Below are 71,521 nucleotides of genomic sequence, written 5' to 3'. Positions count from 1 at the left end.
CTAAAGAAAAACTAATCACGTGTCTGAAAGAGACCTCGGTCTCCTCTCCCACCCTCCTCACACACTCTGCACCCGCCTCTCCTCGCTGCCAGAAGAACCACCCTGGACCACGTTCTTGGCTCCCTCCACAGGGGGCTTGGGCCCCTCTGACAGGTGCAAATTCAGTGGTGATCCCATGGTCAGAGCTCGCAACAGCTGGGCGCATCACCAGCCACATGCTCAGAAATGCCCAGTGGATTCATTTGAATTCAGGGCTGGCCAGGTTATTGTCTAAAAACCAACGATCCCTTGACAAAGAGACAGTGGCCCTGCAGGTGCCTCTGAGATGGGGGCTGTTCAATGACATTAGGGCAGGGGGCCACACTGATTGGATGATACTCTGACATCATCGTGTTGGACAGCATTCAGTGTGATTCTGTGACATCAGAGCAATGGACAGCATAGAATGGATGATGCTGTGTGACATCATAGCGTTGGACAGCACTGATTGGCGGAGTGAGCCAATAACATTGCCACTGCCTGCTCTCAAATAGCTCTAGTGTCTGAAGCCATTTACTGCTAAGAAATATCAGAAGTTCAGCCTCTCCTCTTCATAATACCTAGCGTCAAGTAAGGTAGCCAGAGATTATTACCTTGAGCAGACAGCGGCTGGCTGGAAGTTCAGAGTGTGAATAACACTCGCACTTTGAGACGAACGTGAACTCATTAATCCTCACGGCACCTCTGAGAGACAGCCATGTACGTATTACTGTATTGTTCCCCTTGTACGGAAGGGGAAACTGAGGCATGGGGTGAAAGGACTTGTCCAATATTGCAGAGAGAGTTAGGAGCTGAAGCCAGTTCTCTCGAAGGTCATGAGCATTTTGTGGTTAGAAAGGAGTTCAGGGTTTTGGGTGGGATATGGGGGTTTTCCTGGTGCAAGGGAGCCAGGGACTAGAGAAATGTTAAGGCGATTGACTCTATGTGCCTAGCAGAGCCTTCCGGTTCACAGAGTCAAGGAGAAGAAGCTAGTGCAGAGTACTGAGTGACGGTGTACCCCACGTCTAAAGTGTGTGTCACCTTCCCCACCCAGAGAATAACAGCCTGCTACTGCTACCAGCTAATGGAGCGACTCCTTCACCTCAAGTGTCAGCGGTCAAAGCTGAAAATCATGGGTTCCCATCCAGCGACAGACCGTGGCTGGGCTCTCTCTTATTCCCCACAGGGAGAGGGGAAAGTTTCTATGGTTGCGGGGAGCAGTGAGCCCTAACGGACGAATGCCGCCGAGGGAGTCCTGAAATCTTGCCCGCAGCCTGTTCTCCCTGCCACTTACAGGCCAAGGACAAAGCTGATGAGCCGCAGGTTCTTTTATTGCCAGTGAAATGAAGCAATGAGCGGTTTCTGTTCCTCTCTCAAGGAAGACACACGCCGGCACAGAGATGATGGCTATTCCCATTGATGTTCCATTTAAACAATTAACCTCAGGCTCCAGGTAATTTGCTTGTGTCACAATATATGGGGAACCCCTATTGTAGAGTGCTCCTGACTACAAACTCCCCACCCCCTGCAATTCCCACTCCGCCTTTGCCTGTTGGCCTGCTCCTCCATGCCCAACAAGGCTCTCGTCTTCTGCCACCTGTCTTCTCAGTCCCTGGCCCCTGCCTGGGGCACGGAGCCTCTGCGGCTACTTTGAATGAGTGGCAGCACTCACTTGATGCTCATTGCCTAAGCAGCAGAGAGCTGGCTGGCTGGGGGGATAAATCACTCCAGAGCCTGCACTGTGGTTGCTTATTTATTGGAGAAGAGGAGGCTGGAAGGGGCAGCGCAGGACTCCGAGCAGCTGGAAAGAGGGTGTCAGCAGCCTTATTGGGAAAGCAGCAGGTGGACCAGCCCCCCACTCTTTCCTCTACCCGCCCCCCGCGCCAGACGGAAGTTGAGGGTTTATGGCCAACATTCGGTGTGCTCCCTGGTCGCTCCCACACCTCCGCTTTAGTCCTTCACAACGGGCTTTGCAACAGACGAGAGGGAGTGGGAGAGCGCCGGGCTGGTTCTGATCTCAGTTATGCCCGTTTTACAAGTGGTTTGTAACTCCACTGGCCCTGACTCCCCTCTGCCCTGCACGTCGCATGGCCGTTTACACAGCACAAAGCCAGCGCCAAGCGGGCAGGAAAGCCAGCTCTGAACAGCAGCCTCACACACCCGCTTTGCCCAGATGGAAATGATGATGGAGGGTGCAGGGCAATGGAGAATCAGGCCCCCCGGCTTCAATGGAGTTACCCCTGCTGATCACTGGTGTGAGCGAGAAGAGAAACCAGGCCCTGGTTTTGGGAGCCTCACCTGAGACCCATAGGTCAGATTTTTCCAAGGAGCAGAGTCAGTGGGAGCTGCATTGTCTGGCAGTCAGACCCCAGGCATTGGGCATGCCAGGAACCCAGGCTGCTATGGGACAGGAGACAGGGGGGACGCCCTCCTTTGGACGGCGCTCTGAGCACCCCTGCTAGGGAAGGGAAAGGGAAAGTAAAACGAGGATATGAACGCATTAGATCTCCGCGGTCAGCGACAGCACTCGTGCTGATTCCAGCAGGCGCACAATCACGCCGTAAGTCCGACCACTGTGGGCACAGTGGTGGCAGAGGCGGTCTGAGAGCAAGTGATGTGTCTCCGGGGAGAAGCTCACGTTTCAGGGGGTAGAGCGGAGTGCGGAGGCAGAGTTAGAAAAGCCCTGTTAGACCAACTAACCCACCGCCCTTCAGGTCCTCAGTCTAGGAGAGAGAACAAGCAATGGTTAATCTGGTGCTACACTTGAGATCAGCCCAGCGCATCGCCTGTCCGTGTCAATAAGGCTAGGCAAAGTCATTCCGCCGTGTGTTAGCCCCAGCCTGCAGTCTGTGAAGTCCAGGGGAGTTTTTCTCCATTTACTTCAACACCAGCAGGACCAAATGCTGCTAATGGAACCCCTGTTCGGTCCCACAGCTGCGAAGTGATTCCAGTTCCAGCCTCTTCTTTTTCTGGCTTCCATTTCCTCTGCATGAGTCTACTGTAGTAGTGCCAAGAGGCGAACCAGGTGGGGGCCCGCTGCGCTAGGTGCTGTACAAACAAAGGGACAGCCTCTGCCCCACACAGCTCACAAGCTAAGTTGCCAGGGCGGAACAGAGGGATGAGACAAACAGGCTGAAGGGGAAGTGGGGGGAGATGAGGTACAATCACTCACTGGATCTGTCGGTGTGCAAGAGCTGGCCCTGTGTTTGTGTTCAGGGTCCTGCTGTGCAGCTTTTCCCACAGCAGCAGGTGGTGACAGTGCAGCCAGTAAAAGCTATTTCAATGCTAATCGGCCGGGGGGGGCATGGTCTGTCTGTCTGTGTCCATCTTTCCCTTTGGTCTCCAGCCCTCATGTGAGGCAGGGTGGGTGCGGGTCACAGGGGGATTCATTTCACAGAATCACAGAATATCAGGGCTGGAAGGGACCTCAGGAGGTCATGTAGTCCCACTCCCTCCTCAAAGCAGGACCAATCCCCAATTTTTGCCCCACATCCCTAAATGGCCCCCTCAAGGATTGAGCTCACAACCCTGGGTTTAGCAGGCCAATGCTCAAACCACTGAGCTATCCCTCCCCCAGCTGTCTCCTGGCTCCTGCAGTCACATCCCCTCTCCACCCCCCACTTGTCACTTGGGGTTTCAGGCTCCAAGATGGCCAGAAGGCACAAGCCCCAGCCCTCCTGTGGCTGAGGTGGGGGGGAGGGATGGAGAGCAAAGGAAGGGGCTGGGAGGGGAGACGCATGTCTGTCTCTGCCCTGGCCTGCCGAGGTTCCCTGGGGGGACTCTGTACTCCCACCCATCGTACTGGGCAATGCTCCCTGCAAGGCGATGCTGGGAGAGGAGGCATGCCGGCCCCGGCCCAGAGAGAATTCCTGCCTCCCTGTCTCTCCTTCCCCACACTTGCTGCCATCTCTACAGCACCCACAGTACGCCAGGCACCCTGCAGCCAGCAGAGAGGCCTGGGCCTTGCCCCCACCCTCCATTTCCTTCCTCATTCCCCCTCCTCTCACTTCCACTTAGATTAGCAGCCTGGTTGAGTGGTGAGCCCACAGTGTGTGGGAGACGCAGGACTCCTGGGTTCCATTCCCGTCTCCTCTCCGGACTGGCTGGGTGGTCTCAGGCAAGCCAGTGCCTTGGTTTCCCCATGAGTGTAGTGGTTTGAGATGACAGGGGCTGGGGAAGTGCTGGGGATGACCATCCTGCCTTCCCACCTGTGTCTCTCCCCAGTCCTGTCTGGATTGCTCAGCCTTTCTTCTCTTTCCCCTCTTTGAACCCCCTTCTGTCTTTCCTTTCCCTGCCTTTCCAGCCTCTCTCCCCATAGCCCCCTTTCTTCTCCCCACAGCATCCCTCTGTCTGCTCATATCCCTCTGTCTCTCTCACACACTCACACACACACTGCTGGCCACGCACGCCATACACCTCCCCTCGCTGCAGACTGCGCCGCGAGCCAATGGCGCTTTCAGCGGTGCAAGCTAACCCCTCCCCCTGGCAGGGGGCCTGCAAATTAATTGTGCAGTCTTAATTAAAATGAAGTAATTTTTCACTTGCATCCAAGCCAATGCTTTGCTGATGATGGATGAAAGTGAGCGGTGGGTAAATTAGTCACACACTGCCTGTCGGCGCTGCCTGACGGCCGGACTGGAAAGCAGCAAGCGCTGCAGGAAGGGATATGAAGCAGCTAACAAACCCACCAGCCCTCCCCATCCAGGGCATCCCCTTTCCCCTGTACCCCCACACCTGCTGATGCTTTACAGGGCTCAGCAGCAGGGGGGTCACACCCACAGTCACGCTATTTGAACCAGAGGCTGGGACTGGACAACAGGGGACACATCACTCCATAAATTGCCCCTGTTCTGTTCATTCCCGCTGAAGCATCTAGCACTGTGGGAAGACAGGATACTGGGCTAGGCTAGATGGACCATTGGTGTGACCCAGCGTGGCCGGTCTTATTTTCCTTTTGCTGGCTTCCCCTCCCCTCTGGGCAGGGAGCAGTTGGAGTGAGGGCTTGTGCTATCTGCCCAGAGCTCTAGGACAGGTGCTTAGCAGGGAAATAACTGTGTTCACAGGCAAGTACATCACTCCCGTACGGTCATCGGGCCCATGGCTGAGAGAGCAGGATACGAACCTACCTAGAATAGAGCTTTCTGAGTCCTTCCGCTTCCCTTCAGAGAGACGGGGAGCTGCGAGACCGTCTCTCCCTGGACGGGGCATCCCGCCTCAGTGGGAGAGGAGGAGAGATGGGGACGGGGCCAAAGATGGAGGGAGCAGTGAAGGTGGAAAACAAAGTAAGCAGAAGGAAAAGGACAAGAGAGATGGAGAGAGCTAAGGACAGGGATGGGAAGGGGCGGGGGTAGGGAGGAAGGAAAAGCCAGATGGAAAGAGACAGACGGCACCCCTAGGATGGGAAAGCAGGGCTCTGAGGGTCCTGCGCCCTGCAGATCTCGCTTGTGCTCTGGGCCCTGAAGGCAGCCAGCTTGCAGCTGCCTGTTGGCTCTAATTAATTCAATAGCCAAGCTCCTCCCTGACAGCTCTCCTCCTTGCTGGGCCAGGGGAGAGCCAGGCAGCAGGGAGAGGACATGGTTGGGATTGGGACAGGGAATCTCCATGAGGGGAAGACCCAGGGGGCCGACCGCTGTTCTCAATGATGCTGAAGACATTGTACTCAGAACCGGACAGCGCACCACAGGGAGGGAACCAGGCTACAGCCTGAACTAAAAGCCAAGGCTGCTTATATCCCCTGCAGCCCGGGCACAGAGAGGGACCCATAACACACACTCCTTGGGGGGTTACATTTGCACCTGTGGGTCCTGGAATCTTTGCAAGGCAGGGAACCCTCACCGCTCTATATGCCACCTGGGTTTGGCTGATTTCCACCATGGCCCCAGCACTCAGAGTAACCCCACTGGGGTCCCTGGCAGATACCTGAATCCTCACAGGACACAGGATCCCATAGAACCATGGCCAGTGGTCGCCATTCAACAGCAGCGTTGGTCCATGGGCCCTGCCTGGCAGTTCAATCAACCCCTGCACTTGGAATGGGGACTAGCTGTGGGAATTGGATCTCAGCTTTTCCAAACATGGACCCTCCCCTCCACTCCAGCAAATCCATTCTGCATTTGCAAGGCTCCCTGTGCAGCCTTCTCCTGCCACACCTGCCCCACTCTCCCAGCAGAGCCGCTGCGCCCTGGGAAGAGGGTGGGGGAAAGGTCGGTAAAATAGCCCATTTCCGGCTTATCTCTAATTTGCAGATGTTGATACCTAGACATGGGTGATCGATGGCCAGATCACTGCAGCCCCCCCACTGAACTCATGTGTGATCCCCTTAGACTGTTTCTGGGTCTGAGCATGGTGGAAAGCAGGCATACCGCTTGAGACAGCTCTTCCCAGGCCAGCCCAGCCCTCCTTCTGCCCTGGGACCCCATGGCCAGGCCCCATGCCTGCTCACACACAGCGCCATTCAGCTGGAAGTTGCTAACAGCATGTACAACACAGAGCACTAAGGGAATTCACATCCCTGCCTCCTGTACACAAGACGTTTGGCGAACTCTTTGCTTGGCACAGTGCAGGCGACGTGGCTCCGACCTGTGCTCTCCGGGGCAAGTCCTTGAAGAGCAAGGAGACAGGGCTAGTTTCAGGGGATCCAGGGAGGGAGCAAGGGGGTCAAACGGAGCACAGGATAGCAGTGGGAGAAACTTGTCGGCAGAGTGAGTTACTGGGCTGTGGGCTTCTGAGGGCCGGGTCGGAGCCCTGTCGTGGCCATATTTCAATCTGATGTGGGCTAAACACAACCAAATATACTGCAGGGAACAAGCCTGGCTCCTTGGGCCCACGCAGCCCATCCCCCTGGATCTTTCCCACCTCTCAGGAGGGGGAACATTATGGGACGCTTGGGGATGCACGTCTGCTCCTCCCCAGCCCCGCTTCAGCACAGCCACCTGTGACTTAAACACTGTGGATCCTGGGGTGGATCGGATGTGCGCAGGGTGATATGCCCATCACCAGAGCATCTAAGCATGGCTCCTCCATCTGTAATGGCGGCAAGGCCCGCTTGGCTGTCCTGTTGCCACTGGCAGCTAACTGGGGCAGGCCACAGACCACACCGAGGGCGGAAAAGCCGCATTAATGAATCCCACTGTGCAGCCCAGCTTGGATCTGGGAACAGGCTGAGTAGAGCTGCTGTTTCCTGGTTCCCGCCCACCTCAGGTTGCATGGAGTTGCCCTTCCTCCCTCACTGCATCCGGCGTGGCTTCAACTCTCCCATGGCCCCGAGCGCCTTTAAAACCCTCTCGGCCCGTCCTTCACGTTCTGCTGCTCAGCTCCGGAAGTGTCGCTCTCCCGCTCGCGTGCCCCACCTGCTTTGATGGGGCCACCACCACTGTAAGCCACGCTGATGAAAGCGCGGGACCGTCAGCTGAGAAATATGGCATTATCCAGCTTAATGGCGCGGAACTCCTGAAGCCCGGAGATTTGAGCAAGCCCATTAGCTGACTGATAGAAACATAAGATTATAAAATAACTATTTATTCTGAGCCCGCCAACACCACTGAAAAGGCCCGGCTGCGGGGAGGGGCACCTCTCTCCAGCATGGAAGCAGGGGGCTTTAGGTTGCTTCTCACACAAGGAATTCCCTTGCGCCGGTGTCACTCTTTAGACATCAGCAAGGCCCGTTGGTTTCAGTTTTTATTTTGTTAAGAATTTCCCAGGAATTCATCGTGTTTATTACAAAATCAAAAAAACAGGTGAAAAAAATCAAAAAAGTTAACATCATAGTTTTCTGGGTAAATATCAGGGTTAATATACTGGGGTCGAACCAGGTTACCAGCCCACTACGTCTCCTTCTGGAGAAGGGAGCCTGGTCTGGGGAGTTCTGGCACTTCAGGGAGGGAAAGAAAAAAAATTAGTAAAAAAAATAACTAACTGTTTTTGTAAAACCCGAGAATCTTCTGGTCAAAACCGAAAACAAAGGGTCTTGGATGTCAAGGACACCAGCCATCCCAGGTGTGGGATTCCTCACCAGAAAGAGACAAACTGATCCCAAGTCTCATCTAAATGAAAGACCTAGCACAGGTAAACTATGTGAGGTAGTGTGGTCTAGTGGGTAGGATACTGGCCTATGAGCCAGAAGATTGGGGGGTCTATCCCCAGCTCTGCAGCTGGCCAGCGGTGTGACCTCTCCCATCTTGTGCCACTGAGGGCCTCCCCGGTGCACTTATAATAAAAGGCTCATTCCTGTACTAAGCGTTGTCTCTTTACTCTCTACATTAAGAGGACAACAGAGTCCCTACAAAAGTCCTTTAGAGTGAGCCGAAACTCGGAAAACATAGGAAGAGCGGTCAACATAAATGCTTCAAAGACACCCTTAAGCAGAGTTTCAACTCATGCGGCATAAATACTGAGAACTTCGAAGACACAGCCAAGGACAGAGCTGAATGGAGATCATCTATCAATAATGGTTGTAAACACATTGAGAAAGACAGATGCAACAAACTAATTGAAAGAACGGACCAAGCATCATGCCAAGTCTTCAGCAGGAGTCTGCGCATTCCTATGTGACATCTGTTTGTGACCTTGCTCCTCACAGATCGGACTGTACAGCCACAAGAGGACGCACGAGAGGCTGTGACGTCAGCCTCGGCAACAATGGACAGACATACATTAGGAATATGAGGAAACCACACACTCACTGCTAGGTTTCAAATAGCCATAGACAAACATACAAAGCCTAACTACATAGACACGCTTCTGCAACACACCACATGGAGGGCTGACAAACTATTTCAAGAGGTACTACCCAGCTCTGACACACTACACTAAGTCTTCCCATATTGGCAGTATCTCTTCCCAGAAGTGGCAAAGAAAAGGAAAAAAACGACAACAACATGGATTAAAAAAAACCTCACAGCCATGAGAGAGAAAGAGAAGAAAGCTGAGAATGTGGAGAGAGAGAAAGAGCATGGAACCACCTCTGATATTTTTGTTTATTGTTTAATTCAATTAGGACAAATGCAAAGTACCCCACTTAGGAAGGAACAATCAGTTGCACACACACAAAATGGGAAATGACTGCCTAGGAAGGAGTACTGTGGAAAGGGATCTGGGGGTCATAGTGGACCACAAGCTAAATATGTGTCAACAATTTGCAAAAAAAGTGAACATAATTCTGGGATGTATTAGTAGGAGTGTTGTAAGCAAGACATGAGAAGTAATTCTTCCTCTCTACTCTTTGCTGATAAGACCTCAACTGGAGTATTGTGTCCAGTTCTGGGCACCATATTTCAGGAAAGATGTGGAAAATTGGAGAAAGTCCAGAGAACAGCAACAAAAATTATTAAAGGTTTAGAAAACATGACCTATGAGGGAAGATTGAAAAAATTGGGTTTGTTTAGTCTGGAGAAGAGAAGACTGAGCGTGGACATGATAACCGTTTTCAAGTACATGAAAGGTTGTTACAAGGAGGAGGGAGAAAAATTGTTCTTCTTAACTGCTGAGGATAGGACAAGAAGCAACAGACTTAAATTGCAGCCAGGGCGGTTTAGGTTGGACATTAGGAAAAACTTCCTAACTGTCAGGGTGGTTAAGCACTGGAATAAATTGCCTAGGGAGGTTGTGGAATCTCCATCATTGGAGATTTTTAAGGGCAGGTTGGACAAACACCTGTCAGGGATGGTCTAGATCAGTGGCCCCCAACCTTTCTTGTGGGAATAGCATATTGCTATTCCCAGAAGACTGTGGCGGGTGCCTGACACCCCGCCGCCAAAATGCCACCGCTGAAAACCGGCAGCAGGAAGAAGTGCCGCTGCCGAAATGCCACCGAGAAACGGCAATGCTTCTCGGCGGCACTTAGGCTGTAGGGTGTCCTGCGGGTGCACAAAAATGCCTCGGCGGGCACCATGGCACCCGCGGGCTCCGTGTTCGGGACCCCTGGTCTAGATAATACTTAGTCCTGCCATGAGTGCAGGGAACTAGACTAGATGACCTCTCAAGGTCCCTTCCAGTCCTACCATTCTATGATTGTTCAATGCTTTGGTCCTAGCCCAGTAAGGCACCTAAGCACATGCTTAATTTTTTTGCATGTGTCATCTTGTTGCTGTCAAAGGGACAGCCCACGTGGTTAAAGTTACGCACATTACCTGCTTTGCTGGATCAGGGCCTTACACACAGGGGTGCTGGGGGCTTTGGAATCAACCATCAGACACAAAGGGGAATGAAATAGGCGTAGCTCTGATCTCCCTCTCTCATACACACTGCTCCACAAAAAACACCTCAAGCTAGCTCCTGGCCCCTGCCATGCCTGGTAATTGTAGAGTTCTCACTTATCTGCCTTTTTCTCCAGCTATGTGGTAGGACCCTGGCATACATGAGCAGTCAACAGCTCCAGCATCCTGTCCTGGAACTGCAGGCAAACAGGTTGTTTGGTAATGGAACGTCAAAAGGCAGCATTTGGTGCATGTCCTAGGAATGGGGCTATTTTGGGAGTCTTGAGGAGGAGAGAATCAGTCCTTATTCCAGGAGCACCATTAGGTTGTGTCACCCACTGTCAGTGTGCCTTTAAGGCCCCTCTCTTTTTTTGGGGTGGTCACGCAGACGAGGCTGAGATCAATCCTCCCCATAGACTGTGGTTGGGGTCCCTTCTTCGGATTTCCCACCAACACCGATGTGCAGAAAATGCCTAGGAGTGAGAAAGCTCTGATGGACTTTCTGTCCATTAACCGAATGCCACGCTTCAAGGGATAAGAGGCACTCGCGCCACCCGGGCACCACAGAAATGCCTAGGACTGACTTGCAGATGCGGCAGTGACTAGAGCATCCGATGCAATCACCTAGATTCCCCTCTTCACGGATTGCCTGTTTACATGGCTGTTGTAAAGCCCTGGGCCAGGGCATCGCTCATCCGTTGGTTTAGCTGGTAGAAAACATGGGACGCATTCTCGGCTTGTGTAAACTGGCATATTCCCTTTGAAGTTAATTTACACCATGTGAGGCAGACGCCAGGAATAAACAGACTAAGCAATTGCTCAGGGCTCTGAGAAGCTCAACGGGGCCCTATAGTCTCCCTTTCTTATAAGAATTTGCCCGTTTCAGTACAGTGAACCTCAGAGACACGAACACCAGTTACGAACTGACCAGTCAGCCACACAGCTCATTTGGAACCAGAAGTACGCAATCAGGCGGCGGCAGAGTCACGCACAAAAAGGCAAATGCAGAACAGTGCTGTGTTAAACGTAAACCACAGGGGAAAACGAAGGGAAAGCAGCAGTTTTCTTCTGCATAGTAAAGTTTCAAAGCTGTGGTAAGACAACGTTCAGTTGTAAACACTTTTGAAAGAACCACCATAACGTTTTGTTCAGAGTTACAAACAACTTACAAACACCTTGAGGAGTGGAACTCTGAGGTTCTACTGTATTGGGGGAGGGGAATATTCCTGCTTAGGGCCCCCACTGGGCTAACACCAGCATCCCCCCCCCCCCCCCGACAGCATTTCATATAGTAGCATATTTGCATTATATAAATATATATAAATTACTAGTTATATTGACACATATATATGTGTATGTATAATAAGCATTCACTATAGCAAGATCTGGCACCATATACGTGAGTGTGTGGAAATAGCATTCACAGTAGCAAGATTCAGCTCTGTGCATTTGTGAGAGAGAGAGAGATCAGCATTCACTGTAGCATGATCTGACTCAGTATGGGTATCTGGCTCTGTGTGTATGCATGGGCATGCATGTCATTAGCAGACACTGTAACAAACACCAGAGCTAGAGTTACGTGCAGCACCTGCTCTAACCCCACAATTGTAATTCACTCAAAGCTTCTCCTTTGGGAGATCGGTCTGAGTTGAGATGTGAATTGCTAGGAATCGTTGCTAGTAATTATTTATCACTTGGGGAAGTTGGAAGGAAACCCATCCAGCTGGACTGAGTTATGGGAGGGGGACAAGAAAAAAACCCAAACCCTTAAATCCTCTTATTCAGCGTTAAAAAGAAAAAGGCTTTTTTGCTTCTGTGTATACATGTGAGAAGCAGTGGAGTCTAGTGGTTGCAGCAGGTGACCTGGGTTCTAGCCCCCCCCCACCCATCAATGACTCACTCTGGGATAAATCCTGCAATGTGCTGAGCACCTGATAAAAGGTGCTGATCTCCCTCCACTCCCCTTGGGCCTGATTCTCCACTCTCCTGCCTTGCTCTTTGTTCAGTCACTGGCACCAGCGCAAAGAGCATGTAAACTGCTATCAGTTCCAAACGGTGCTGTTCTGTCCCCGCATGGCACTGTTGTAAATGGCCACACAAGGTGCAGGCCTGTGGAAAATCAGACCTGGTACCTTCAGCATCATAGCATCGCAGTGAAACCAAAAAGTCCTGGATTCACCCAGAAGAACAACATCAGTGACCCACCAGAGGCTGTGCTGCCTAGTGGACAGAACACTGGTCTGGGACTCAGGAGCTCTGGGGTTTAGGCCTGGCTCTGACACTGGCCTACTGAGTGATCTTGGGTAAGTCACTTTCCCTTCTGGTACTTCAGTTTCCCCATCTGTAAATCAGGGATAATGCTGTTGACCTCTTTTCTAAATCACTGAGATCTACTGATGAGAAGAGCTATGTAAGAGCCAGGTATTATTATTCACAGCATGTTGGATTCTAGGTTGGATATGAGGAAATGCTAGTTCATGAGGAGGGTGGTGAAGCACTGGAACGGGTTCCCTAGGGAGGTGGTGGAATCTCCATCCTTAGAGGTTTTTAAGGCCCAGCTCGACAAAGCCCTGCCTGGGATGATTTAGTTGGGGATTGGCCCTGCTTTGAGCAGGGGGTTGGACTAGATGGCCTCCCGAGGTCTCTTCCAACCCTGATCTTCTAGAATTTCTGTGGTGGTCTCCCGTCTGAGTACTGATGAAGCCCAACCCTGCTTAGCTGGTGAAAGCGGATGAGCCCTGGGTGAGACGGCTGCAAAGAAAAGAATCCAGAAAATACAGAGTTGTAGCAGAAATCCAGTCACCCCCCCACCTCATTAAACCCTGCCAGCACTTCAGCATTTGCCGGCAGTAACGAAAGAGCCACCTCCTCCGCCTGTCACTTTGCCAGCCTGATTTCCTGTTCTTTTTTTCTAAATAGGAAAGAAAGTGGGGAGAAAGGGGTGTGGAAAGCCGGGTGACTGTATCTGAAACACTTGCCAACACAGAAAAAGATGTAACAAGTAATTAAAGGGAAATCAAACTTCACCTTTGGAAAGTTTTGCTTATGAGGCTGCAAATTAATGATTGCTCTCAGTCAAAGATGCACTCACTGACAGGCAATGGGGGAGGCTAGCTCTCCAGCTCTCCAGATATTGCTAGGACACTCAAACCTGCAAGCGGCTGAGCAATTTAGTCATGATCCAGCAAAGCCCTTAAGCACCTACTTAACTTAAGGCACATATGTGATCCTATTAGAGTCAGTGCAGTGAGACAGGAGCACATGCTGAAGTGCTCTGATGGATCAAGGCCATGCGTCCCCTTCTACACACACCTCTGAGCATCTCCCAAAGTCTTAATAGTGTCCCTCTCTTTCTCTTCCTTCCCAGCCTAGAGGAGAAATAGCTTGACAAGGGAGGTCATGGAAGCTCCTTCACTGCCGGTTTTCAAAAGGAGGCTGGAGCCATCTGTCTTGGATAGTTTAAACCAGCGGCTCTCATCCTTTCCAGACTACCGTACCCCTTGCAGGACTCTTGATTTGTCTTGCGTACCCTCAAGTTTCGCCTTACTTAAAAACGGCTTGCTTACAAAATCAGACTTAAAAATACAAAAGCGTCACAGCCACTAGTCCTGAAAAATTGCTTCCTTTCTCATTTTAGCATATAATTATAAAACAAATCAACTGGAATATAATATGGTACTTACATTTCAGTGTACGGTATATAGAGCAGTATACACAAGTCATTGTCTGTATGAAATGTTAGTTTGTACTGCCTTTGTTAGTGGTTTTTATGGAGCCTGTTGTAAAACTAGGCCAGTGGTTCCCAAACTGGGGTTCGCGAACCCCTGGGGGGTTCGCAGAACGTTACAGGGGGTTCGCCAGAAAAATTTCACTCATGGCGGCCAGAGGACCCCGGGCATTGGAGGCAGGTGGGACTCGGTTGCAGGGCAGACAGCCCGAGCCCCAGGGAGAGTGGGGCCGGGCAGTTGGGGCTGGCAGCCCGAGCCCTGGCAGTCAGCGGGACCTCCAGCCCGAGCTCAGTGGAGCTCAGCTGACCGGGGTGCTCATCAGGGTCCAGCAGCAAGAGCCCCGCAGGGTGTGGAGGAAATTTAAACTTAAATCCTTGAAAATATTCATTTTTAGGAGGGGATTCACGAGATTTCACAATTTAGTGAAAGGGGTTCGCAGGCTGTTAAAGTTTTGGAACCATTGAACTCAGCAAATATCTAGATGAGTTGTACCCGCAGGGGTACACATACCCCTGATTGAGAACCATTGGTTTAGACACTGGTTTAAATCCTGCATCTCGGCAGGTTAGGCTAGATGACCCTTGTAGTCTCTTCTAACCCTGTGGCTCTATGATTCTATGCTTTGGGGGTTCACCTAGACCAGTAAGGGGCTCTGTCACCACCTGCTTTGCAACCCTGGGTGTCTGTGCTGTGCAGCTTTGGCTCAGAGCCCCGACATCAGCAGCCTGCTCACAGTTCCTCCTGGCTGGGTGACCCCAACAACCCTTCCCATCCCAAGTCTCCCCAAAACTGTCTCCCTGCAGCATCCAGTCCTTGGTACTGGACACTCCCACGTTCACTACCTCCGAAGAGCCAGGGCACACCACAGCTTGTTAACTCAGCTGGGATTATACATTCCACCTTCATACACACCACTGGGACAATTCATAGGAAAATGAAGAGTAACTTCATTAACAAAGAACATAATTTTAAGTGATTTCAAGCAAGAGCAAAAGCGAGATGAATGGGTTACAGACAAAACCAAACCAACCTGCTTGCTGGGATCTACAGCTTAATTCTAGCAAGATGTAGCTTCCTTGACCATAGCACCAAGTGTCAGCGTTCTCCAGCACGCTTAGCAAGAGGAGCCATCTCTCACCCTGATTGTTACAGAGCTGGTTGGCGACTGAATGGGTGATGAGCTGATGGAGGGAAAACCAAGTCAAGGAGCTGAGCTTTGCAGTTCGTTTGGAGCATGGGAAACCTCAGGGTCTTTTCTCTCTTTCAGGAGCGAGTTCCATAGCTTAGGTCCAGCTCCTGAGACACTCTGTCTCCTGCGCTAGGGAGCCCCCTGACACTTGCATGGCTTTAGTGGAACAGCGAACACGGTCCCACTTAAGCAGGGATGATGTGGAGTATAGAGCTTCTGATTTTAGATTTTAACAGATCCACCCCAATAAAACATGCCTGATACTCTCTATCCCCACCCCCCAAAAGAAACCAGTGTTTATTCAGCAAACACTGGAAAAGACATTAGACGTGGTTACTAGATTCATGTGGACTTCACCCCATTCCCAGTGCAGTTTGGTTATACAGGCATGTTCCTGCTCCCTGGCTTGTATCTAAGGGTTTGTCTACCTAGGGCAGTTAAGCGCGCTCTGGGAGTGTGATATCTAAAGCACACTGTATTGCACATTAATTGGTCTGGGTAGCCCTTGCTTGTGTGTATTATGTGGTCCCTAGTGTGCTTTAATGTAGTGCTTTTTGAAACAATACTCTTTGTCTATACAAAGAGAAAGCCCTGCAAAACCCTGATTTTGGACATCCATGTAGAATTCAAAAATGACTAAAAATAACCCCCCACAAAATGAAATTAATACCCCCCAAAAAAACCAGATGCCTTAAGTATAGTCCATGTGGTGGCCTTCTGCAGAGGGGCGAATTTTGTTCTTGCTGTGTTGTGCATGTGGTGGGATGACTTTTCAAAGACATGTTCAATGTGGAAGAGTAAGCATGCCTTTTCAGTGGACACCTAAAGCAACAGGCATCCACATCTGTTCTGGGTGAGGTTCTCAATGGCCTGGGTTATACCGGAAGGCAGACTAGGTGATCCCAATGGTCCCTTAGTATCTATGACTATCAGAGTCTCAGCGTGAGCTACTTAACAGTGAGCTTTGCAGATGATGCCCAAAGTTGAGGGTCAACCTCCTGCTCCTAGGGTTGGGGCAGAGTTATGGACTGAATATATAGGTGCCATTTTCAACATCTGCAATCAACCATTTGGTGTCTAAGGAAGGCAGCTTAGGTGGTGGTGAGACTTTCACGACCCCTTTCTGAGCGCAGTTGAAACAAGTCCTGGTTAAAGCCTGGACTTCATCCCTGCAAAGAAAAGCCCTCCTGGATGGCAGTTAGCCGTGAGGCTCCAAAGAGTTTGTTTCCCATTACGAAGAGATTTTTACCCAAGGCCAGGAGAAGGTGCGTGTGCCCCAAAAGGCCATCGCATCTTGTAGGCATCTAAGAGGAGAGTCTAATAATCAGCAGAGGGAAATGGATCGCCTTCTAACACGGCGACAGAGAACATGGATGTCGAACAATTGACAATTGGCTTAACCAGGTGCCGTCTAACTTCATTGCCAGTACCTTGGCAGCGAAGTGACTCAAGACACTTAACCACTCGTCTGCCTGAACGTCTGCTCATCCAAGCTGTGACACAATTCGTTGGCTCTTGCAGCCGAAAATTCAGCCATAGGAGATGGTGGGAGGGGGGGAAGGGAGTGATTCCTTAATAGCAATTATGTTTCCATAGCATCTACTGGTGGAATATGTCAGCACACCTTACAAAAGGTAGATATGTAGATATTAGGGTTGGATGAGCAGAGGTGTAAAGAAGTTAAGTGATTTTTCCAATGTCTGATGATGAGTCAGTGGCAGCCTTACGGTGCTACGGTAATATTAACATAACGCCCATTCCCAGCCCTCAGTCTTTAAACAAAACCCGGATTCAAAGCTTCTCCTAGGTTTTCAGTGTGTCTAGCTGTGACTGCGCTTCCCACTCCCTGCGAATAGGGAGCAGTTCTCATCTGATTCTCTGAGACAGGTGTCCCCTCCAGCATGGACCACCCCACGCTGCCAGCAATCACACCCCCCTCCAGCAGACACATAACCCCCACCAGAAAATCCATTACCTTAACAGCTGCCCCCTCCCCACAAAAGAGGAAATCCCTCCTGCAGGGTCTAACCCCACCCCACACACACCCTAACAGCCCCGTCGCCTGTGAGACTAGGGATCTTGCCCAGCCCTACCTAACAGTCACCCATCCGTTCACCCAGGCGCCTGGCAATCCCTCCAGCACGCAGCATTCCCCTTCGGTGCCTGGGTGTGGTGAGCCCACCAATGGCCCAGTGCCATCTTCCAGCCCCAGCCCATCCTCATGGGGGGCTCACGTCCAGCTGGGAACTGAAGGAAACAGTTCCCAAGCCCAGCAAGCTTGCAGTGCCTTTTTGGGGCTGCCGCTGTGCTGCGGGGCCCACCGTAGGCCCTGCGTTCGGAGGATGACTCTCCAGACAGAATTGCCTACACACGCCCTCTCCAAACAGCACCATGCTAACCCCGGAGAAGCAGGCAGGCATCTTGCCAAGCGAGAGATGCCATCCGAAATGAGGAGCCCTCCCAGGAGCAGAGCACTTAACAGAAACAAGGCTCAAAGCAGCACCCTCTCCCCACTCTCTTTGCCTGTGATGCCCAGTCACGTTCAGGGACCAGCCACACCCCGGCCGTGGGAGGGAAAGTGAATTATTCTGGTGATACAGTAGCTCCAAGCTGGGAGAGGACCGTGCTCAGAGAGAGACGATTTCCCATGCCGGACGCTGAACAGGTATTCTCGCCTGGGCATTAATCAGCCTCTAGACTAAGTCCTGGCGACACAGCCTCCTTGCCTCTCTCCTTTGCTAAGGGTGATACCAAGGAGCTAGGGCATCCAAACGCTTTTTTTTTTTTTTTTTTTTTAATTCTTACCGAGTTTGCACAAAGGAAAGTGGAATTGATCCCTGTAGCTGCCTCTAGAAACCTACAGCTCAGCCACAAGAAACAGGCAGCGGCGGCCGAAAGGCCAAATCTATTAGGGGAAAACCAGTAATTTAATTACTGGGGAGTTTAGAAGCCGACTGTGACAGCGGCCGGGCCACCCGGGATGGGAGATTACCAGAAACCAGGGCTTTTCAGGCTGCCAAGTCACCTGAGCCGAAGAGGCCATGAATATTGCAGCAAGGCCGGTCCAGAGAGCTGGGGAGAAAGCAGGGACCGAGGACGATGCTTCAAAGCAAGAGATGCAAATTCTAGGTCTCTCCTGAGCACAAGCTGAGGAGCCAGGGGGCTGGTGCTAGATTCCCCCCATGCCTTTCTGCATTCGTTGTCTACGCCCTTTACGTTAGCTGAAGGCAAATGCATTTTAAGTCGATTTAGTGCTGGCTTGACAGAGCTGGAGCATAAGGGGCTGACCCCAAGCCCGTTGTGATCAATGGAAAGACTCCTCTTGACTCTGGGGGTGGTTTTGGAGCAAGCCCTGAATGCGTCCACAGAAGGGGCAGTGCACAGGGCAGAAGGAATCCCCGCAGGCTTCTCAGCCAGGACGGCTCCTCTGGGCGGCAGCATGTCTGACCAGGCCTCTCCTTGCCCCTTGGCTAAGAGCTGTGAGGGAGGGAATAACCGCATGTGGGAGAGGCTTCAAATACCCTCCCCCGCACCCCATATACGGGGCCTGGTGCGTGTATCTGTGGTCCAGCCACTACAGGGGGACGGAGAAGGGTCGCTCCTTCTAGCCTAGGGCCGGCGAGAGGGGAAGACGGAGGGACCGGGAGGCTGGTGTTTTCTATCAGCAGTGGAGCCGGAGCCAGCAAAGCTTCCTCCATCTGTGCCTGGAGCGACCCGCCTCGGAAACGCGAGGGCAGTTTGGTCTCCAGGGCTCATCCAGCCCGTGGCCTCTCTCCTGAGCCTGCCCAGTTCTGGGCTGGATGGCTTTGCAACACACCCACTGGGACCTGGGCTAGGAGTGTGAGTGGTTCTGCTGTAGCACCCCCTGCTGGCCAAACACATCACTGCAAGTGCTCCTTGCCTCAGTTTCCCTTCACCTCCATTTTCTGCGATTCACAGGGCTCAGCCCTCCGCCCGGGTCACGCTCAGAGCTCCGTCCCCTTCCAGGCTAACACCAGGGAGCTCTTCCTCCCTGCTTGGGCCCCTCTTCAGCCAGCCCTCCCCTCAGTTCCCAGCCCTTCCAGGATACCTTTAAGTTCGTCCGCTCTGCGTTGGAGCCCCAGCTCCCAGGCCGCTTCCCTGGAGTCCTTCCAGTCCCTCCTTGGGGGCCTTCCCCCGAGCCCAGCAGTTCCTCCTTCCAAGTGAGCTCTCTGCTTTGCTGAGGCTCAGGTGTTTATCAGGCTGTCACCTGACCCCAGTTAGTCCAGTCCCTCAGCTGGGGGGCAGCGAATCATGGCACAGCTGGGGCTGATTGAACAGGGCTGGCCCATAAACGGCAAACCACCCTGTTATAGGGAGCATCAGCTCGTTTCCCACAGGCCCCCACACAGCCACCAGATGATAACACGTCTTGGGCCCTACCAGTCTGAGCTGGCAACCTGGGGGAAGCTCTGCCTTCCCCTCCCAGGCTGCTGAGCGAGCTGGTCCCCTCAGGGTCTGCACACTGCAGGCGTTTCCTTTTCATTCACCTTTCCCCTGACCCTTGGTAGGGGCTGCAGTGGACAGCTGACTCCTGTCCAGTTTCTCAGCAGCTGCTTCCCTCTCTGGACCAGGTTCTGAGCGCTCTGCTAGCCCGAGCCTAGCAGTGCTTTGGAGGGAGAGAAAACAATCCCACCCTGTGCAAGACGAGACCCTGGAGGGGGCCGTTGGCCTGGTCCCACAGTGATAAGCTGATGCACTGGAGCACGTGGGACTGCAGCATGTGCGTAGGGTTCCGCATAACCTGACTGCCACTCGCATCGGCTGCAACCCGGAGAGTAAAACGAACCGGTTAAGTCGTGGCTGGACGGAAAAGGCAGCTTAGAAAAATGCATCGCAGCCAAAGCAGCATTTGGGATAGGGCAGCGTTCCCTCCCTGCCCCAGCGAGGAAGGTGATGGATCCCGGAGCAGGAACGAGAAAGTGAGGTCTTCTCCCACCAAAGGATTCCGCGCAGGGAAGAGTGGGAGGAGAAGATTCTCTTCAAATGGCATGGTTGCCATCTAGAGGGAAGTAGAGGGAAATAAGAGAAAAATCCAGCGAGGATGTGCCCTGTGCCAGGCAGCTACTGCAGTACCGTTCACGCACAGGGATGCCTGGGCACCCAGGAGAGACGGCCAGGATAGAAATCCCACCAAGGACAGAGACCTCACATGGATGAGAGTCAGTTTTGTAGCCAGCCCATCCACTTGACCAATGCAACACCTTTCCCTAAGGTGTGTTTGCGAAGGCTCCAAGACAAGGTCATGCCGGTCCTTCGCTTTCCATGGCGGTCAAGTGCCAAGTTCAGTGAGGCTGTGAACGGCCCGACGGGTGGAATGGCAAAGCAGTGTAACTCGCACCCACCTGGTGTTCCTCGGGGGTGACTCTCACAACGAAGGCCGGATTCGGATCGGTGTTACGACGAGCGCCAGGGCAGAATCCAGCCCCACGAGGAAGTGGATGCTGCAGCTAGGGAAGCAACATCTGGGCGTGTGGTAAATCAGCGCCCTGCTGACTGCACCAGAGTTCCCCAAAGGATGAAGGCGGCGAGACATTCTGCGTTAGGACCAGACTGTGCCTCTCTAGGGACGGGCCCCGCCCTGTGTGGTTTAGCACGACGGGGACCCAACTCTGGACAGCTCTATCGCGGAGCTAAGCATCACTTTACCTGATACCCATATAGCCCCTACAGGGAGAATGTGTGTCTTCACTGCAGAGTTAGCCTAGGTTCTTACTCAGGGGTTGCCCCGGCCCCACTCCCATCCAAATGCAAACCCTTCCCTCTCACCCAAGTTCAGTGGTGCTTTCAACCCAGGCTAGCTGGCCTGGTGGTGGTGGAGTATTAGCTTTCACTTTCACTGTGACCCACCTGCTGCCATGAGAATACCGATAAGTCACTCCAGGGCCTTCCCACGAGAGTGACAAGCCAAGGTGATCTCAGCAGCAGTGTTTGAATGGACCACTGTGAGCGCCCGAGGTGTTTCTGGAGGACGAGGCTCTGAGGTCTACCCCACACTGCTATGGTGCCTGATGGCTGTGAAGCCCTGCCATGTCTGCAGGCTCAGATCTTAAACCCATGTTTTTTATATTCCTATATAAAAAGGAATTTGAGGTGAAAGCCTAAGCAGGTTTAAAAGCAAAGAAGCCACATGGCTTAAAAGGATTAGGAAAGAATGTGCTGAAGAACCAACTGAAAAAAGAACTTGAATACCCTCGCTGAGCTGGTCAGAAAACCTTCACCTGCTGGAAGCCAGGAAAGAACAGATCCGGCAGGTCTGCGCAGCTGGTACCTACGGTTTCCCGTTCGAGTGAACCAATGGCATGTTTTATTTGTTCTTGTCTCCATCTGCTGGTAGGAGTGGGAGGTCGTATTCCTCGCTGCCTGGCGTTTCAGGAGACGGAAAATAAGGGTTCAATTCTCCTCTCATTTGCAACAGCTCTATGCCAAATATCAATCCATCGACTACAGTAGAATCACTCCTGACGTGCACTGGTGGAAGTGAGATGAGGCTTTAAAAACTAGCAACGGGTGAGATTTCGTCTATAATGTGAGCAGATGAAAAGCAGGTGTTTGTCACAAGCCTCGGAGCAGTTATTCTTTCTCAAGAGCAAGGAGGCTGCAAGGCCAGACCAGCGCTACAGTGAGCCTTAGGAATAAGAAAAGCAAATGAACAGAGACACCTTCAAGCCAGCCCAGGAAGCAGACACCTCAGACCAAGGGGTTAAATTCACCAATGTGCGGAGTGCCAACATCATGTGGACCGTTTAAGTCCCACTTAAGCTGTTAGGCCCCGATCCTGCAATGAGATACAAACAGGAAGACTGTCTGCACTCATGCTCAGTCCCTCTAAAATCAATGAAGGACCGCAGGATCGGGGCTCAGGGTTTAAGTGAGACTTCAGTGGTACATAGGCCTTGCATTGGTCCTCTGCCCGGGAGTGAATTTCACTTCCTCTGCAGGACTATTTTCATTGTTTACAGCAATACATCCCACATGGAGCCATTCATTCTATGGCACTACAGAGGATAAAGGAAAACAAACCATAGCAGCGGGTAATTAGCAGGGGACCTGGAGGAACCAAGGAGCTGCTCCTCAGATATCAGAGAGACCTTACTCTGCTTGTCACTAAGCACTCTGCAGAAGAGGACTGCTCTTCAAGATGTGGTCCTGACACTAACAGGAGGAAGAAGTAGATGCAAAAGGACAGTCCTCACCTCCACTGTCATCTGGTAATGCAGGAGATCAAAAAGCTCTCGTTAGGTTTCTTGCTTGTTTCTCATCCCAGCGGGCTGGCGGCGGGTGGGAAAGAAGTCTTCAAAAGTCTGAACACGCCAGGACAACCCAACCACAGATTTTTACATTAGAACATTTATTTCTCAGAGAGAAAATAGAGTTTCAGACAGTCAGATTATAGTAGGTAAAATTAGCATTTTTTTTCTTTACAAGCATAGATTTTCTTATTACCTCTCTTATACCATCTGATATAAACAATTCTAGAAAGCAAATAAACTCACTTTCTACAATAAATAGAGCAATCTGTGCTTTACAGCAGACTGACAGTAACGTTTAGGTCCCGTAGCGACAGCAGGATATTAGCCAATTAAAATTCTAAAATGTCATAAAAAAAAAAAAAAAGGAAACAAAACAAAACAAATCCCCCACCCTGCCCCCAAGATCTTAAAACAGTTATACACAGGTCACAAGTCCACAGCTGAGATACTATCTGGAAAAAGTGTATGTTCCTTTAAATAAATTATACTGTGTGCATACAAAAAGACCCAGCAACACAACTGAGGACTTTCAAGAATGGTGACAATAGGCCTGAATAATTTAGAACGATATTTTACAACTATGTACACAACTTCCTTCCCTTCCACACTCTTTAGGGATTATTATTATTTTTACAAAATCTTATACCCCGTCTTTATACAGGTATTTTCCTTAAGGTGTGGTTCCATGTCCCAATGTATAAGAAGTGGTACTTTAAAAAAGTAGACCAAGTAGAAATGGCAGTGATCCCCCCCCCCCATTTATTATTATTTTCTCCCCACATTCTCTTTAGTATGAAAAAGTTAAAATAATAAAAAAGTATTGAGTTAAAAAGCGAAAGGGTGATATTCTGTCTGCAATCTTGAATCTGCACCTTTGGTTCTTAAAATTTAAAAGGAAAAAAAAAACCCCACAATAGAACAGATAAGAGAAATGATGAATCCTTGGCTAATAGAAAAGAAAAGTTTTGTCATCAGCTTTCAAACATTAGCTGTCCCTGGTTTTGCAATACAAAAGCAGTAAAACAGGGTTCTCTGCAGAGCTGGGTTTTTGTTTTTGTTTTTTTGTTTGGAACGGATCGCAAATGCTAGAGACCCACAGAGCAGGGAAGAGATGTGAACGGGTGAAATGGTTATGTGCTCCAGCTAGCAGAAATCCAGTCACAGCTTTAATTCAGTCCAAACCAAGCTGGAGGAAAACTTTAAAAAGACAGTCCGTGAAAAAATAAGGGCAGAGAAGAATTGGGGGGTCTGACATTCCAACTAGTTATTTTAAACTGAACACGCATAAAACGACACCACAGGGCATGTCTTCCTCCCGCCCTGATCAACGTTAGTGTCTGTCAAGCTGCTCCAGCTGATTAGACACTTCCAAAATTAGGTTAAAAAAACATAAAAGACGTTTTCTTGCCCAGACTCAATACTCTGTTAAGATGCAATATGAAGAACATGTTCTTGGAATTGTCACATAGTCACTGAAATTGAAATTTACGCATGAAACTATTGACTATAAATGTCTAGGTCACACACACATAAAAATAAAAAATAAAATTAGGGGACTTGTTTTTTATATTTAAAGCTCTGTGCATTTGTGCATGTGTGCGTAAGGAGAAAGGGAGAGTTATCAAAATATGATCTCAGTCTTTTCTAGTTGTGGTGAAAACCTACCATGAAAACATATTATATATACATAGGCATGAGAGTCATAACAATAACAGTAGGCTGCAAATTCGTTAACGCCATGGGGCAACCAATGTCATTTAAAAAATGAAATTAAAAAAGTCCAGTGATGGTTATTGTAAATTTGGCACAAGACAGTCCAGCAGGAGTTCCACTAAAGGGTACTGGTTTATTTACAATGGTGATGGATTCCAGAGAATTACTCAGAGCTGGCTGCAGACTAAAAACCCAAGAGGTGTGGGGCGTGATGTCCAACCATCAGACTGCAGCTCCCCCCCCACACTTCACCAGCTTCTTTCTTGTGGTCCAGCCTAATAGATCACTTCCTCTCCTGCCGGCTCTTCAATGAGACACATTCAGAAAGAATCCGGACAGGCTTTTTGGCACGAATCAAGGTACTTTATAGGAGCTTCTTACACTGCTAGGCATAGTGCATCTCTCACAGGAACACAAAAGAGCACAGCAGACGCCCCATCACGCTCCCCCAGGCAGGGAGGAATCCCCTACCGTTCTGTGCATGGCAAGGTCCACCGTGCCAACAGGTGCAAGCACTGGGTCTGAAAAAATGGGGCAGAGTGGGCATTTCCGACTCCCTACAGATAATTTGACGTGACAAAGGGGTGGTCTCCCCGGACGCGGCTCATGTGGATCATTGCTCGGTCGTACGCCACCTGGACGGACTTGCGGATGCTGGTTTTTCGGCCCTCCATCATCTTTAGCTTGTCCACTGTGTCGTCCACCCCAAGGGGAAGAACTTTGTCCCGCGGAAGCCATTGCCTGCAATCCAAGCAGAATACCAAAAACCCTGTCACCGAGAGAAATGGACAGAGGGCAGATGGGAAAGAATGGCCAATGGCCCAGGGCCACCGAGACTTCCAGCCCTTTCAAGGCTAAGGGCTAAAATCTCTCTAGCTTTGCAGAAAGCTACATTCATACAGTGCAATGAAGCTTGAGAATCCCTGTGCTATGCCTCTTGTGGATGGAGTCACTATGTCGGTGTAGTATACCACTTACATCGACAGGACAAGGCTGTAGTGTAGACACTGACGTAAGCAGGCCAACATGAGCTGCCTTACGTCGACCTGTGTATTGCAGACCATGCCTAAGGGAGTTCGGAGCTCACTGAAATGGAATGTGGATGTCTAATTCCCTTAGGCTCCTTTGAAAAGCCTAGCCTCATTCCATTTTGCAATGCCAGAGGAGAGTTAATAATAAAAGAAGAAAGAAAAATCCTATTCATTATCTCTTCTGGGTTTCCTAGTGTATTTGTCTACTCTGTGTCTACTTTGTTCAGAGTGTAAGCTCTTTGAAACAGTGATCTGAAGTGCACATGGATATTACCTACCATGTGACTTTTACCTGCACAGTCAGTTCCTCTTTCCTTGTGGGACCTCCTGATTCACTAATTCAGCTCCTTGAGGGTACGGCTATCAGCATCATTATAGGTACTCACCTCTCTCCCAGGACGTCTGCAGTGTTGTTGTAGCTGTATTGGTCCCAAGACATGAGAGAGACAAGGTGGGTTATATAATATCTTTTAGTGGACCAACTTCTCCAGAAACCTGAAGAAGAGCTCGTACCTCGATAGCTTGTCTCTTTCACTCACAGAACCTGGTCCACTAAAAGATATTAGCTCACCCGCCTTGTCTCTCTCCCAGGTGTCGCTCCAGTTTTACAATCTTTACATTGCTTCACATATGGATTTCAAGGCTTTCTTGCTTATTTTCAAAGCACTTCATTGGCTTGGGGCTTATTATATCTGATCGGTCTTTTGCTACCATATAAACCTGGTCCTCCACTGAGGCCACGATCAGGAGGGTATTTAGTCTGTCTGAGATCAAACGATAAAGTCCTTGAGAGCTAGGCACAAAAATTGCACTTGGATGCCTTATGATAGGTTCCTAAAATCTGTATTATGGAACTTCAACAAATAGCCTGACCTGGAAACTGTAGGCACTCAGCATCTCTGAAAAATGTGGCTGCTTGTTTAGGTGTCTAAATATGGAATAAGTCTAACGTTTTGAAAATGCTGACCTAGAAATTTCAGCAAACTTTCTCTACAACGGTAGAACTGGATGCATGGTCTGCCTCAGCTTTCAGAAAAAAAGACACTTTTTATTGGCTGCTGATTTTGACTGTAAAATTAGTTCTCGATACAATTCAGTATTTTTCCTGTAAAAGCATCCTGTGACCCTGGAGGAAGGCCATTGTGCAAATAAATGCCTCTTCCAGCTGCTGATCATGTAAGCAGGAGACCCCACTGTCATGCATTCGGGCAAGGGAGAGGTGTGCAAACCCCTTCAAGGAGATTTTTGCAACTGCTTTGTCTTTAAAAATGCTCCACCTTAAATCTGCCTTAATAATGTTAAATCTTCCTTCTGGGCAGCCCATCCCACGATGTCTGTTCACTCACCAGGTTCTCTTGTTGTCAAAGAATAGGACAAGGAAGAGCTTTTCTCCTGCCTCTGTCTGTTTCTGCTCCCCCAACTTCAAAACATCCAGGGGAGGGACAGGGATGGGGACTCCGTTGTGAAGGAGGCCCTCGCGCGGCATCTTGGGATCAATTATCTGGAGAGACAGTTGAGGCGCACGGATCAGTATTTCGAAAGCCCCACCACAGGAAGACTCCTGCAAATTCAGCCTAAGAGCACAGCCCTGCTCTGCACTGCCTGAGCAAAAAGGCACCGGGGGGAGGGAACCTGCAGGGAACAGGAGGGAGGAAGAGGATGCGAGTGCGTGCAGAAGAGTTCAGACTTTTGATGGCAGACATGGGATTTCCCAATGCAAAAGACATTTGTGCTAATAGACGGGCTCCCGACTTGCTCAGCACCAGAGATTAAACAACTTTATAGCCAAGCTAAATGCAGTCTGAAGCCAGTGAGTTTACATGGGATATCAGTCAGGACTGAAATGGTCAATGGGAGCCATACAAGTACCTAAGATAGTTAGATAGTCATTATGATTATAATTTCATATTTATATTACAGTAGCAATCAGAGGCTCTGGTCAGGATCAAGGTCCTATTATGCTAAGCATGAAGCCCTGAAGAAAAGCAGAGAAAGCATAGCTTATCTATACTCTCTCTCTTGCAGTATGTCCAAGCTAGATAGTTAAAGTAACCTATGGCATATAAGCAAGAGGCACCCTCCTGCTCCATTTGAGTAACGCCCTGCATAGAGCCTTCGTAGAAGCAGCTTTGTCTCTAGGGTGTATGCAGTATTGTGGGAGACCCATAAAGGTCTCCAGCCAAGAGGCTAATGTTGAAAGGGAAAGGACATGAACATACAGCATTGAGTTAGGCACTGTCACAATACTGTATTTTAATATATACTTTTTTGGTAGCCAATAACTCAGTATAAATCCAGTATTTTATTATTTAAAGAGGGCTTTCCCCCTAAGTTCACACAGTAAATGTGACAAGATTATTACATCCAATAGGCATAAGTTGATCTCACTCATGCCAGTGTTACCCAGCTGCAACTCCATGGACTTCAGTGGAGTTACTTCTGAATTTACACTGGTACTAAATGAGAATCCGGTCCAGTATTTCAGAAGTGTTGACAGGCAGTGCCAGACCCGGGGGTACTCTGGACAAAAATGCAGTCATTTAGGCAGATCTAAAAGTAGATGTATCAATTCTCTCTGCATAAAGCAGATATGCCAGTGTGCCAACATTTACTTGAAGTCAGATGGGGTAGATGAAACTGCAGAAACCAGATATGAAACCAGGTCCAGTCTTCTGTGCTTTCCGACCTGGGCGCAGAGATGCATCCTACTGGCTTGGATGACCAGTTGGGCTCTGACACTGGCCAGCTGGACGAATTTGAAAACACTCTTTATCAGCACAGCAGATTGTGCCCTGTTTCAAACATGACATAAGACTCTGTCTATACTGATATAACCATTTAAAAACCAAGCTTCAACACAGTCTAAACTCTGCTTGTGGCCAAACTGGGATGGCACTGAACAATTGTTCTCTACCTTGGGCTCCTACCTGGGCTAGGAACATGGTTTATGAATACCATTCTAGCATAGTTTGGTCCTGTCTACAGTAACTGGCCAAACAGTGATGGAATTCTGTTTGGCCACAAACAAGTATAAACCCTGGTTACGCTCAAGCATGGTGTTAAAACTCTGCTGTTTCACCAGAGTTGATGGCGCCTTTGTACTTTCCATGCCTTTGTCTACAATAGCTTTTATTTCCTACAATTTTCCATCAAAGGGGTCAAAGGGTAACCAGCTACCATCAGCTTTGTGTCTATCCTAGCACTCCCAACAATGCAGATGCACAAGTGGTAGCCATACTGGGAAATTACACAGACAAGGGGAACAAAAAGATCAGCTTCTTGAGAGACGTCTTTGTTCTAGTCAGCAGAAACTGTGAAGAGTAGAATCACACTTACTGCTTATCTGGCTCCTGTTCAAACTTATGTCAGAATTCTCTCTTTATTGGTTATTTAAATAATGCTTGTAAAACACAGTACTAACTACACTTTTTAGCAATAGCGGTGTTCATTGTCTTAGACCATGAACTCTAGCACGTTTCCTTTAAACCCCTGATGCCAGTTTATGGATTTCTTAGCAACAGCCTGTGCACCCATCTCGAAAGGTACTAAGGGACTGTTGTTCAAAAGGCCAGGTGCCTAAGGCTTGGCGCAAAAATGTGCATGCAACAGCATAGCTAATTTGCACATGCAATTATTGTAATTGTACCCATTCATTGGGTAACTGCACATGCAAATGGCCCGTTAGGAATCTACATGTGTGAATGCAGAAATTATGCAAGCAAAGTGTGTAATTGCACCTGCATGTTTCATGTGGCCAACAGCACAGATAGCTCTCGCAACGCGCCAGAACAGTGAGCAAGATAGGAGAAGAAAGTGCTCATTTTTTGGCACCAACAGATTTATGTTTTGCAACATTTTCCCAATGGTCTGAAACAATGAGCAAAATGGCAGTTGACAGCGCGAAGGAAAGAACCAAGCATTACGTGAACAGGAGGAAGTTTCTCTTTTCTAACTGGCTACGCTGCACCCCCAGCACTGGACTCTGCGTTGCTAACCTTGCTGCTACAGCAAGGGAGGACCCTGTGCGACAGGTGTACTTACCAAGGCAGGGTAGGACGGATAGCCTCGACACTTTGCCCACACGAGCTCCAAAGGTTCCAGTTCAGCATGGCTCTCAAACGGCATCAGGAGGTTTCTGCCTAAGGGGTCACAAAGAAACACGACTTAGAAGTGCCTGAGCATTAGTATAGAGAAGTAGGGAACAGAAGAAACATCTCTGTCTACGAACTCAGACACACCAGCCCACACGTTCTCCAAAGCAACCGGCTAATGCAGATGAGACGGCTGTGGTGGCTAAAATACACAAGCAGAATTCCTGGCTTGCTTTTTTAAAGCTCCTTGCTATGTGGTAAGTGCACAGCTGAAATTTCACTGTGTTCAAAATAAACCTACATCCGCCCCACCTTTTACCCCTCAAACAGATCCACGTCACCACTAGTACGTGTGTGGCTACATCCATTTTATAATCAACCCCATTTTCCTGATGGAGGGATGACGCAAAATGAAAAGTCACTTGTTTTTGCCTTCTGCTGCCACCCCATGTCCCTGCTCCAAGGCTCTATGTTATTGTGCAACACCAGAAACAGAGTTGATTCACACCCTCATGCAGAGCAGGGCGTAAAGTAAGCAGGAAGGGTCTCCACCTCCTCTCCATGCCTTGAGTAAGGAGCAGTCCCACACAGTACCCCTTCCTCTTGGGGTGGTGCAATGAGAGCTCCCCCTCCTGAGCTAATCTATTTTAATCACTGTGCTGGACAATCTGGCTTCATGACTCAGGGCTTGGAAGTTGGAGACTGGGATCTGTCCACCTGCGACTATAAGGTCAGTTGTTTGGAGATGATTATTATTTATTAATTATTATTATAATTTGTATTACCGTAGTGCTAGGAGCCTGAGTCGTGGACCAGGACCCCACTGTGCTAGAGGCTGTACAAGCACGGAACAAAAAGATGGTCCCCCGGCCTGGAATTTCCCCAGCCAGACACGAGGTGGGTCTCACTGGTCCCATGCCAACCTTGCTCTCTTCTGATGCAAAATGCACATGGCTGTGCCTCCGGGATGCCACTGCAGCCCTGCTTGGCCCCAGACCAACAATATTTTATAAATGGTTACTTCCCTAATAGTAAAACTGCTCCAGCTCCTCCAAATCCTGAAACACTCGGGCGTGGCTCAGCAGGGTCCCCAGTACAGCTCTCGCAACATCGGGGAAAGGCGAGCAAAGAACAGCTGAGAAGGCGATAAGTGCTTTTCCTCCTGATCTCATTTCCCAATACAACATATTTAACAGCGGTGCTTCAGTTAAAGTTTTATTAAAAGCTCAGTTCGGTGATTTAGAAACACACACATCTAAAAAACATAACGGTTGAGAAAAAGGGAATGCTAAGACCTGTAGCTGACTTCAACTGCAGTTGTGGGGGCTCAACACCTCAGAAAATCAAGCCCTATGTGACTTCTAAGCAGGACTAAGATTTTGTCACTGAATTTTTTCAGAAGAGTCACTGGGTGATAACAGTAGTGCATGTAGCGTGACGACAGCTGGAATAGTTCTGAACAGAAGAGTCACCAAAGCAGGGGATACTTTTGTAAACACCAGTACAAATAACGGGTGACGTTCACTCTTGTGCAAAGAGCAGGCTCAAAGCATTTCACACCACTTCAACCTTCAAAATCGGGTTTAAGTGTCACTTTAGTGCAGGGGTGAATTCCATTCATAACAAGAAGTGCTTTGGGGAAAGATGCGGTTTGACCCCTTTTTAATTTTTTGAAAGGAGAGAAAAGAGGAATATTAAGCTTGTCTTCATGATCAACTGGTTTGCAGCAAGCTGGGACACGAATCTATGCCGCACCAGCCTACCACAGACCAGCCATCTGTGCGCACCCTGCTGACGCACATTAATGTTTAATTAATGCTCTTTGATCTAGTCATCTTTGAAATGGGACTAGATCAAAGCACACTAAATAACTGTTAATGCACATCAGCAGGGTCCACGCAGACAATTAGTCCACAGCAGTCTAGTGCGGGGTAGATTCACATCCCAGCTTGCCGTAAAATAAATGGTTGTATAGATGAGAACATAAGAATAGCCATACCGGGTCAGACCAAAGATCCATCTGGCCCAGTATCCTGTCTTCCAAGAGTGGCCAATGCCAGGTGCCCCAGAGGGAATGAACAGAACAGGTAATCATCAGGTTATGTCCTTAGTTGTGTTTTTATATGCAATGCAGGGTTTAGGGGAGTTCTTGCTTCCTGCTGTTGAAAGGAACCAGCCAAAATGACTTGAGATACTTGAGGTTGGATACTCAATGGTCCAGAGCCGCCAAACAACGGCAGAGGTGCTTCAGAGGGTCAAAAGTCTTAAGAGCTGGGGAGTTTCTCACGGCACTCATACCGGAGGCAAAAGACACAGGAATGATAATCCTGCACTGATGATTTCATTACAGAAATATTAACCCGCATTATAAAACTGCAGAAACTCTGGCACAGAGAGGTGAAGTGACTTGCCCTGGATAGCACAGCAACTCAGTGGCAGAGCTAGGAGGAGAATCCAGGGGTTCTACCTACCAGTTACCAGCTCTACCAACTAGACACAGTCTCCTCCATTTAAGATGTTGTTTTATACGCTACTTCTTTGTGTTGCCACGGTGGTGTGGCTGGGCTTCCAGCCAATCACACAGCCCATGGTTTTACTGTGCACCTCACAGTGAGGTTTATTCAGCTATTTTACCACCTAAGCCACAAAAAACTCTACAATATCAAAAGTTGTGAACATTAAAACAAAACAACCCCCACAAAACACTCAAGGAAGATCTCGTAATCGATGGGTCCCATGGCAAAAGCCCAGCCTTATTAATGCTATGGTAATATATATAGTCAGGCTTGCAAGATCAGAGCCTCTTAATTCATAGGGTCACCACAACTCCCTTCTCGTAGCCTAAATTGCAACCCCAACCACATGCCTGAATCAAGAGACACCTTTCACATAGAAACACTGATCAGATTCAGTTCTAGAGTAAATTGGTGTAGCTCCCCTAAAATCAAATCATCAGAGATTAATTTGACCCTATAAGCCCCAGAACAAAACTATAACGGGTTAAATCCACCCCTAGTGAATCTCTACTGAAATCACTGAAGTTACACTATGGATGAATCTGCACCACTGTTCAGACAGCAGGATTTTTTTCAATGGAGTACAAACACGCAGGCTATTCTGCTGTCACGTATCTGGCTGCTTAATCCCTGCAGGGAATGTCTAGCTCAGGTTGATGGAATAAGATTAGCTACCATTTTTATCATAGCCAAGGCTGCAAAAGTTCCACATGGGGGACACATGACTAATCTGCTAGCTCCTGGCTTTTGAGAAGGAGTTTTAATTAATGTGAATTTCACAGGGTGAGAGAGTCTATGCCCGAGGTGAACAGTCACTATACTGTAGAATGCAGACTATAGACTGCATTGGAAGACAGAATGAATCAGAGAAATGCATACATAGGATGACCTAAATGAGGGTGAGATTGGGAAATATATGATGTATATTTTCTTTTGCTATCCCAAAGTGAGGTTAAAACACACAGAGCTCTCCCAGAGATTCAAACTTCCCCAGAAGTGGGCTCGCTCTGTAAAACTTATCTCAGCAGCAGTTTGCTGAGTGTACAATATCCTTGACAATAATCACTTCCATTGAGCTAGGAGACAGAGTCCAGTGGCTATAAAGAAGGGGATAGATGTATAGTAGAGAGTTAAGATTCTGATCTCAGCTCCAGCAGTGTAAATCTGCACTAACTCCACTGACTGACCTCCGTACCTGAAATCGGAATCTGATCACTGGTGTGCTAGAAAACCAGAGAATTGCCTTGGGTAGTATTAGAAGAGTGTGGCTCCATGACACCGATGTATGGCACCCACTGACAAGGAAAGTAGTGACAGTGAACAGCTATAAAGTCAGTTTCAGAGACGGCACTCCTTTTATTAGTATTATTTATTATTAGTATTATTTATTATATGTACGCCTCAGAGTCCCAATCACAAACCAGGACCCGTAGTGCCAGACTGTGCCTGCCCCAAAGAGCTTCTTCTGTAGACATTATTCTCACCTGAGCTGCTGTAATCAGAGTCTCCATTCACACCATCCAAGAAGGGGACCCGAGAAAGGGCTGGCTTCCCTCGACTACGTTTGGGAGGAGTCAAACCGCTGTTAAAAAGAAACAAAAAGTAGAGTGTTAGGGAAAGCAAGATTTCACTACAAAGCACAGCAGAGTTACAGGATTCTCCAGCTGTTTGGAAAATGCAGGGAAATTATTGGACTGATGCAATCTCGATATGAAAAGAACACTAAAGATCTACTTTCAGCAGGTCTCATTAAATGCTCCAGTAAAATTTGCCAATATATCTGCTTTGATATATTTTTGTGGGTGCAGTTAAGGAGACTTGCTGAACTTGAGGGAGAAACCCATCAAAGAAGTGTACACTAAGAGTCAAATCTACAACACTTAAACTCAACAAGTTTACCTGGTTTGTGTTTAGACATTGGAGGATAAAACAGTAGCCAACCTCTTTGAAACTGATTCTAATGGATAAACAATAGGGCTCCAGTATCAGATTTTCAGGATCTCTTTTTCCTTGTTCTTTATTACCGAGAACACTTATGAAAACAGTATCCCTACAGCTGAAGAATTTAGTAACTCTTGATTTTTGTTCCCTAGCTGAAAATGTTCATTTGTAACATTATAGTAATTTCCTAGTAACCAATTATTTTAAAACAGTAAAGAGAACTGACCCTACATAGAATAATTGTATATGTTTTCCATGAGGTATCAGGCTAATTTTCAACTCCTTGTTTTGTGTGCATCCCACAACTCTAACATCATTTTTGAGATGTGAATTACTTGTAATTATAATAAGCATTTACATAGCACTTTTCATCTTCAGAGTGTATTATAAAACATTAACTAAACTTTACAATTCCGTTGTGAGCCAAGTAACATTTTCCCCATTTTATAGGTGCGGAAATGGGCAAAAAAGGTGAAGTGACACTGAATTCCGGGCCACTGGACCATTCTTACTCCTTTAAGAAACTTCCAGTGGATACAGAAATATCTACCTAATCAGTATTAGAACTAATTATGAGCCCAATTCTCCCACTCTTGCTCACACTAAGTAGTAAGATAACTCCCTTCTCTTCATGTGCCAATATATTTATGCCTGTATCTGTAATTTTCACTCCATGCATCTGAAGGAGTGGGGTTTTTTACCCACGAAAGCTTATGCCCAAATAAATCTGTTAGTTTTTAAGGTGCCACCGGACTCCTCATTGTTTTTGTGGATACAGACTAACATGGCTACTCCTCTGATACTAAGTAGCACCTTACTCTGTGAGTAGTTCCATTGGTTTCGATGTCCCATGAGCTTCATCAGGACGACATATGGAACAAGAGTCTACTCAACCTAACTAGAAGTGGCAAAACTGATTTAGATCATATTATTAGCAGGACGCCCCCTACAAGGGCTGATGAAAAGGTGCACCTCACAGGGAGAGTACTTGGAGGCACTATGCCTCAGAGAGGCACAACATCTAGGGTTGCCAACTTTCTACTTGCACAAAACTAAACACCCTGGCCCTACCCCTCCTCTCCTCTGAGGCCCTGCCCCCTGCTCACTTCATTCCCCCTCCCTCTGTCGCTCACTCTCCTCACCCTCCCTCACTCGCTCATTTTCACCGGGCTGGCTCAGGGGGTTGGGGTGTGGGAGGGGGTGAGGGCTTTGACCGGGGGTGGGGGGGGCGGGCTCTAGGCTGGGGCCAGGGATGAGGGGCTTGGGGTGCAGGAGGGGGGTCCGGGCTGGGGGGGTGGAGCCAAGGGGTTCAGAGTATGGGAAGGGGCTCTGGGTTGAGGCAGGGTGTTGAGGGAGGAGGTATGGGCTCTGGGCTGGGGGTGCAGGTTCTGGGGTAGGACCAGAAATGAGGGGTTCAGGATGCAGAAGGGGGATCCAGGCTGGGGCAGGAGTGCAGGGGGTGTGAAGGCTCCAGCTTCGGATGCAGGCTCTGGGGTGGGGCGGGGGATGAGGGGTTTGGAAGGTGCTCCTGGCTGGGACCGAGGGGTTTGGAGGGCAGGAGAGGGATCAGAGCTGGAGCAGGGGGTTGGGGAGTGTGTGTGTGTGTGTGTCAGGGGTGCAGACTCCAGGCGGCGCTTACCTCAGGCAGCTCCCAGAAGCAGCAGCATGTCCCCCCTCTGGCTCCTACATGGAGAGGTGGCCAGGCGGCTCTGCGCACTGCCCCATCCTCAGGCACCGCCCCCACAGCTTCCATTGGCTGTGGTTCCTGGCCAATGGGAGCCGTAGAGCTGGCACTTGGGGCGGGGGCACTGCGCGGATCCCCTGGCTGCCCCTACGCCGAGGAGTCGGAAGGGGGCCGTGCTGCTGCTTCTGGGAGCCGTGCAGAGCCGTGACAGGCAGGGAGCCTGCCTTAGCCCTGCTGCACTGCCAACTGGACTTTTAACAACCCAGGCAGTGGTGCTGACTGGAGTCACCGGGGTCCCTTTTCGACCAGGCATTCTGGTCAAAAACCAGACACCCAGCAACCCTCAACATCTGAGAAGTATGGGGAATAAGCAGGAAGAACTAGAAGTATGGGGAAATAACAGAAAGAATTAGAAATGCTAGTGAATAAACACAACTATGACATAATTGGCATCACAGAGACTTGGTGGGATAATACAAATGACTGGACTATTCGGATAGAAGGGTACAGCTTGCTCAGGAAGGACAGGCAGGGAAATAAGGCAGGAGATGTTGCCTTATACACTTGGACTGAGGTTGAGATGGCAATAGGAGATAGACTTGTGGAAGGTCTCTGGGTAAGGATAAAAAGTGTATAAAACAAGGGTGATGTCATGGTAGGGGTCTACTACAGGAAGAAGAGGTGGATGAGGCTTTTTGAAACAACTAACAGAATCATCCAAAGCACAGGACCTGGTGGTGATGGGGGACTTCAACTACCCAGACATCTGTTGGGAAAATAACACAGCAGGGCACCAATTAACCAACAAGTTCTTGGAATGTATGAGAGACAATTTTTTGTTTCTGAAGGTGGAGAAAGCTACTAGGGGAGAGGCTGTTCTAGATTTGAATTTGACACATGGGGAGGACATGGCTGAAAATCTGAAAGTGGAAGGCAGCTTGGATGAAAGTGATCATGAAATGATAGAGTTCATAATTCTAAGGAATGGTAGGAGGGAAAACAGTCCTGTAAAGATAATGGATTTCAAGAAGGCAGACTTTAGTAAACTCAGGGAGTTGGTAGATGAGATCCCATGGGAAGCTAGTCTAAGGGGAAAAACAGTTCAAGAGAGTTGGCAGTTTTTCAAAGAGATATTAGCAATGGCACAAGAGCAAACTATCCCACTGCGTAGGAAAGATAGGAAGTCTGGCAAGAGACCACGCTGGCTTATCCTTTAATGATCTGAAACTCAAAAAAGAGTCCTATAAAAAGTGGAACCTAGGTCAAATTACAAAGGATAAATATAAACAAATAACACATGTATGCAGGATCAAAAATAGAAAAGCCAAGGCACAAACCAAGATTTAACTAGCTAGAGATAAAAAGGGTAACAAGAACACATTCTACAAATACACTAGAAGCAAGAGGAAGACCAAAGACAGGGTAGGCCGGTTACTCAGAAAGGGGAGGTGGGGGGGAAGCAATAACAGAAAATGCGGAAATGGCAGAAGTGTTGAATGACTTTTTTGTTTCAGTTTTCTCCAAAAAAGTTTAACAGCGATTGAACGTCTAACACAGTGAAAGTGAGGTAGGATCAGAGGATAAAATAGGGAAAGAACAAGTTAAAAATTACTTAGACAAGTTAGATGTCTTCAAGTCACCAGGGCCTGATGAAATATGTCCTAGAATATTCAAGGAGCTGACTGAGGAGATATCTGAGCCATTAGCAATTATCTTCAAAAAGTCATGGAAGACAGGAGAGATTCCAGAGGAATGGAAAAGGGCAACTATAGCGCCCATCTATAAAAAGGAGAATAAGAACAACCCGGGGAATAGACCAGTCAGCTTAACTTCAGTACCCAGAAAGATAATGGAGCAAATAATTAAGCAATGAATTTGCAAACACCTGGAAGATAATAAGGTGATAAGTAACAGCATGGCTTTGTCGAGAATGAATCGTGTCAAACCAATCTGATAGCTTTCTTTGACAGGGTAACAAGCCTTGTAGATGGGGGGAAGCAGTAGATGTGGTCTATCTTGACTTTAGTAAGGCTTTTGATACTATCTCGCATGACCTTCTCATAAACAAACTAGGGAAATACAACCTAGATGGAGCTACTATAAGGTGGGTGCAAAACTGGTTGGAAAACCGTTCCCAGACAGTAGTTATCAGTGGTTCAGTCAAGCTGGAAGGGCATATGAAGTGGGGTCCCGCAGCGATCAGTTCTGGATCTGGTTCTGTTCAATAACTTCATCAATGATTTAGATAATGGTATAGAGTAGTGGTTCTCAAAGCCGGTCCGCCGCTTGTTCAGGGAAAGCCCCTGGTGGGCAGGACCGGTTTGTTTACCGCTGCGGGAAGGGCGGCCAGCACGTCTCTTGGCCCGCATCACTTCCTGCAGCCCCCATTGGCCTGGAGTGGCGAACCGTGGCCAGTGGGAGCCGCGAGGGGCCGAACCTGCGGAAGCAGCAGGTAAACAAACCGGTCCGGCCCGCCAGGGGCTTTCCCTGAACAAGCGGCGGACCGGCTTTGAGAACCACTGGTATAGAGAATACACTTCTAAAGTTTGCAGACGCGTTGTTGCAAGTGCTTTGGAGGATAGGATTAAAATTCAAAATGATCTGGACAAACTATAGAAATGATCTGAATTAAATAGGATGGAATTCATTAAGGACAAATGCAAAGTAGTCCACTTAGGAAAGAACTATCAGTTGCACACATACAAAATGGGAAATGACTTCCTACGATGGGAGTACTGCAGAAAGGGAGCTGGGGGTCATAGTGGATCACAAGCTAAATGTGAGTCAGCAGTCAACACTTGCAAAAAAAGCAAACGTCATTCTGGGATGCATTAGCAGGAGTTTTGTAAGCAAGACGCAAGAAGTAATTCTTCTTCTGCTTAGGCCTCAACTGGAGTATTGTGTCCAGTTCTGGGCACCACATTTCAGGAAAGATGTGGACAAAGTAGAGAAAGTCTAGAGAATAGAAACAAAAATGATTAAAGGTCTAGAAAACATGACCTATGAGGGAAGATCGAAAAATTGGGTTTGTTTAGTCAGGAGAAAAGAAGACTGAGAGGGGACATGATAACAGTTTTCGAATACATAAAAGGTTTTTACAAGGAGGAGGAAGATAAATTTTTCTTGTTAACGTCCGAGGATAGGACAAGAAGCAATGGGCTTAAATAGCAGCAAGGGCAGTTTAGGCTGGACGTTGGGAAAAACTTCCTAACTGTCAGGGTAGTTAAGCACTGGAATAAATTGTCCAAGGAGGTTGTGGAATCTCTGTCATTGGAGCTTTTTAAGAGCAGGTTAGACAAACACCTGTCAGGGATGGTCTAGATAATACTTAGTCCTGCCATGAGTGCAGGGGACTGGACTAGAAGACCTCTCGAGGTACCTTTCAGTCCTACAATAAAATTCTATGATCTGCTGTGGGAAGTAACTCACTACACCCCCTGTCAAGGTTCCTCCCCAACTCTGAACTCTAGGGTACAGATGTGGGGACCTGCATGAAAACCTCCTAAGCTTACTTTCACCAGCTTAGGTTAAAACTTCCCCAAGGTACAAATTAATTTTATCCCTTGTCCCTGGATCTCCACTGCCACCACCAAACTCTAACTGGGTTTACTGGGAAACGTAGTTTGGACATGTCTTTCCCCCCAAAATCCTCCCAACCCTTGCACCCCACTTCCTGGGAAAGGTTTGGTAAAAATCCTCACCAATTTGCATGGGTGACCACAGACCCAAACCCTTGGATCTGAGAACAATGAAAAAGCATTCAGTTTTCTTACAAGACTTTTAATAGAAGTAAAGAAATCCCCTCTGTAAAATCAGGATGGTAGATACCTTACAGGGTAATTAGATTCAAAACATAGAGAATCCCTCTAGGCAAAACCTTAAGTTACAAAAAAGACACACAGACAGGAACAGTCATTCTATTCAGCACAGTTCTTTTCTCAGCCATTTAAAGAAATCATAATCTAACACATACCTAGCTAGATTACTTACTAAAGTTCTAAGACTCCATTCCTGGTCTATCCCCAGCAAAAGCAGCATACAGACAGACACAGACCCTTTGTTTCTCTCCCTCCTCCCAGCTTTTGAAAGTATCTTGTCTCCTCATTGGTCATTTTGGTCAGGTGCCAGCAAGGTTACCTTTAGCTTCTTAACCCTTTACAGGTGAGAGGATTTTTTCTCTGGCCGGGAGGGATTTTAAAGGGGTTTACCCTTCCCTTTATATTTATGACACCCCCTTAATACCATCCTCATGAATGGACCCATTACTTTGCTAAGCCTCTACCCTCCTTGTCCTTTTGCTCCTGCAGGGATGGAAGTCAGAAGCAATCCGCAAGCTCCCTGAAATTGTGGCCAGCCCTTACCTGCCACACATGGTGTGTGTGCAGGAAAGTGTCTTTGTGTTCCTTCCAATGCAGTCATGTGAGGATAGGGCACAATCCAGCCTATAAGCAGTGGTGACGGGGCAGGGAGAGGGATGGCTAACATTCTGCTCACAGGCTATAAACTGTTTTTACAGCTTGCTCCCTCAGACCTTCCGAAATATTTGTCAAAGAAATTCAAAAGATCAATGAGTACTGTGGACTATCTTTCTGCAAAATTGGGCTTTAAAAACAATCCTATTTGTGAGTTACAAGAGCATCTAAGAAATTTGTGTGAATTTGCTTTTCAGAATCTTTTTTATTAAAAAAGAAATGTGTAAATCCAGACCGAGTTTGCTCTTGGGTTCAAATGGGTTATGTTAATTTCAGACCAGAATTAATTTCTGTTGACAAGCTGTACGCCTCTAAACACAGGTTCATAGTTGAAACACAAATCAAATCTTAGCTACAACAGCAAAATTATAGGTATTTGTTGACAGGTAACATTTTGGAACACGATGTAGCTCCTAGCGCAAAGTTTGCATCCTAAAAATGTTCCTGTGACTCTGTGCCTCAGTGGAATATTTTATTAAGGGAAAACCATCATGATCAGTTTTAAATTGTAGCCCCAGTTCTGAAAAGGCATGTTTGTGGGGAGAGTCTTATGCCCTTAGAGACCAAATAAAATTGCAGGATCGGAGCCTTGCATGGCTAAATGAGTATTTTCTTAGGAAGGAAGGATGGCCTAGTGCAGTGTTTCTCAGCTGGTGGGTTATGATCCCAAAGGTGTCACATAAGACAATCGGGGGCTGTGAGATGTTGAGGATATAGAAAATTTTATTAAATCTAAAACAAAGGAAATCTCGCTTCGCCACTCACACATCTCCTCCTTCAAGGTCAAGCATGATCTGGATAATCACCATTATCACTGCTACCTGAAAACGTTACACTTCAAATGAGGAAGTCACCAACCTGAAAAAGTGATTAGGGCTCTGGGCTGGGACTCACAAGATCTGGGTTCAGTTCTTTGCTCTGACACAGACCAGTTGTGTGACCTGGGGCAAGACACTTATCTAGCCTCTCTCAGTTCCCCATCTGTAAAATGGGAACACTACCTTCCTACCTCACAAGGGTGTTGTGAGGGAAAAATCTATCAATGACTGTGAGGTGCTCAAATTGTGAGCAGGGCGGTGTGACAGACAGAATCTGTGGTCAGACTCCCAAAACAGAACAGTAATATCAATCATATCATATATACTTGTGTCTATGTCAACTTTTTCAGCCAAAAAGGGAGGTTGGGTGGTCAGTTTACAGACGAGTCAGTCCTGCCTGAGGTGCCCAGAATGGAAAAGAGAACATCTTCTAAGCACTTCTGAAGAAAGAGAGCAGCAGTGCTGGTAAGAGATAGGAGCGCATCTTCACCTCATGAGGGTTGGGCTGACCAGGTGGGACCTATGTTTCCCCAACTTTGGCTCTCTGGTAATGGATATACCTGTGTAAAAGCGGCTAGAGCATGTACATGCATATCAGGTGACATGAGTCTACTATACATCAGTACATCTAAAACATCAAACGCTGTCTTGGGATCTATGAACTGGCTTGAGAAGTATATCTGGAGTGTAAAGGGTGGAGACGCAGGAGGCTTTTGGCTCTCAGCCCCAACATTAATACAGAAGTTAAGAAACAATTTGAACAGGATTTCACATGGTGAAGTTGCCTTAGAGAGAAGGGCAAGGAAACTCAGTAAGAACATATAGGACTGACTTACACTAACGTTTAGTTCGCTAAAAGCTGGGGTGCCAATCTACCATGCACTAAGTGTCTGTGTGGACCCTACTGCTTCACACTGACAGTGCAGTCAGTCCCTAGAGCACTTTGATCCATTTCAATTTCTAAGCGGGATAGATCAAACCACCCTACGGAACTTTTAGCGCGCAGCAGTGGGGTCCATGCAGACATTTGGTGCACGGCAAGCTAGTACGGGGTAGATTTACACCCCAGCTTCATGTTCGTGTGTAGACAGTACGTATTCTGAGGAAGGGCTCAGCGAAGGGGACTTACCTACAGGCTTCAAATGCCAGCCCACTGCCAAGGCCAGAGCTGCACTCCGAGTCAGACCCGCTTTCCGTATGTTTCCCAAAGCCGTTGGTCACTCCTGCTGAGAAGACACAAAAGAATCAGCCTAAAGGCCTGGTTTGCCTCTCCAGGACCCAAGGATGCTTGAAGGGGGAGCCCCAGAGACACCACAACCTGCTCAGGAGCTGTCACCCTAATGCTCTAGACCCTGCTCTAGACCCTGCAAATCATACCGATAGCCAGATATTCCCACCACTCTTTTTTTTAAAAATATCTTATTTAACAGCAAAGTGAATGCTAAACTCAGTTCCCCAGACCCAGCAACAGCCAACAGGTATCTAGTAAAACGGCATTTTTCCTTAACTATTTGGAACAATGGTTTAGCTTCAAACAAGGGGTTGTGGTCACCGTACTCACTGGTACATTTCTCCGATCAGTTTCTAACTGTTGATGAGAGAGCACTTCTTGCCCACCTTCCCTCTCCCCAGCACCTGCTCGTCTGTAACTCACTGGGATTACTGGAGGCAAGGCCTCTTGTCTGGACAACCAAACACCTGTTCTGGATAAATGAAGTGCTTTATTTACTGACCACTAGACAGGCTGAAGAATGACACACGCAAATCCTGGGAGCACTGATTGACTGCTGAGTCTGACCCAAGGCTAAAAGTGAAAACAGGGCCTCTCGCCTCTGTTCCCTTGTAAAGCAGCAGTACCCCCACATTTCATACAAAGGAGTCCCCTACGGAAGACCAGCGTGGGGTACAACTAGCAAAGCAGAATCAGAGGAGAGCTGAGGCAAACAAATCATATGCTTCTTCTGGGGCTGTCTGAAAAGAAAATGAGCAAGAGTCCAGTTTTAGCATCAGGCTGTCACATGTGCCAATTAGTCAATGCACCCAGGATTTTCAACCTCAGATCAACAGCTTGCCCATCAGTCTTATGGTGCTTTACAAAGGTGATTGAGCAATATTACCCCACTTTAAGGATGGGGAAACGGAGGCAGAGAGAGGCAAAGTAGTTTGCTCACTTTCACACAGGAAGTCAGTGGCAGAGCTGGGAACTGAACCCCAGAATCCTGACTCCCAGTCTGGTGTCATATCTGCTGGAACACTGATGGTAACTCATTCTGGCTACAACTAACAACCACAAGGATAATTGTGGGTTTTTTTTGCTAGAAAACCAAATCTGAGATCTAGAAAATGTCACCTTCGATAAAACCTGCTACCTTGGATTTCTGGATTTCCAGTGCATAGTTCACTTGAATAAGCTAGAGAGTAAGGAAGCAAATTCTCCACAGGTAGACGAAATCTCCCTCTACCATCTTTCTCTCAGGCCATTTCAAATGTCACTTTAACAATGAAATGGAATATTTAAACTTATTCCTCTGAACTCTAATATCCGAAGTTGGAAACACTCCCTAAGCTGCCCGGTTTTTCATTCTATACAATTACAGAATTTATCAACTCTACAAAACACAACCCGCATTGCAGGGACGTGGTGTTCTCTGATAAATAAACACAAATGTAGGATCATCTTTCAGCTTACAGATGAAACCATAGGTTTCAGAGTGGTAGCTGTGTTAGTCTGTATCAGCAAAAAGAACGAGGAGTCCTTGTGGCACCTTAGAGACTAACAAATTTATTTGAGCATAAGCTTTCGTGGGCTAAAACCCACTTCATCGGATGCACGCAGCGGAAAATACAGTAGGAAGATATATATACACATAGAGAACATGAAAAAATGGGTGTTGCCATACCAACTATAACGAGAGTAATCAGGTAAGGTGAGCTATTATCAGCAGGAGAAAAAAAACCTTTTGTAGTGATAATCAGGATGGCCCATTTCCAACAGTTGACAAGAAGGTGTGAGTAACAGTAGGGGGAAAAATAAGCATGGGGAAATAGTTTTACTTTGTGTAATGACCGATCCCTTCCCAGTCTTTATTCAAGCCTAATTTAATGGTGACACAAGGAGACACAAACTCCAAAGAACAGACAGGGACACACCTACAGTGAATGGCCAGTGAGGGCTTACAGTTCCCCTCCGAGGCTGAGCACCATCATAAGAGATGCATTCCATGGATACCAGAAGCAAAATTCAGTACTGGTGTTAGCAGGTGCAACTCCATAGACTTCACCTGGACTGCATCTGGCTCTAGGTACCAGGTCACACAAGTTTCCAACCAGGCTGTCAGAATTCTAACAGGAACAAACGGGACACTTCAGAGATGATTACCCGTATGCCTGTGTCAATGTCACTACAATCTCTGAGCCACAAGAAACACATTTCTGGGAGACATCTGGTTCTAGTAACACAGGTCATGCTGACCTATACGCTTCAGCAGCAATGCAAACCCTGTACGCTACTCACACTCCCAACATTAAGATAAATCAGCCAGTTTTGAAGTTGGGGAAGGGACTGGATCTAAAAAGCAACATTTCAGCTCCAAGGAAAAAGAAGTAAATGCCCGTTCAGCAGTGAACGTCCTGATATCCTACCTCACTTTCTCTTCTTTCTTAATTTCATCCTCTTACTCTTAGCTAAACCTTAACCCACCTTGGACAGTTTTAAATCATTCTTCTCTGTCCTTTAAGTATCTGTAGATGGTTCTCATGTGTGCCCCAACAAGGAGTCACTGCTTAGACAAACTGTACTCAACTCATTTCTTTTAATCTTTCCTGATAAGTCAATTCCACCATTCTGATTACTTTTCTCTAAACTCGCTCCAATTTGTTAACGTCTTTCTGGCTGTGAGATGTCCTTGAATGATTGCAATATTCCAGGTGTGAGCTCACTAAAGTCTTACAAACAGAGGTTACTCTTATCTCTCTGCCCTGTGATGCTTCTGAATATGCAGCCCAAAATCACATTGACTTTATTTGCCGTCTGACCTCTTTCCAGGTTTCCTCCTGTCAGTCATTATTTCTGCTTTGAATTGTTTTCACTCAGGTGTTCCTGCACACTTGGCAGCATCCTAAATTTGATCTAATTTAGTATTTCCTACCCACATTTTGAACCCCTAAAAGGGCCCTTCGTATTTTTCTCTTCTTGCCAGTTTTTGTCAGTTGGGACCATCTGTAAATTTAATTAAAATGAAGAGTAACGTAATAATGTCTCATCCAATGCCAGACACCATGCCGTGGAGAGCAGAGGCCCCTAAACCTATAGGGCCCCCTGGCCCATCATGTTCCCCCAGTAGGCACCTTGCAGAGATGCCAGGGCCTAAACAAGTCATCGCTGTGGTAGGGAACTCTCTAGCCTAGGGGGTCCGTCCATGTTCGGCTTTTAAGGCAGAGGGCAGTGCAGGAAAACATGCAATCCTAAGCCACTACTGGGGACTTCACTCTCCAGGAGTGTCAACCCGACACTTCTAAGAAGCACTGCGTTCAAAAGTAAACAAATCACCTGCTGCGATATTAGTGCCAGGCTCATTGGGAAGTGCAAGAAGAGATGCAGCCTTTGCTGAGTAAAGGGGACGCTTGCACACTTGCAAGCCACTCTGTCATGTTATTACCCCACCACCACTTCTCGGCTGCCTGCCGGAGTGCAATTCCTCTGGGTAGAGTCCTACCTAATCAGAGTTTTCCCCTATTTATTTAGCACTGGAGTCCTACGATGCCCACCAACCAGTTCAACAACCCCTTTGCAAGTGACAAAAGGAAGCAGTTGACCCGATGGAAGTTTGGAGACCATCTTTACAAAGGCAGCTGTGCCAGCTGGCCAAGAGAGTGGTGACCAGGCAGCCCTGCCCAGTCTAGCTCCAGACACCAGAGGAAGAAAAGCCCAGAGGAGTCACCTGTCTCTCCTGACTGCCTGGGGGATTTCTCGCCATCACTCGCGCTGCAGCTCCCACTCCGCAGCCGTTTCCGGGCTTGTCGTTCGCCCTCCGCGCTGGAGGGGGAAAGCTGTCCGCTCTGGCTGTGATCCTCTCCGTTCTCCAGGGGGCAGTCCAGGCCCCTCTGCAGCTTCACCCCATTCTTAGCTTTTTTAAAAAGGACAGACGTACGCCTGCCCACACCACTGAACGGGGGGCTGGCAGGAGCGTCCATGGCCTGAAGGGCCAGTCCGTTCAGCCCATTGTCACTGAGCAAGCGCTGGAAAGCATGGCTCTCCCTCTGTAGTGCCTTCTTATCGAAGAGCTCGCCCTCCGATTTCATCCGCTTCTGCAGTCTGTTCAAGGACTTGCTTTCACTGATGGGTTTGAGCGTTGGAGGGTCCTGCAGAGAGTCCAGCTCAGACAGGGATGGTGCGGGTCCCGTGGGCTCCAGGGTGGGGGGATGTGGGGGCTTGGTGTCATCTGCTAAAGAAAGAAAGAAAGAACCTGCTTGAACATTTTAGAAAGTGTTATTCCCAAAAATACTGATAGCAACTCTACCCCTTTCCTATGGCGGCAGGAAAGCCGTGGGCTCAAGTGATAACAGACGCCTGTCATTCTCCCTTACGGAAGGCACCCCGATAAAGATACAGGTCAGAAGTAGAGTGTCCCCAGATGGAGAGCAAGTCCATCTTCTTCCACACTAGATCCAGCTGCCATGTCAGTTGCATGCCTCATATCTCTACGGCCACTGTCTGGGTATTTTATTTCCAACGTATGAAAGAATAACCTCAGACAGTAAGACACAGCAAAGCAGGGGAGTGACAGATGTGAGACATTGGAAGTGTAGAAACTTCTAAAGACTATTATTTAGAGATATGCCAGACACTGTAGGCACAGGGATTATTCATAAACTTGTGCCTCTATAAATGTTATATGTATTTTTGTGAGCGAGGGATTGTATTTAAGCTCCATGGGGGGGAGGGTTATCAAGCTTCCTCCAGGGACTAGGAACAGAGGGAGGTAATTACTGCAAATCCAGGAACAAATAACTCCAGAGAAGTACCACCCCAGGGAGGAATTGCATAGACTGGTTCAGGCCAGGTTCGAGAGGGCAGCAGACCAAAAAAAGGGCTTTTGGTATAAAGGAGGAGACTGAACTGAGCCAGAGTGCCTCATTTTGAACCTCGAACTGACATGAAACTGTAATCAAGAGGGTAAAACTCCACTGGAAAGGTATGAAGGACTTTGGGAACCTACCAGGGCTCCATCTGGAAGACGGGCTACACCTGGTAAGCATAACATGAGTGTAGACTGTATTGTTTTATGATCTGTTTTCTCTCAATTGCTTTTGTCTTAAAATAAAGGTACTATGCTTTGTGAAAGCGAGCTAGTCAATGGTAACACTGTCAGAGTCCCTGGGAGAGCACAAACCACAGGTGTTGAACTACGGTCAGACCTGCTGGGATAGCCATAGAGAGTAACAGGGGGACTGCAAGCCTAAATCCCCAGCCCGGAGAGAGACGGACCGGGGTCCCCCCCCATACAGCAATGATGGCTGGAGATCTGAGACCTAAAGGAACATCCCTTGAGCAGACCATGGGAGGGGGCAGAGGTGCAGTGAAACCCAACCTGTGACATACTCCTCCAACCTCTCCTTTCATACTCTTCCAACCTTTCCTGAAAGGCTCATAACCCCATTCCCAATTCCAATCCCTCAAAAGATACAATCCCGGCAGCAGAAATCCATGGCCTATGCCAATTGATAAAGTGCCATGAAATATCAGGAAGGTTTCTGATGCCCTACATCCCTTGGACAGCCTGCTCCAGTTTTCAAAATTCATTACATGTGGCCCATACCTCTTTCTAATACAATAAACGCACTTTCCCAGCACACAGATGAATGATACAATCATCTAGTCAGTCCTCTGCAATCCCCAACAGGTCTCCCTTCCTGCCCAGGCTGCAGTACTCTCCATTTCCCTTGGAGACCGGCTGAAACCTCTCACCTTTCTCCCCGTCATCGTCCTGGTCTCCCCTTAGCGTTTTGTCCAGACCCTCCTCCCGCGAGACAGGCTCTCCATTTGGCATGGTCTTGTTCTGTTGCTGGGCCAGCTTTTGCCGGATGGAGTTGATCTCACGTCTCAAGAGCCGGATGCGTCGGGTCCGGGCGCCGCTGGATCGCATGGTGCTCACCATGTCCAGCTTCTCCAACAACTCCTTCAATTGCGCCTCCAGGGAAAGGTGAGCCCGATTCTCGGGGAGGAGAATATTGTCCACTGCACCAAGAAGAGAAGCAATATTAAGAAGTGATTGCTGACATCTCGTGTACTCGAAGAGTGAAAGAAAGGCGCTCTGTTCCTTGGAGGAGGAAATTCCACTGTACCCAAACCAGCCATTGCAAGTCCACACCCATGCATCTAGCTATAAGGATAATTAAACACTGGAACAGGCTTCCAAGGCAGGTTGTGGAATACCTGTCATTAGAGGTTTTTAAGCACTGGTTAGACAAACACCTGTCAGGGCTGGTCTAGGCCCTACATTTCTATGATTCTATGATTCTTCTTATCAATGCTATTTGCAAACGCTATGCCACTGGTAGAGGACTGAAGAATTCTCAGGGTCAGATTCCAAGAGGGATGCATCCTTTAGGAAGCAGATTACAGACAGAGAGAGAGCTCCATGGGAGGGATGGGAAGCAGTAATCTGAACTAAGTTCAGCAAAGCTATTTCGTACTGCATGGGGTTGGGAACAAATGCTACAGAGATGCAGATTCGTCCCATGGTGGTTTCTACAACTGAAGCAATCAGAAGTTCAGGGCATGCCAGGAATAAAGGTCTCTGTGACAAGACTTTTTCTATGGTGTTTTCTGTATTCTGGGTCACAATATCACCATACCTATGCTGTCCCCTTGACAAAGAATTCCTCCCATCCCCCTACCTCAACTCCTTCAGAACATGCCAATTCTTTGGCTACCCAGATTGACTTTGTTGAGAGAAGGCATGTGGTCATTATGTCCAGTGCAAGGAGAAGGGTGAAATGAGGTTAGACTGGGCTGTCTGCAGTTGGGACTGAAAATAATCATAGAAATTAGAAATGGAAGACACCCTCACATTCCAGCTGCTGGCCAGTGCAGGATTATCCCTACAGTAAACTGCACTACAACTGACGTCTCTGTGAGATGCACTGGAATACCTTTCCCATACATTTTAAATTCCAGTAAACCAGCCTCCCAACCTCGGTAGAGAGAGGGGAATGGTGGGCCAATTATATAAAGTACAAGACAGCCTAAACCTGTGTGAATTCATCTTTTCAAGGCTCTTTAAAAATACCCAATTTACAGTATAGCCATGGCACAGGGATTCCACAGCAAATAGTGAGCCTGTGGTCTTGTGGTCTGGGACTAAAGGGAGCTGGGTTCAGTACCCGGCTCTACCACAAACTTCCTGTGCGACCTTGGGCAAATCACTTAATCTTTCCATGCCTCAGCTTCCCATCTGTAAAATGGGGATTAAAAACATTTCGCTGACTCACAGGGAGTGTTGTGAGGATAAATTTGTGATTGTTAGATGCATACAGCCGGATTTGCAAAAGAGATCAAGGCCACGTTTCCAAGTGCCCAGCCCCCCCGCAAATCAGGGCCAGCTTTTCCAAAGTGCTCAACAACCAGCAGCTCCCGTTGCAGCATTGCAGACTTTCAAAAGAGCTCAGCCCACTATGGGGCTCTTTTGAGAAGCTGGACACATATTTAAGTCCCTAGAGAGGAGCTAAGATTGTTCGAAAACCTGTCTCTGGAAGTGGGTGTTAAGCTCATCTGAAATCTGGCCCTTAGAGCCTACAATAATGGGAGCCATATAAGTGCCTATAGAGGTAGACGGATGTGCCCAAATCTTACACCTCAAATGGTGGATACAGTTATAGCCCCAGCAAAGTAACATGGTCAGAATGATGGCTAGTCCTACACACAGAATCTAGGAGTCTGGCTTTTACTGGACTGTTGGCCAATCCTAAAACTAAACAGCTCAGGGAAACTCACCATCCTCCCAAGAAAAGCGATAAAAGTCTTCCGTTTTGGGTGACTCGGGCAGGTGAATCCCCACATCAGTGTCAAAGCCAATGTTTTCAGCCTGCCGTCGCGCATGGCGTAATATCGCTCCTCCAAGGTCTCTCAGCCGGACAGCTGCTCGGTGGAAAATCGTGTCTTTAGCATTATACCTCATGCAGTTGGTAACTATAAGGTTAAAGTCTTCCTCAAACTCATCCAAGGTTCGGTACAGGTGGGACTCCAGCTTCCGCCTCATGGTGGAAAAATCCATTGGATTGGAAATGAATTCCAGGTAATCTGGAACCTAAACATATAAAACCTGTACAATTACAAAAACCATTTACTAGCCAACCAGAGCGCATCCATCATAAGCACTCTTAATGTCCTTTCCACCTGCAGAAGGGATAGTGTCACCAATGCATATATACTCCACCCAGTTGAGCCAGACATGCCCCGGCTCTGCAGAATGAAATTACTTGACTGAGATGCTGAAGTAAGCTTCCTGAAAACAATGCCTAGGATACCCCATGTGAGCCTCCTTTAGAAATTCCTTAGCTCATGCAAACTGAGGACAAAGACGGTCTGAGCTCTCTCAAAACAATGCCCTGCCCCTGCCATTCATGGTCATTCATATGACACCATGTGAGCTTCCTCCCATCTTCAAAGCAGTGCCCTCAGCTTATAGGAAAGATACTTGCCTCATTCAGGTTAACAGGCTCTGCAAAAATCTGGGCCGGATCCTTCTCCTGCAGCAGGTCCAAAGTTGTGCGAAGCAGCACATTGAAAGGAGTCAGCTGTAACTCCATAGCAGCTTGTTGAACTTTGACCTGGGAATGGTGGAAAGGAATCACATGCAGTTATCAAAAATGTATTTCCCTTACTTCCGTTAAATTAAATTAAATCAGTTCCATTCACTGACGGCAAACTCAGACCTTTTTAAACTCGTTTCTGAAGCATGTTTGATCAAGTGCTTGTTTCTTCCGTTTGTAATGTAGAAATTAACAAAAATACCGTGCAGTATACTGAGTCATATAGTGAAAGAAGTTGCCTTCTTACTGTCTTAACAAAAATAATTACAGGCCAAGTTTAATATCTGATACATCCTCTACCAGGGAACTAAACCTTGTAAACTGGGGCACTCCTAGTTAGTCTATCTCATAACACTAGAACAAGGTGAAACTCAACGAAATTAAAAGGTAACACATGTAAAAGTGATAACAGGGAACACCTTTTAATGCCCCACAAAGTAACCATGGAATTCCCAGCCTCAAAATATAAGATCAATTAACAGGATTAGTTTTTTTAAAAAGGATAAAAGATTTAGGCATTTTTTTATGAACTGCAACATCCAGAGTTACATTAGACAAAATAAATAAGTTATAAGGGATATAAACTCTCATGTTTCCAGCCATAAGCCAATCACTAACTAGAAGGATTCTAGAGGTAGGCTATTCAATAGTTGTCCATCAGAAGGTTTCCTGCTCCTTCCTCTGAAGCATCTACTACTGGTTGATTTCAGAGACAGGATAATGGACTAGATGGACAATTGATCTGATCTGATCTGGCTGTGTTTCTACTTCAAGGACGATGGAACTGAACGAAAAAATGTATTCCTCCTTTAATTTCTTAAGGTCTATGATATTACAATCCGCCTGTATGGTATTAAAATCACCAACTCAATGTCTAGGGAAAGGACTTCTACTTATGTGAGGCAAACTTAGCAAGGGCTGTCAAGCATGTATATTATATACAGCTAAAAGCTGGGCTGAGAAGCAGTTCCAGCTACATATGTTTCTCCGTGGTAACTTTTCCTTTCCAAACTATACTGGAATTTCACTAAGCTGTTTAGGATGTAGTTACCTGTGATACAGACACATCAAGATATCAAAAGCAAAAGGAAACAAACAAAGGAATGATTTTTTACCCTCCCACCCAAAGGATGTCAGCATTCACAGCAGAATAACCCCAATCCTGTAAATCAGGAACAACATAAATAGGATGAACCAGTGCTGGCACCATCAGGAGATCTCAGTCAAAAAACGGATGGAGTCCAGTCAGCTGTCACGAGAAAGGATTCCCAACTGGACCAGCTTGTAAGCAAAGTAAATAATACAGAGACCAGGATGGAGAGTGTGAAAGAAATCTGACCACGCAGGCTGGTATAAGCTTGAAAAACTGCAAGGGCAAAAGAAAACTTTCCAGTGTAGTAAGTGGTCTAAGTTCAAAACTGCCTCTCCCACAAAAAAAAACCCACCTCAAGGTAAGACTTAGGAATCTTTCCCTTACCAAATGGAGAGGAGGAGGATTTAGGATCATTCTTGGTGTGACGGTTACCAAAATACTGGAATAAACATTAAAGAAGATCTAGTTTCTGTTGCACAAGCATATGGTCCATGCTCAGGACAGAAATAGCAGGGGTGTTGCATGCCATGATTCAAATGCATAGGTAGTTACATAAAGAAGCTTGCCCAGCACTTAACAGCACAGTGCCTGACTCTGCCCAGTGCTGTCAGTCAGCCTCTCCCTAGCACTGCAAGTCAGCAAGGGTCTGATTTGCAGAGGTATTGAGCATCTGTATCTCCCTCAGACCTCAATGGGAGTTGTGGGTGCTCAGAACCTCTCAAGGTCAGTACCTGTGCAAAGAGAAAAAGATTTAAGAAAAGCCGCTGTGTTTCCATTCCTCCTCCAGCTGCAAGTGGAGCGGCGCATGAGGCTGCAGGAAAGGCCCAGGATCTACCTACCTGTTCCCGTTTGAGTTTCTCCCTCTTACGGATCAGCTCAATGAGCAACCGTGCTCTCTCCAAATCGTGCCGCAGTTTCTGCCAGTACTTCAGTTCCTCCTTCACTGCACTGGTCTTCTCATCCTGCTCCTTCTGTAAGGGGTAACAGTGGGATGAGATGAAATGCACATACAGACTTCTTGTGTTGTCTACTTTTCCCAAGTGTCTCGGCTCCCATACTCTTTCTCCTGTCTACTTCCATTTCTACTAGACCCCATCCATACTACAAAATCGACTGCGTTTAAGCACTATACTTAAGTAGCAGCCTGATCATGGTAAAACAGGCGTTTGGTCTTGTCTGTGTGGACAGGTCTAAACCAGGTTATAACCACATTCCAGAAATATGATCTAGTCCATGTTCAGTCGTTCTCTCACTCCTTTCATATAAAAGTCATTATTATTTACACTACAACTAAACTTGATGACCCATTGTGCTAGGTGCTGTACATACTCTCTTAAGGTCCTTTTCAAGTAATGACAAGGATATACTGATGTATAAATGCTCACCTGGGACAACCAATAAAAGACAAACACAAAGGAAGTACGGATGATTTACATTTGTATAGTGTCTTTCACCCAGAAGCATTCATTTACAATGACTACTTACTGAAAACTCCTGAATCAACATATTAAGTAAATTTTGCACTCCCCTACCCTAGATTCATTAGTGTAAATTAAATTTTGCACTAGTCAGTCAGAAGTCACCACACAAATCAAATCTGTGATTTCCACTAAATATGGTAAAAATATATGTGCACAATATACACAGTGCTCCACAAAGAAGTTTTACAGCATTCAGGAATCACTTGACTTCACCACCTCCCCAGCTACCACTGATCTGGAATGCAGCCACTGTTTAACACTGCACATTAGTTCAGAAGAGGAAGCAAAAAAGATTATATCAGATTATTATTTAAATAGGGCCATAAATGTGCATTGGAGGATTTGAAATTGAAGCCGCAGGAGGAATTACCCAAATTGGGATTCGGCCAGGATTCTGGAGCTAACACCTCTTGTCTTGTGAATGGGATCTTTAACAGCCACAATAAGACAGTGCTTGGTTTTATGATTCATCTGAAAGATGGTCTCACAAGCAGCACATCACACACCAGCACAATCCCAGGGCACTGATTCCATTCTGACTCACAAGGAAGCGTGCCACCCACTGAATCACCAACACCATTTGCTGCAGCACAATGGATCTCCCATTCAAGTACTAACCTGGCCTGACTCCTTGAGTGTACCAACAGAAAACAGCATAGATTAAGAAAGAGCACTCCTTCTCCATTGTAATTCCCTTAAAGAACAGGGTGTTTCTCTAGTTCTACTGCTATTACCCATTCCAAATCCCCAATTCAATACCCAGAACTCATCACCTGACTGCATCTCTGCCAGTGCTCAAAGTTGAATTACATCCTTCCAGTCTCTCCATCCTGCTCCCCTTTCCAGTTTACCCCAAACTTATTTCCCCATAGCTCTTTTGAAAGTCTGCAATGCTGCAACGGGAGCTGCTGGTTGTTGAGCACTTTGGAAAAGCTGGCCCTGATTTGGGCAGGGCCAGGCACTTGGAAATGTGGCCTTGATCTCTTTTATCCGGCTGTATGCATCTAACAATTACAAATTTATCCTCACAACACTCCCTGTGAGTCAGCGAAATGTTTTTAATCCTCATTTTACAGATGGAAGGCTGAGGCATGGAAAGATTAAGTGATTTACCCAAGGTCACATAGGAAGTTTGTGGTATAGCCGGGTATTGAACCCAGTTCCCTTTAGTCCCAGACCACAAGACCACAGGCTCACTGTTTGCTGTGGAATCCCTGTGCCACGGCTATACTGTAAATTGCGTATTTTTGAAGAGCCTTGAAAAGATGAATTCATATTCCTTTTCTCACCCAGGCTGCTAGAGCGTGTGGTACTGGGATGAGGGGTGGTACCTGCTCTGCGTTTCTTTGGGACTGCAAGTGAGAATGGAGGCGCCGGATCAGAGGGACACCATTCCTCGCCTGGCGCTTCAGCAGCCAGTAGTTGTGTAGCCGCTGCATAAACTGGTTCTTCCTCTGGAGAGAGAGTCCACTGCAGATTTTATTCAACCTACAGGAAACAAACCAGATCAGCAAGCAGACTACCCCGCACATCAAAACAATCATCAAATTCTGTGGACCACGATAGCACGTTAAGATCTGCTGCTGCAGTAACAGTGGTGCACAATTTTGCAGTGTTGTGTCAATATGCGTAAGAACTGTACACATAATTCACGCCAGTCTGTACCAATCTGGGGTCTTTCAGGTGTGAAGATAGCCATCTCTGCCTTCAGGAATGTATTGTTATTTTAACAGCAGCTCAGCCAGAGGCTCTTACCAAACAATAGTCATAGCAGGGTGAGAAGTATCCAATCACCAGTTCAGCTCCAAGGGAGCAGTTAACTTTACTAGGGCTTGTCTACACTGGCAAATTTTGTCGCCAAAAACTGCCTTTTGGCGACAAAACAGCAAAAGTGTACACACTACAATGGGACTTTTGTTGCGAAAAACGCCCCGTTTTGGCGACAAAAAACTTCCACCCCTAGGAGAGACTTTTGTCTTTTCCCCTCCCTTTATTGTCGACAAAGAGCCAGTGAAGACACTGCTGATTGTTTTGTCGACAGAACTGGCAGTATACCACAATGCCTGCTCTGATTGCTCTGCTCAGTGTTTTGATCTCTGCTGCCCTGCAAGCATGCACCCCTCCCCTTTCAAAGCTCCAGGAAGTATCTGTGTGCTGCTCCGTTTGGGGAACAAACAAAGAGCAAATCATTGGCATGCACCTGGTCTGCCTGGCACTAGGCACACAGCTGCAGGCAGACTGCTGCTGCAGGGGGAAGGGGACAGACTGCTAGGCTGCCATCCCTCAACATGGAGAGCTCCCAGAGCTACTCATGATGCTGCTCTCGGCAGCTGAGGGAGAACTCGGAGAGAATCCCAAGATCTGCAGTGATCAGCTCTTCCTTCCCACAACACTGCACAGTGGGATACATACCCACGGTGCTTTGCTCACCCTGTCGATGATGGCGTCCCCGATGTGGACAGGATCTGTCGACAGAGGGAGCAAGTGTGAACTCCCTTGGGTGATTTTTGTTTTGTTGACTTCTGGGTGTCAACATAAGTTTTGTCAACAAAACTTGGTAGTGTAGACAAGCCCCTAGAGGCATTTAAGTTTCGCATTATTAAGCAAGGCACACTAGGGAACAAACTCAAATGGAGTCCCAGGATGATATTTTTAACCATTTAACAATTTTTAGACCATTCCTGTGTTTGTACAGCACCCAGCGTAATGGGGTCCTGGCCCATGACGAGGGCTCCAAGCTGCTATGATAATACAAATAATAAACAACACATGGTATCTGAGCAGGTTCCAACAGAACCTCTATTTAAATACATGGGGCATCTGGCTGCACTTTCCAAGATGCTAAAAGAAAATAGAGCACCATCCCCTGCTCCATGAGGGCGTCCTGGCCGAAATACACTAGGCCAAATTTGCAGCTGCAATGACAATGTTGCATTCAGCTCACTAAGCAGGATGCTTAGGAGCCATGAAGTGAGGACTCAAAACACAGTGGCTTTAGATCAATAGGAAGCTGCTTTCCATTGAGGCCCTCTTCACCCAATGGCTTGCAACCAAGTCTGAAACTATTTTAAAGCCTGGTCACAGTCCAACATGGTTTATGTTTACACGTTGCGTGTTATAATTTGGTATAATTAGAGCTGGGTGACATTTTTCGGACTAAATTTTTTCTTGCAAATAAATACAGATTCAGGTCGATCAAAATATTTTGCGAATTTGTATCTGTTTTGGCAAATTATTTTGGTCAGGAAGAAAAAAAAGGAAAAATAATTTGGAAATGTCAAAATGCTTGGTGTTGAGATTGCCGAAACAGACCATTTCAATGTTTTACACTAGATTCCTGACTGAGGCACCATTGGCTTTCATAAGGCCCAAGGTGGAGATGCTGCTTCCCCTTATACCTATAACCCAGTGGTTACAGCACTCACCCAGGATGACCCTGGTTCAAATCCCTCTTCTGCCTGATGGGGCGCAGGGACGGGAACCTGGATGTCCCCCCTCTCAGGTGAGTGCCCTCATCACTGGACTCTGAGGCATTTGAGGGTAGGTCTCTCTCAGTCTCTCCTGTTGAAACTGTTCTACTTTGTACAAATAATTAAATATTCAGTGGAGCAGGGACTGAAATTCAGGTATCTCCTCCCCGCCACCGGGAGGAAGCCCTAACCATGTAGCTACCAAGTCACTCTTTCACTCCCTGGCCCAGTGAATATTTAGTTAATAGGAGAGATTGAGAGACCCACCCTAGAATAGCCAACAGCCCAGTGGTCAGGGTACAAAACTGGGAGGGGAAGACCTGGGTTCAAGTCCATGCTCCATACCAGGAAGAAGGATTTGCCAGCAGTCCCGAAGGCCCCTTGGGAATCCAGCCCCCTTTGCTTTTATTTTTTTTTAAACGGCTAAAAAGGCCCAAAAATCAAACGAAAACATTTTGTTCAACCCATAATGATTTTTTTTTCTTAATTGCTAGGCTTGGTGTTTGTTAAAGATCCCCTGGGAATGAGCTACAGTTTGGGCATAACTGCTGAAAAAATAACAACAGAAGCTAGTCCAATGAAAGATGTTACCGCACCCGCCCTGTCTCTCTCTGACGCTTCAACTGTGCCGACAACAACCGTGTGCAAAAATGGTGCTTGTTCCTGCTTCTGCAGAAGGTGTTTTGAACATGGTTGTTGCTAGCTGAAGTATGGACAAGTGTCTTCAGGGGGTGCAGTTTAAAGATTAAAGGGAAGACAGATGCTGGATGAACCCAGTCCTTAATACAAAAGACCTGGCCAATCCCAGGTATCCACCAGAGAGCATCGGTACCAACACCCACCTGTAAGAGGGGATCTGTGTGACTGTCACCAGTGGCATAGACGAACGTCCATCTGCCAGGTCACAGACTTCCTTTTTGATCTTCTGCTTCAACTTCACTTTGCTCTTCTTCAGGGATCCCTTGGGGATGCTGACGCTGTCTTCCTCCTCTCCTTCTTCCTTCGCGATGTCCTCCTCCCCTTCACTGGTAGCAGTCGTAGACCCTTTTTTCGTGGTACCGGGTGGGGAATGTGCCCCACAGTAAGCCGTCTTGCGCACCGTGAAAGTTGTGCCGTTGATGCTGGTCTCCCTCATGGGTTCTATCTTCATGAAGAGACCAGCCCGTTGGGCACAGGTGACGTGGAAGGCAGTATAGCAGTTCACCTTATGGCACTGGATAGCAGCTCCCATGCCCTTCTGCTTGCAGATGTAGCAAGTCAGCTTCCAGCGAGCTGGTGGGATGTTGTTTATCCCTTCGATGGGCTCCAGGAACACAGTGTTTGCAAAGCAAACCTCAGGGATCCAGATGGCACAAACAACATGGGCCCAGCGGCCATCACTGGTCTGCTTGAAGGCTCCGCCTTTGTTTGGGCACAGAACACAATCAACCGGGCGAGAAGGGGACTGCAGGCAGCAGCGGCAAAGCCACTGGCCCTCGGGGATGTAGGGTACACCGTAGCACTCCTGGTGCACAGCCAAGTTACAGATGTCACAGAACAGGATGACGTTGCTGTTGTGACACTCATCATCCATGCAGACGCAGCAGACTGCGTCCTCATCAATCAGTGACTGCTGGGCTCCGTTGTTGCGGCTCTCCAAGTACGACTCCTTCTCCAGCCGATCCACCAGCAGCTCAAAAGCGTCAGCAGAAACTGTCCCATAGCCATCATCCTTCCGCTTCTCATTAACCATGTCCAGCCAAGCCAGATCCTCCTCGTCCATGTCATACTCCACCTCTGCATCAAGGTCCTCAGGAGGCTTCTCCATGTACCGGTAGTATGCTGCAGGCAGAGGAGGGGCATCTGGCTGGCTGAAGGAGTCCATCACCCGGAAGCTGGGCTGGGGTAAATGGAAAGATGTCCCTGGTGCATGTTTGGAGCACGACTCTTTCTTTTTGCCTTTCGAGGGAGTTTTCTTGGACTTGGAAGGGAACAGGGGCTGTTCACTGTTTTCCTTGTTGCTGTTGCACTCTGTGATATCCTGGGCAGTCAGCTCATCCTCCGTGATGATCTTTAGGGGGTCGTAGATGCTGATGCGATGGAGGCGTCCATCAATATCAACCTCCACTATCCGCTGGGCCTGGGCATACGTCAGAGTCTCCCGGGTGGGCGAGCATTTCAGGCTGTAGGGCGAGGAAGAACGTCTCCCCTCGGGGTTCTGCCGGGACCTCCTCCGAGGTTTCCTCATAGCTGCACCTGGAAACCCTGTAACACAACACAGAGCACAATTTAAGCCAGCAGCACAGGAAAACGTGAGCAGCACAGATTCAAAAAATTACTCAGCATGATAGGAGTGAAACATGTCCACTAGAGCAGTGGTCTCCAAACTGGGGTGCACGCATCCCAGGGGGTGCGCGAGATGATCCCAGCGAGTGCGCGGCACCAGGAGCACCACCAGACAGCACTTTGCTGTTTTTTTTCTTCGGCAGCAGCTCTGCACGTCCACAGCTGGTGTTCCCCTCTGGGGGCCCGCCTGTGGTAAGTCTTCCGTTCTTCCGTCAGCAGCACGTCTGCGGCCGGTCTTCACCCTGAGGGTGCGCGAGTCAAAAAGTTTGGAGACCACTGCACCAGAGGCTCAACTAATTTCAGATTCACTAAAGCACTGAAAGCATTTCCTCCTTCTTTAGACCCAAGGGGGCACACATCCACCAGTGGATAGGGTCTACTATTTCTCCCATTATGTTGTAGCATTGCATTGCAAATCCCCTCCAGGCCCCTGCTCTGTTATCTTTTCAGAGGACTGGCATACCACTGTACAACCAGCTGAGAAAAGCTGAACTGAGTTTGATGGTATTTGGTATTGAGCTAAATGTTGTAGAGAGAGTGCTTTGCTCAGCTCGCAGTTGGAACTCCCACCAAATCGAACAACACTTTTTATATCTGATGGCATTGTCCATATATTAATAAGTTCATGCTGCACATGGAATTTTTCTCTATGTTCTTGTGCCTGTTATTATTATTATTTACTTCCCATAGCACACACAATGTACTAGATATTTTCCAAACTTAAAAGCAGGCACTATTCCTGCCCCCTAGACCATGGTACCATTTTCACTCAACAGCTGCAACAGTACTTCCAAAGTCTGGTGAAAAAACAGGTGAGAATTCTACAGAAGAGGGTTATATGCCTATATCTGCAAGTAATATCCCACTGCTCACAGAATACATTATGTGAGTTCCAGCTATAAGGCTACATAAAGGAACCAGTCTTTTTTAAGTGGAGCCAGTCACAGTTCCTTGGCTCAGGTTGCAACCAGCATTTCAATCTGGGTCCTATTTTCTACCCTTCTGTAAAGTAGTCCACAAAAATATTCATTTTGCAAATTCTGACACAGGCTCAGAGGGCTGCATTAGGAAGTGCTGCAAGACAATGGTTGTGCAATGGGATATGGAAAGGTTTGGAAGAGATTAATCTGGCCAAGTACTGTTTGAAGTTGTCTCATGGCTCTGGAGCACTTCCAGGGTATCTACCGAAAGGGACTGGCACTGAAATAGATTGGCAACCTGGCCTTCAGTAAACACAATTCTTCCTGCAGTCTGGGAATCCAATTTATCCTCACTTCTTTATATTGCAAATAAGCATACAAGGGTGCAGCATGTCAGAACAGGTGCTTCTTTTAAACAGTCAAAGAAATAAAATAAATTAATACATAATGGGTATATAATCCCAGACACAGCTCTCAGCCAAAGAACGTAACATCTACTGCTAAAAGACAATATAGAAGCTGATGACTGTGGCCTGTTCATTCATTACAGCTTGTGTCTTGAAAACAATGAAAGGAATTACCGAGAACCAGGGACCTCAATCCTACACCCCATGTGCATAACCACTCCTTCAGTGATCCCTTTATACTGAATATCACTAGTTTTTAACAGTAAATGCAGTTCACATCATGGCTGGTGCAATATAAATATTATATATAGATTAGAGATATAGATTAGCTTTAATTTAAAAATCCTGGGTGCACTGACTGACCAACACAACTGAGATGAGACTGCAATGAAAACTGGTATCCAGCCTCTCTCTCCACAATGGCAGCTGTTCCCTCTGAAGCACTCCAGGGAGCGTGTATGTAACTAGCCCTGTGGCTGCCTCCCAACATGCAGAATGGGCCGGAACCCAATATGAACATGCAGAACGGGGCACAACTGGCCGAGCAAAGCCAGAGGAAGAATTTAGCAATGTAGCAGGCCAGATGTAAGGACGAAGCATCCATTCCTTCTGCGATTTGGTGGGGTTCTCAAGGAAACACAGTGGGTGACAGAGAGGCTAGGTTCCATTTCCAGGCTCAAGTGCTGACTGGTCAACATGGAACAGGGGACGAGAGAGCAACACGGGAAAGGAGATTTTTTTTTCTCTCAAACACTTTTCAAACAGCAAGCACAACATGTTTAGGGCGACGATTTTTTAACAGGGTGAGACAGGACTGTATGCTGGAGCCAGAAGATTCAGTGGGAATTGAGGCGGCTGGAGAGAGAGGAAAGAAAATGTAGTAACAGAAATGCTGTGGAGGACAGAGGTGGGAAAGAGGCAAGATGGGAATGTTAATAGGGAGCCAGATAAATCACTTGAGAACAGTGGCCGCGCCAGCAACAGGAAAATGAGCTGTGGGAAGAAAACGGCCAAATCACATGAAAAAACAGACCCAGAAAGACAGGGAGAGAAGAAAAAGAAAAACAGAACATGAAAGCCTCCTGAAAAGATAAGTGGGCTCCTGGCTTATCTCTTGCTGCACTGAAGGTGCACGAAGGGTCTGAACTGCTGCCTCACCAATATTTTATTTAAATATATAATTTCAGCCCTGCTTACAGAATTTGCAGCCATGAAAAAACATTATAAAATGTAATTTGTGTTTAGCTCATTGTATGATTTTTGGTCTATAAAGGGCCTGACCCTGCAAACGCATATTCACAAGAGGCAAGAATGGGTAAGGGCTTGCAGGGGTCAGGCCCTACAACAATAATCAGTTAGTTCTACTGGTGAGGGGTAAACAAGTTCTAGGAATGATGCTTCTAGCCTTGGAGTATTAATATGCCATGGGGAGTCAAGGTTGCAGCCAGGACTAATGGAGTATCATAAAATGCAACCATGGCCCTTAAAACACTAATCAGCCACCTGATCAGCAGGCAGTAAAGAATCCAATTTAATTTGTCCTGACTGAGCTTCCGGTTGTCTCAATTTTACTCCAGGGGGAATTATGTGCCATGTGCATGCACAGAATTTATGTCCCCCGCAGATTTCTTTGCTTCCCTGCAGAAAAATGACTTTCTGATGGGGAAGTAAAGAAATTATGCAAAAGATCCCCATTTGGGGAATGGAGTTACGGAAGAAATGAACTCAACCAAGAAGAAAGGGATGTCCAGGCAGCAGAGACAAGTTATCCTTAGTCAACCTCCTTCCCAACCTGTAAATCAATGGGAACAGAATACCCACTGCACATTCCTTTAATTGTTCCTGCCCTCCTTCTCACTGAAAATCAACCAGGCTTATAAAGAGTGAACTGGAGAACACAGAAGGGAGGGACTGAAACATGGAAAACAAGGATTTCAGAAGCACAAGTGAAACGGGAGCCTAAAGAATTTAAACAGGCACCAAGTTTGGTAAACAGAATTAAATTCCACTACTCATGCCACTAACTGAGCATGCAGCCTCCTCAAGACTCTGTTGCAAATACATGCATGCACCCAAGCCAGTCACAACATTTACCTCCTACTTAGGCCTATTGAGAAAAGTGGGGTTTCTCTCATCAGAATTGGCTGTCTTAAAAAACAAGAAGAAAAGGAGTACTGTGGCACCTCAGAGACTAACAAGTTTATCTGAGCATAAGCTTTCGTGAGCTACAGCTCACTTCATCAGATGCATTCAGTGGAAAATACAGTGGGGAGATTTATATACATAGAGAACATGAAACAATGGGTGTTACCATACACACTGTAACGAGAGTGATCACTTAAGGTGAGCTATTACCACTGAATGCATCCGATGAAGTGAGCTGTAGCTCACAAAAGCTTATGCTCAAATAAATTTGTTAGTCTCTAAGGTGCCACAAGTACTCTTTTTCTTTTTGCGAATACAGACTAACACGGCTGCTACTCTGAAACCTGTCATTAAAAAACAAGGTTATAAAACATACAATCATTTAATACAATGCAGAAGCATCTAAAAAGTTACTGAAACTACCACCAGTGAGAGCTGATTGGCTGGGTCAGAGAGGGCAGCTGAACCCAAAAAGTTGTCACGATGTCAGCATAACCATCTCTGAAACCTGACTCCAAAACAATGAAAGAATCTGAAATAGAGCTGGCCAAACGCTGCAGCTTTGTCTACATTAGAGAAATTTGCCATTCTAATTCTTTAGTCCTCCTAGCACCCTGTAATACACCTGATGGTCACAAAAAATTGCTCCAAAGGGTGCCAAAATACTTGCTTTCAACAGGGCTAAGTACTGTAGTGGTCTGTGCTGTTTTAGTCCCAACATGAACAAAGGTAATAGCATAAAGGTTCAAACAGTCCTCCTCGTACTGTCCCATGGTGGCTTTTCAAAAATCTCCCATATTGCACTGCTTCTGGGAACTGTGGGCTAGATACCTAGAAAGCACTACAACTGAACCAAATAGCATGGCTGTTATGCATACACTGAACCATTTGTGCTTAACCCGTTTCTGTCCCACCAGTTCATTCAGGGGCAGTCTGATTCTCAAATGTAAATGTGGCCTGCATCAATTCAATTACACAAACAGAACCTCTGACAGAGGGGCCAAGAGCTATACTGATTTACATCCATGCAATACTGGATTTACCCCTTCCAGAATTTCAACGCTATTTTCCAGTGCCACCACACCCTACTTCACCAACCCTCCATGCTCATTGTACACCCTTCCTATTCCATTCCACTCCATTCCTGTAACACCCAGTCCTTCCCTTCTGCTTCCTTCATGCCATAAAATATTTCTCTTCCCCTGACATTATGCCACACTTCTTCCTAAATCCCATCCAGTGACACCACTTCACATTCTGCTAGTGTCCTTTTGGAGCCATTCTGCTGTGCTGACAACAAAGTCTTCCTTCCCCAGCACCAGCAGCTCAGTATCTCTTTGCTAATCCACTTCCAGTGCCACCAAGCTTCAATCCTTGCTTAGCTGGCTGCAGGTCTCACCTTCCTCCACTCCATTTCCAGAGTAACAAGGCCACAACCCTTCCATTTTGCCTCTAGGCTTTCCAGAATCTCCCCCATTATCACCAAGGCAGATTTCTTCTCTAGCAACATACTTGCTATCAGCCTACACGCCAGCCACTTGCTCACCTTTCTCCACCTGCAGCCTGGTTCTTCCCCTCCGTCATCCAGCAGAGCTGCCAAAGGAGGATATAGCTCAGCCCCACCCCCTCCATCCCGCAGGACTGGAAGGAAGCCACTGAGACTTGTACAGATGGGGTGACTGGGGGCGAGGGGGTTAAAATGTATGACACAGTATTGTGTGTGTTCTGCCTGTATGATTGGATTGGTTGATGTGGAGATAATTAAGTTGGCTTAAGAACGGGTGCCATGGAGCGAGAGTCCCTCAGGGAATGGGGGTGAGAGTACCACCGAAAACAGCAGGGTGCCCTGGGAGTTGTGTTTTATGACAGATTTGGGTCCTGCCTTGGAGAGGTTCTAATCTGGACACCAGGCCCCTCTGATAAATGTCTTAGGCTGGCCAAGAAGGTTGAACAATGTTGCCATCAGATGAGGATATGGGGGACTCCAAGCAGGCATGGACTCCAAGAGCTTAGATCCCTCAATTCTTGTGGTGGTGAGCAGGGGGAGATAAGGCAAAAAGAAAACACCAGGCACTGACTGAGGCAAAGGTGTAAATGAAGGCCAAGATGTTACATTCTGGTTCCTTTGGTTTCACTAAATAATCATGCTCAGGAGAACAAGGCATTGGTGAACAGAAGCAACAGAGCAGCAGCCACACTATCAGATACAGGGTCGGTGGCTAAAGAAGTTAGTACCACCGACGATTTAATAATGGCTTAGGCCCCTGACTTTACATGCAAAATATGAATGATGCTGCAGGATCATTGTTGGCACATTTGACTCCAGTTGTCTGGTTCAGCATGAAACAAAAAGGTATCCAGGAGGAGGTATTGTTGTGCTTTTTGCATCTGATCTCAAATGCTGGCTGTCTCCCCTACCACAGCGAGGTCTGTGTGTGTGCAACATGTGTGAGTTCTGGGAGCGGGATCCAATGGGGTGGGTGTGGAGGCCCACTGTGGGAAGATCGGGTTCCTCATCACAGTGGCACTAAGTCGCCGATAATGCTTTGTGATTTCAGTATCCCCGTAGATGATGGTTCTTCTGGATCATTCCAGAATTTCATGCCATGACAACCATGAAACTGCCCCACATAATTGCAAGCTCCATTCGTAAGGGTGGAAACACTCTAGATCTGATGTTTGCGTCAGGGGGAAGAGGTTAGAATGATGAATATTTCCTGTTATGGGACAACCGCATGCTTCTTTGATCTGAGATCAGGATGCCCCCATCGCACCAAGGTGATGTGTTTTGATGGTTTGCCCTAGTGCAGTTCTCAACCCGTGGGTCAGCTGCGGCCCAATCAGCACACAACTGTGGCCCATGTGACATCCTCAGGGCCATACAGGTAGTATATATAGTGTGGATGTGGCCCACATAACACACAGAGAGTTGCATACGGCCCACAATGGTAAACAGGTTGAGAACCAATGCCCTAGAGGCTGATGGAACCAGTGAGTTTCTAGGAGGTCTTGAGGGAGAAGGCTGTTCTTCCAACAGACCACTCTGTTGATAACTCAGTAAGACTTTATAACAATTTTTTTTTCCTCCACTACAGACAGTGACCCCAAAAGGCCCTCTCTCTCTGCTGTCTTTGGCTTCACAAATTACCTTGGCGAACTGTGACAGACAAAGCAAAAGGGGAGCTTTTGCTAAAGCATTAAAAGCAGAAGCCTAAAGCAGAGCCTGACCACTTGTGGCACGAACAGCTCTTAAGATCGTATGCCATGGCTGTGCTAAGAAAGGTTTCTTCACTTCCACCATAGCATCTGCAACGTCTCGCACAGCAAAACTGTTCCAAGTGACAGCTGACAGCTTGGTGAATCCTACTGCCTCCCCTCAGTTGCCAAGTCAAGTTTCTCTCGTGAAGTTTTCATGTTACGTTCCAAACATGAGCAATTTTGTCTGCACTGGGCTATACTATATCTTGAGAGGACACACACACTGTCTTCTCTGCTGAGTTTTGGCAGGCATTGTTTGCTGAGATTACAGAGATGCTGGGTCATCTTCATGTCACAACCTGAAATCTGGACTCTTGTCATTCCTGGCAGATGAACACCAGTAGAGAAACTGGGTCCATTGCTGATCAAGATTGTCAATGTTTCCCCAGTGTTGAGGCCCATGCTCAAGAAATCAATTCCTGATGTCAACAATCTGGCTAACTATCTATCCACTATTGTCCCATCTCCCATTGTCAGGGAAGGTTAATTAGGATGGGAGTGACAAGGCAACTCTGGCAGTCTGATTCCTTAGATTCTACCCAGTCTTGCTATAGGCCTGGATATGGGGTAGAAACTGCATTGATTACGTTAGCTGCTGATCTCCTCCTAGTAGTGGAAAAAGTGTCCATGATGATTCTTTTAGATGTACCTTTGATACAGCTGACCATACAATTTTTTGGTTTCTTTTGTGGACATTAGCAGGGATGGATGTAGCTACTCCTGGGCAGCTCCATTCCCATCTTTCTGACAGAACCCAAAAGATAGCTGTGGGCAACTGTCCCATGTCACAATGGATCTCGTTTGCAGGGTGCCACATGGTCAACAGAATCAACTCTTTTGTTCAATGTGTATAAGACACTCCTCAAAGAGAGTAAGGGAGGTGACATGGGCTGCACTCTTTTCAGTACACTGATGACATCCAGTCCTACATCTTCATCAGTATGACCCAGAGAGAGCAGCAAAACAAATTATCAAGTGCCTAGATTAACTTGAGACTTGAATGAGAGTTAGCTGGATACAACCCAATCCAGACAAGACTGAGAAAACGTTGGTGGGCTGGAGAAAGCAGCTGGATCTTATTGGGGGATCTTATTTTAGCACCCCTCATTCACAGAGTGCAATTGCCATTTGCAAACAGGTGAACCACTTGAAGCTGTTGTTATATTCTGGGCTGCTCTGGACTGCCCAGGTAGCAGATGTGGCCAAGAGGGCACTTTTCCCCATCTACACTGGCAAGACAAGTGCGATGTTTTCTCTCCAAAATGGAGTTTGCCACAGTTTTCCATGCCATGAAGATAAGATTGCTGTAATGTGCTCTCCGTGGAGCTGAGTGCCAGGACCATTCAGAAGCTGAAGCTGGTACAGAATCCTGCAGCCCATTTATTAAATGGAGTTGCACGATGGGAACACATCCAATCAGTGCCGCATGATCTGAACTGACTTCCAATAAGCTTCCAGGTGGAATTCAAGGGGTTGGTTTTGCCTACAATGCCCTAAATGGTTTGGGACCTGGTTACCTGAGGGACTGCCTCTCTCTCCATGACATGCCGTTGCAACTGAGACCTGCAGAGATGCTCGAAGAGCCGTTCCTTTGATATAAAGAAAAAGAAGCAGCTGGCAGGGCATTCTCTGTGAAAGGTCCTCAGTTTTAGAACTCAGTCCCAACCGTGGTTCACGAGGGCCCAGATTTCTTAACCTTCTGGGCACACTGAAAAGCCAAGCTTTTTTCACTCTTCTCTAACGCAGTTTAGAAAGACACGGGCTGACATAGATACAGTTATGGGAAGTACCTTGTTTATGTTGGTCTCTGTTGTGATTTTTAATTTAATATTCCAGAGCACTCGACGGGCACCTATAAATAAACCAATAAATGCCACAAAGAAACAATCCTCAATGTCTTCAAGTCACACTTCACTTACGCTTCATCTTGCCACTAGACTGCATTCATTTCTCATGCCAGCCAGACTGAACACCAGTCATGCCCCTAATCACACTCCTTCCACAATGCCCATGAACCCACGGTTTTTACATGCCTACCAGACCCATGTCCCCCAAGCCCCACTCTTTCCCAGGGACAGAACACAGATATTTGCAGATGGCTTGGACTCTTCTGCCCTCATGCCTGTACTGAAACATATGAGGAATTGTGTTTGGGCTCAGCAGAGGCTCAATACAGCTGCATGCCCTACATCTGTGTCAGTGCACACAGTGAGTTTTATCAAGTCTCATCAAATGCCCAGCACAGGTAACCACCACGCCAGTGACAGTGCATGCAGAGAGTTGAGTCAGGCCTCAAGTCAGGGGGATTAAGATCTATGCCGGTGATTGTGAAGATGGTACAATATCATGGTGAGGATAGTGATTACATTGAACTCTGTCACTTTTCAGGAGGAGATGGTGCAAGCACGATGTTAGGCCAAACCACTGGAAAGCACGTGCAATGAGCTGCACCAGGTGTTAGCAGGAGTGATCTCCGCCTATTGTGAGAATGGAGCATGCCATGGGTAGTATCAGGTCTCTGTAGGAAAGCCTTGGTTTCAGGATGGGTTTGGTGCATGTAGAGAAGAGTGGCAGGCCTCAGTATGGGGGTCCTCTAGGTTCCCAAACCAGGGACAGTGTGCATACAGTGAGTCATGTCGGGCCCCACCAGGAGAATCTCTTCTCTCATGATGGGGATAGTGTAGGCAGTGACCTGAGTCAGGCCTCAGTAATGGCCCCACTAAGCCGGGAATGTTGCATGCAATGAGCTATGCCAGGTATCAGCAGAGACGACTTTCTCAGGGAGGATGACGCAAGCAGTGAACTTTGTCAGGCAACAGATGATGCATGCAATGAGCTCCCAAGATTCAGTCTCGGGATGATGCACACAATAAGATGTGTAAGGACTTAGGCGAGAGCTCCTTTCAGAGGTATGATGCATGCAGTGAACTGTGCCGGGTCTCAGCAGGGGGCCTCCCCCAAGGCTGAGGTGGGTCAGCTCATGGCCAGGGGATAGTGCATGCAGTGAGCTCAACCAGGTCTCAGCAGGGGGCCTCCCCCAAGGCTTAGGTGGGTCAGCCCATGGCAGGGGGGTGGTGCATGCAGTGAGCGGTGCTGGGTCTCAGCAGGGCGCTCCCCCACAAGGCTGAGGTGGGTCAGCCCACGGCAGGGGGGTGGTGCATGCAGTGAGCGGTGCCGGGTCTCAGCAGGGCGCTCCCCCCCCCCAAGGCTGAGGTGGGTCAGCCCACGGCAGGGGGGTGGTGCATGCAGTGAGCTGTGCCGGGTCTCAGCAGGGCACTCCCCCCTCAAGGCTGAGGTGGGTCAACCCCCGGCAGGGGGGTGGTGCATGCAGTGAGCTGTGCCGGGTCTCAGCAGGGCGCTCCCCCCCAAGGCTGAGGTGGGTCAGCCCACGGCAGGGGGTGGTGCATGCAGTGAGCTGTGCCGGGTCTCAGCAGGGCGCTCTCCCCCCCCCCCCCCCAGGCTGAGGTGGGTCAGCCCACGGCAGGGGCGTGGTGCGTGCAGTGAGCGGTGCCAGGTCTCAGCAGGGCGCTCCCCCCCCCACAAGGCTGAGGTGGGTCAGCCCTCGGCAGGGGGGTGGTGCGTGCAGTGAGCTGTGCCGGGTCTCAGCAGGGCGCTCCCCCCCAAGGCTGAGGTGGGTCAGCCCACGGCAGGGGGTGGTGCATGCAGTGAGCTGTGCCGGGTCTCAGCAGGGCGCTCTCCCCCCCCCCCCCCAGGCTGAGGTGGGTCAGCCCTCGGCAGGGGGGTGGTGCGTGCAGTGAGCGGTGCCAGGTCTCAGCAGGGCGCTCCCCCCCCCACAAGGCTGAGGTGGGTCAGCCCTCGGCAGGGGGGTGGTGCGTGCAGTGAGCGGTGCCAGGTCTCAGCAGGGCGCTCCCCCCCCCACAAGGCTGAGGTGGGTCAGCCCTCGGCAGGGGGGTGGTGCGTGCAGTGAGCGGTGCCGGGTCTCAGCAGGGCGCTCCCCCCCCCAAGGCTGAGGTGGGTCAGCCCACGGCAGGGGGGTGGTGCGTGCAGTGAGCGGTGCCAGGTCTCAGCAGGGCGCTCCCCCCCCCACAAGGCTGAGGTGGGTCAGCCCTCGGCAGGGGGGTGGTGCGTGCAGTGAGCGGTGCCAGGTCTCAGCAGGGCGCTCCCCCCCCCACAAGGCTAAGGTGGGTCAGCCCTCGGCAGGGGGGTGGTGCGTGCAGTGAGCGGTGCCGGGTCTCAGCAGGGCGCTCCCCCCCCCAAGGCTGAGGTGGGTCAGCCCACGGCAGGGGGGTGGTGCGTGCAGTGAGCGGTGCCAGGTCTCAGCAGGGCGCTCCCCCCCCCCACAAGGCTGAGGTGGGTCAGCCCTCGGCAGGGGGGTGGTGCGTGCAGTGAGCGGTGCCAGGTCTCAGCAGGGCGCTCCCCCCCCCACAAGGCTGAGGTGGGTCAGCCCTCGGCAGGGGGGTGGTGCGTGCAGTGAGCGGTGCCGGGTCTCAGCAGGGCGCTCCCCCCCCCAAGGCTGAGGTGGGTCAGCCCACGGCAGGGGGGTGGTGCATGCAGTGAGCGGTGCCAGGTCTCAGCAGGGCGCTCCCCTCCGCAAGGCTGAGGTGGGTCAGCCCGCGGGAGGGGGGTGGTGCATGCAGTGAGCGGTGCCAGGTCTCAGCAGGGCGCTCCCCTCCGCAAGGCTGAGGTGGGTCAGCCCGCGGGAGGGGGGTGGTGCATGCAGTGAGCGGTGCCGGGTCTCAGCAGGGGATGGGCGGGGCCTGTAGCTTCTCCAGCATTCCCGAGACCTTCAGCGGGGAAAATCCCTCCTCCGCTTACACAGGCGGCGGGAGCGCACGGGGAGGGGAGCCAGATCTCCGCTGCCATTGGCTGCCGTCGCCGTCCATCCGACCATAGTGACCAATGCTAGCACAGGGTCTGTGGTCGAGCGCGGGGAAGGGGTGGGCCTCGGTCCCGCCTCGGCCAATGGGGTGGGAGAAGGTGGGCGGGGCTACCCCCGTTCGGGGGGACAAGATGGCGGGGGGGGTTCTTACCCCAGCTTTTCCCCCCCCCAACCCCACCTCACCGGCCGCCACCCCTTTCAGCTGCCCCCGCTATAAGGCGCCGCAGCGGCGGCCGCGCCCCCCGCCCCAGCCGCGCCCGGCCCGGGGACGGCCGCCGCCCCGCCCGCCCCCCCCCGGGTCACCTTCCCGCGACCCCCCGGGGTGGGGGGTGCCGGCCCCGCGGGCTCCGCTTTACCTGGCCGCGCTGCCGCCGCCTGCTCCTCCCTCCTCCGCCGCCGCGGCGGCTCCGGCGCGGGGCGGGCTCGCGGGGGGGGTTGGGGGGGACAAGATGTCGGCTGGGTCGGGTCCGCTCCGCCGCCTCCGCGGCTGTCGCCTCAGCGCCGCCCCCGCATGCCACCGCCGCGGCGGCTCAGAGCCCGGCCCCGCTGCTCCCCGCGCCGCGCCCCCCGGGGCCCCCTCGCTCCGCCGCCGCGGCTCCGGCTCCGGCGGCTGCTGCTGCGGGGGGGAAGCAGGGAGGCGGCGGCGGGGGGGGACAAGATGGAGGCGGCGGCGGCAGCGCAGCCCGGCCGAGCGGAGAGGGAAGGAGGCAGCGAGAGAGCGGGCGGGGGAGGGGGCTGCAGCAGCTTCGCTCCCCCCCACAGGCAGGGACCGCCCCCCCTCGCTCCCCCCTCCCCGGACACCACAGAGCGGGAGGCCCGGGGGCAGCGGCCTCTGGGGGGGAGGGGAGCGGGGACGGCCCGGCTGGAGCGCCCCCACCCCCGCTGGGGGGGGCTGTCCCCCTGCCTCCAGTGCGCTGGGGTGGGGGTGACCTCCACCCCATATGTTAAGCTGGGGGGTGGCCCCGTGCCTCCAGTGTGCTGAAGGGGGGGGGAACAGGCTGGGGGGGTGACCTCCACCTCATATGTTAAGCTGGGGGGCTGTCCCCTGCCTCAAGTGTACTGGGGGGGCAGGCTGGGGGGGGTGACCTCCACCCCATACGTTAA

General features: G+C 48.6%; 1 protein-coding gene across 6 annotated transcripts; it reads right to left on the bottom strand.

Annotated features, from left to right (window-relative positions):
* Positions 1 to 22,478: 22,478 nt before the first annotated feature.
* On the bottom strand, positions 22,479 to 71,254 carry BRPF3 (bromodomain and PHD finger containing 3). 6 transcript variants are annotated; one of them, XM_077839200.1, is made up of 13 exons: positions 70,774 to 71,254; positions 57,365 to 58,766; positions 54,384 to 54,540; positions 52,411 to 52,542; positions 50,368 to 50,496; positions 49,661 to 49,973; positions 47,633 to 47,902; positions 45,606 to 46,109; positions 41,795 to 41,891; positions 33,235 to 33,332; positions 29,185 to 29,282; positions 26,490 to 26,644; positions 22,479 to 24,853 (listed from the first exon to the last, which is right to left on the bottom strand). In XM_077839200.1, the coding sequence occupies exons 2-13, from the start codon at positions 58,747 to 58,749 to the stop codon at positions 24,670 to 24,672; spliced, it is 3,522 nt and encodes a 1,173-aa protein (XP_077695326.1). In that variant the 5' UTR covers positions 58,750 to 58,766; positions 70,774 to 71,254; the 3' UTR covers positions 22,479 to 24,669. The 6 variants fall into 6 exon arrangements, with proteins under 6 accessions (XP_077695326.1, XP_077695328.1, XP_077695329.1 ...); XM_077839202.1 differs by having other exon boundaries at positions 41,795 to 41,888; XM_077839203.1 differs by having other exon boundaries at positions 45,606 to 46,106.
* Between the last annotated feature and the right edge of the window lie 267 nt (positions 71,255 to 71,521).

Source organism: Eretmochelys imbricata, chromosome 21 (genome assembly GCF_965152235.1).
Source record: "Eretmochelys imbricata isolate rEreImb1 chromosome 21, rEreImb1.hap1, whole genome shotgun sequence".
Lineage (NCBI taxonomy): Eukaryota > Metazoa > Chordata > Testudines > Cheloniidae > Eretmochelys > Eretmochelys imbricata.
Note: the sequence above shows the minus strand (reverse complement) of the source record. Positions and strands in the feature narration are given on the sequence as shown.

Excerpts from the sequence above, each read along its gene's own strand:
- BRPF3 (XM_077839200.1), bottom strand. The coding sequence starts at position 58,749 with ATGAGGAAACCTCGGAGGAGGTCCCGGCAGAACCCCGAGGGGAGACGT. Across the intron at positions 52,543-54,383 it reads CCCAAAGAAACGCAGAGCAG|AAGGAGCAGGATGAGAAGAC; the intron begins GTACCACCCCTC and ends TACCCCTTACAG. Across the intron at positions 33,333-41,794 it reads CTGGCATTTGAAGCCTGTAG|CGGTTTGACTCCTCCCAAAC; the intron begins GTAAGTCCCCTT and ends TCTTTTTAACAG.